Here is a 61,478-nt window from a genome sequence, read left to right as displayed (position 1 = left end):
TCGCCATGATGGCCAAGCAGATAATGATGAAGACGGCGCTAAATTACCGGAAGTACATTTTTTGATGGCTAAATTCCAATAATTATGAACCCAATGTCTCGTTCTGTAATGGTATAATGTAGTTTATTCACCAAAGTTAACAAAATTGTTACGGGAATATCAGTTTTTTCACACGTTCTGAAATGTAAGAACACTTTCTGCTCCTCCTATTTTTGATTATTTATTTATAAACAGTTTATTTGTCGTTTAATTTACATAGAAATGTATGTAGATGTGTGTTAGTATAATATTTATAATATATAATATACGTCTATTAGCCTAATTGTGATACTTTTTAAGTTATGAACAAAAAACAACTCGGGACGCAGGTGTACGAACACTTTCTGTCGTAACTGTGCCACTAGTCGGCTTGAAAGTTATATGGATCGTCGATTAACAGAATATGTACACTGTTTTTCTTTAAATAAACCACAGTAAAGTTAGGTGCGCTAAAAAATAAGCAAAATATAAACGTTTTCCTAACTATAGACATGAAGCTCCATTGTGTGACATTTCTAATCATTGAACTGATCAGTGGCGTACTAAAGGGGGTGGGTGTGAAAGGCGTTCTGCCCCGGGTGACAGCCAGGAGAGTGTATGCCATCGGAAGATTTGAAATACCAATTCAAGTTTACAAACAAATTAAAAAGTTTTCAAAGTTAAGAAACATATTTTTAAAATGTTCAGATTATTTCAACAGCTTAATGTTAATTTCCGCTACAAAATAAGTTTTCCTTTTTAATGGTAAAACGAAATTTATAAAAAAAATTAAATATTTGATCAAAATACATCGAAAGACGAACGTTGCTGGCTGCAACTGATATTCTAAGTCTTGTTCACTTGACAGTGTGACTCTACGTACATGAGGTATGTTTCATTAAATAATTATGATAAAGCATAAAGAACTGGTGTTTATAACAAGATCATGGTACTTATACCCGTATCCAGTTATTTTTTTATAATGTGGTATAAAAGTGATGTTTAAGTGTTTATAACTGCATCGTCATGATGTTATAGAAACTATGTTTATGAATGGTGGTTCCTATAACTACTAGTAATCTTTAAAAACACACAAAAAGTGACACATTGCATTAAACTATAGACTTGACTTTTTCCTTCAACCATGACTACTGACGTAACGATGATGTATACGACTGAGTAAGTTTTTTATGATGACTATCTGGTGATCTTACAATGGTGGTGGTGATATAACTGCATGATTTTTTAATGCAACTACATAGTGATGTTATGATGTGTATCTTTTGATTTGTATTTGAATTTTACGCAAAGCTACACGAGGGATATCTTCGCTAGCCGTCCCTAATTTAGCAGGGTAAGACTACAGGGAAGGCAGCTAGTCTTCACCACCCTCTGCTAAATCTTAGGCTAATCTTTTACCAACGAATAGTTGGATTGATCGTAACATTATAACGTCCCCACAGGTGAAAGGGCAAGCATGTTTGGTGTAACAGGGATTCGAGCCCGTGACCTTCGGATTAGGAGTCGAATGCTTTAACCACCTGGCTATTCCAGGCCTATTATGATGTGACTGTGGAGATGTGTTTATTCTTACATGCTTTTAATATAGAAAGCACCGTTTCATATTTGCATCACCAACTACAGTACTAGTCTATACTAAATTAATGCTAACGCTTATTGTCCTAGTCAATTTTTCTTTGTTTCAGTAATTTTACAATACCCAGTGTAGTATCATTGTATATTTAACATGTTGTTCATACTTACATCTTAATAAATAAAGATATCAATTATGATAGCTGTTACACCATATTTTACTGAATTAATGCTTGTGCAATAGCATTAATAATTAATTGTCTCTGCTTTTCTGGGTTGATAATCTGATGACTCAATAGGTATCTGGTTGGAAAAAAGTTTAAGAACCACTTGTTTGAAGCTTTTCTGTTATATATTACTTCATTTACTGGATATATTGTTAATTTTCATTTTATTAGCGATCTAGTTATTTGTGAGTAATGTTCATAGTTTTTGCATATTTAGATGTGGTGTTTGCACTTAACCTTCCTTAAATAATCATACAGACAATTTGAATTAAGATTTTTGTGAAGCTTGTCACTTTGTTTTATATTCTTTATAACTGCCTATGTGTCTGTTGCTTCATGTGAAAAAAGCTTTTCCAGATTGTAATTGATAAAAAAATTTCTTTTGCTCGATCATGAGTCAAACAAGATTGATAAATTTCGCTTTACTTTCAATTGAACATAAATGTGCAACGGAGGTGAATTTTGATGAGGTCATTGATGAATTTGCAAAAATTAAAGCTGAAAAGCAAAAACTGTGGATCCTCTCTATTTGACATTAAAGAAAAGGCTTGAGACTAGATTTCCTGTTGTTTTCTTGTGTTTTTTTTTGTACAAAATAAAATATAGTATTACCTTTTTTCTTAATTTTTAATGTCTTGTGTTTTTCTTATTTTCAATTTGCTTATGACAGTACTGTACTGTTTAAAAATATGCTTGCAAACACCCCCGGAGCTGATAAGGCTTAGTGAAACACGAAACTGTAGTCTTCAGCTGGTCATGATACGGTTATCTTATATATGTTCTGTGTCATAATAAATCGAAATAATTTACTACAACATTATGGGAAAAAGCACTTTTAAAATAGAATTTTTAGTTATTAGTATGTATCTCAGATAAAATGTTTCTACCTTCCTAGATCATCTTCAGGTTAACAAAGATTAACCTAGGAACGTCGAAACGTTGTTTTCCGCTTATCAATAAGTGTTAATACCTTTACCAGCCGTTCTGAGATACATTTGTATTTCAAGTGGGTTTATCGTCACCAAGAATTAAGTTCTTAATGTTCTCCACTAAGAATATATGTTATGTCTATATAAAAAACCGATTATCCTCACCCTCCCTCCAATCAAGGGGATTTTGAGGCTTTCTTGATTGGCTGCACAACTTTAGTTGGAAGTTTATAAACGGTTGATCAATATAAATACAAACAAAATTGTTTTTCCAGCTGTTGTTTCATTCAAATTTTTGGAGTAATTGACTAGTAATAAATTATTTTTTAATGTTTTTTGTTTGTCTGTTTTAGACCAAAGCTACCCTGAGGAATTGAACTTTGGACTGTAACTCCAGAGATTTAGATTCACCGTGATCTCATTGGAAGACCTATTTCAAGCCACAGGAATAATCTTGGAGAAATATTCGACATTTAAGAACTGTTTCACTGGTTCCATTCTCTAACACCTGAGGCTTTCCCATGTGCTGTCTAGTGATTCAATAATGGGACTCATTACACAACAAGGGAACATTTTAAAATACTTTTACTGATGCCTTAAATTAACGTTACTTTTAACAGCCTTCCCTCAGACCTTTAAAACTTCATGCATGAATATTAAGAGTATATCAGATTTGTTAAAAGGAACATTACTTTCTTGTTTAAAGTAGGTCCTGGCATGGCCTAGCGCGTTAAGGCGTGCGCTTCGTAATCTGAGGGTCGCGGGTTCGCGCCCGAGTCGCGCCAAAACATGCTCGCCCTCCCAGCCGTGGGGGCGTTATAAAGTGAAGGTCAATCCCACTATTCGTTGGTAAAAGAGTAGCCCAAGAGTTGGCGGTGGGTGGTGATGACTAGCTGCCTTCCCTCTAGTCTTACACTGCTAAATTAGGGACGGCTAGCACAGATAGCCCTCGAGTTGCTTTGTGCGAAATTCCAAAAACAAACAAACTAAATATTGTTTAAAGTAATTTCTTATTTCTTTACCCTCAATAATACTATGCATCCATTCCACTAATACGTTTACTATTGTCAATCGTGCATTCACGAAATTTATAACACTATATATTGTGCTTCGCAAACATGTGTTGTTGTTTTTTATATAACATGTAGTGCATGATATTGTTATGTATACCTGTTATCCTCTTTTTATGTGCATTATTTTACAATCGAGATCGCTGAACTAACGCGTTAACTTCACCTATTTTGAAAGTATGCAAGATGTGGGCTCACCAACTGACAATTAACTGACTCTTTCACTGGGAAAATAGCACGTTAACTTTTCTGACGGTGAATCGTATGAATATTCACGCCTTAAAACTTTATTATTAATGTACACACATCTCGTGTACAAAAAGGGAGACTTTTCTTGTGTATTTGTTTTTGAATAAAAAGCCATGTTTGTCCCTGTAAAGCATAAAGATCTGGATACACAAGGTTTTTGCCAATGTAACGGATATTCAAGATTTCACAGAAACATTTAGATTTTTAATGTTGTAGTTTTAAACTTCCAAAATTTTGGTTTGGTATTAAACTGTTACTTCCAATCTGTCAAATGAAGTGTGAGTTTTAATGAAAAGTTTCGAAGTTTTAGTTTTAACATTTAGATAACGTTTTTTCTCATGTTATACTTTTGTTATGTTTAACTCAACGCTGTTATCTCATCTTGAGATTTTACACTTATTTTTTAGTTTCGAGTTCAGTTTAAGTTAAAGGAGAAGGAATACAATGAAGTGGATAGAACTCATTCAGTCTTCATTTGTTGTTGTCGTTTCAAAACATATCACTGAACACTTGCTCATATGTGTAATCATTTTTTGAACTTGCTAGACTATCGACATTCGAGTTATTTTTCTGGATGACTTAGCTCTAAATAGGAAGAACATTTTATTTTCGTAATCTAAAATTATTCAAGCCTCCGATTAGAAGGCCTAACTGACTGCTCTACTGATAAACAGTTTTTATCTGGTATTAATATTCCTTGTTGTGTGCTACTGTGTGTCTCCATACATTCCTACTATATTTCTTGTGCAAGGTGTCCACTGGTTTGTGTACACTTCGTGATACCCTAAGTCTACATTTAATCCTGATTTTCTTCTTGTGTAAGGTGTCAACAGGTTTGTGTACAATTTGTGACACCATAAGTCTACATACATTCCTGTTATTATTCTTGGGTAATGTGCCTACTGGTTTCTTGCATTTTGTGATATTTTATTTATCTCTTTATACAGCTCCAGTGTCTCTGTGTACATATGTAAACTTTTATCACATTAAAACCAAAGATATTCGACAGCGGATTGTTTTATATTAAATAGACAACGTTTTTTTCATACAATTTTGTTTTAATCCAAAGCGCACACATTTCCTTACAATAGTAGTATTTAACCACTCCTAATCTTTGAAAATCTGCCATGAAATTAGAAACTTTTTGTATATATATACGTAAATTAAAATGGAAATTAAGTGTTAAAGTTCACTGATATGAAGAAAACAACTTCCAAATATGGTTGAGTTTAAATTCCATTTCATCACTGAACATGTTTTCTCTATGTTCAAATATTTCTATCCATTCTCTTGTGTTGATGAAAGAAGTTGAGTTCTGTAATGATTTTTATTGATCAAAAATTATTTTGTTGGTCAATTGTATGAACATGTAAGGTTAAAGTAGCTTTTTCAACTATCTTCCCACAATAGCAATCTTCATGTTCCCTTAATCGAGAAACATCGTTTCGTTTGGCCAAGAAAAACACGAGTGCAATCTTTATGAAATTTATTCGAAAGTTTGATCGTTTGTTTGATTCTATTCTGTTTTGAATAGCACTTACGTTTGATATCAAGGAGTAGTAAGTTATCGTTACATAATAACAATCTTCCAATAATATACAGATAATTTGTTCAGTTTATTACTATGTTTTTTAATAGTGTTGAGCAAATTAGTTATTAAGTTCGGTTTAAACCGTTTACAAACAATATTTTTGAATACTTCAATTTTTTTACGAATGCTCTTTTTGTTCGAACAAATGTTCAACATACACCAAGTAAGAGTTTTATATACACTGAACTTCTTCCAATTAGAACTCGAGGAAATAGGTTTACACTTTTTGATTTTTGACACACATTTGTATGTTACTGAGTAACTAAACCACCGAGAACGATATGTTATCATTACATTCTAGTTCATAAGTGAATTGTACGTCTGGATGAACTGAGTTATTTTTTCAAGAAATAGTTTAATGTAGTTGCTATTATCAAGAAGTAATGTGAACATTTCATTAACAGTCGTGCATACAAATCAAGTTTTTCATCCACGAAGACATCAGTTCTTTAAAACAAATGGTCATCTAACCTGTTTGGTCTATATAGATGCAAATATGTATATAGATCTAAGATATTAGATGACCATTTGTTTAAAACTAATTAACATAACACTACCCATAAAGGTTACTCAAAAGTATCAAACAATTATTTTAGTAGGGTTAAGTATCTTTCACTGAATAAAAAAAATTAATTGATTTATATGTACATCTGGGTATATGTACACATGTTAATACATAAGTTTGCATGTACTCATACTTACACGCATGCACAAACATACATATATATATATAGATAAAAAAAACAATAGAAAATGTAAAGGTGATAAACTACAAAGTATACTTTTGAAGTCAAATCACTTAAAGATCTTTATTTTTTTTTAACTTCCTTGACAATATCTCGAGAAAACACAATTTTTCATGTGGAAAAAGTAATACCTGACATCCGTAATTTAGTAATTCTAAAAGTGTTTCAGAAAAATATGAATGACATCAAATGACAAGGTTGTGATAAAAAAAAATCTGAGTCGTTGTTTTTGCGTAATTATAAACTGCAGAATTACTGAGTATTCGAGTGCAGAAAAAGACTGTGTTTAAAAATAGTCAATGTTGGCATAAAGTATAGTTTTACCTGTCGTGTTTTTCTGAGCTTGGTTGTATCTTTTTTCTGGTATTATTGCCACTGGCAAAGAATATTAACAACTTCTAATTCTCAATAGAAACAGTTATTATAAATAACAATACAAAGTTCTCTTTCGTCATATCATATTTCACAATAACTTGATAATCCCTTTATATAGATGCACAGTAAAATATTTATTATTTCGTAAAGAAAAGACAAAAATCCAATTTATAGATCTTATTGCAAATATATTGTATATTTTTACAATTGGCTAACAACATTAATTCAGAATATGATTCACTCTCCTTGAATTTGCTTTCAAATTTTACTTAACTGAAGTGTCCTGCTTTCATCAAATCATCTCCCTGATTAGGTGGTTTGTACTACAGAGGTGCTTGTCATCCCTAATTTGGCACTATTAGACTAAAGAGAAGATATCTAGACAACACCACTTACCTATAACTCTTGAACTACTTGTTTAATATATAATGAACAATGAGATACCAGGCCTCTATATGTTTTAACTTTGCTTTTTTTTTTCCCTTGTACATCTTGTACAGAAGAAACAACGTGATGATGATGATTTTACACCAACTAGTGATTTTATAAGTTTACTTGAAATATGTTTCACTACTTAGAACTCGTCGCATTTGTTTCACTGGTACAAAAAATGTACTATAAAAATCACAGTGTGTGTCCAGGAAAAAAAATACACGTTTGTATATCCATCATTTCAACTCTATTCCTTATAAATTTCCACATTTTTTGATTAATCAGCATAAACTTGACACAGCGATACAGGATGACATGATAAATATCATGGAGGAGCGTTAGACTCCCGATATAATTTGATATTAATAGGATTTTTGAAAATAGTATATCTTTATTTTCAGTACTGATATACTTATTTATTTTTATTGCACTTTTTTTTATTTTATTTTTATCAAGTTAAGGAAAGAAAAACTAAAAGCATAATTTCCTATTATTTTGTTACAAATGAGTTCGACCCGGCACTCAACTCGTAATCCGAGGGTCGCAGATTCCAATCCCCATTATACCGAACATGCTCTCCCTTTCAGCTGTGGTTACGTAACAATTTGACGGTCAATCCAACTATTCGTTGGTAAAAGAGTAGCTCAAGAGTTGGTGGTCGGTGGTGATGACTAGCTGCCTTCCCTCTAGTCTTACTATGCCATTAGAGATGGCTAGCACAGGTAGCTCTGGTGTAGCTTTGTGTGAAATTGAAACCAAATATTGTGTATCCATGACGTATATAGCAAACATAAAAACGTAAATAAAGAAATAAGATTCTCAAATTATTATTTAACCAAAGAATCATAATGAATTAAAATACAGAATTTTGCGGCACTTTTTATTGCCCATATTTAAGGAATCAAATTTCATTGAAAACATACTGCTATTATTTAATTGTGTCAGTTATGACGTTACCATAAAATTAAGCATCTCTAATTTCAGAATTTGTTTGTCTGAAAGAACTCTTTTTCACCATTCTTGTATGTAATCACACATTAAGAGTGCCACCTTTGAAGTCGATAGCCTCCAAAGAAAGGGTTGATGCTCGGAATTATTGAGTACAAGATAATTAAAGTGTCTGTCTTGCTCTTTTGACAGACAGAATACAAGCTAGGCGTTTAAAACCTTAAAAATCAACGCTAAAAAGTAATAAACAACGCAAAAAGATAATTTTAAAGTGTTCTGTCAGCGTATAACAAATCTGTGAAGTCTAAATGTATAGTGAAATTGGATTAAAAGTGCTGATATATAGCAAAACCATTACTTTTAAACTCTAAGAACGACGTTTAAAAATGAAACGCTATTATTACAGTTTTAGACCCTAATATGTTTAAAATCTACACGTAGTTCTTTTACGTATTAAATATTCGTATAAGGCATTGATAAAATGCATTTGGAATTTAAACGCAATGTAAGGCGACATATAATATCTAAACAAAAAGTGCAAATAACAGGTGGTCAAACCGGATAGATTCAATAATATTTTATTTGTTTGTTCCTAGATAAGCATAAAGTTACGCAATGGACAATCTGTGCTTTGTCCACCACGGGCATCGATATCTGGTTTCCAGTTTCATATAAATCCATAGACTTACCACTGTGCTACAAGGGGAACAAATTTCTGTAGTTGTTAGTTTGCTTATTGTCTGATGACGAAGATGTAACAAGAGGAACAGTTATTAAATAGTAATATCTCCACATTAGACGCGTGTAATTTACAAGTATACTCCACGAAAATCTCGATTTGCAATTCCCTATTTTAAGTTTCAGGAATGTGTCGGTTGCTTGGTGATTTTATTCTCTGCTCTCCTTAAAGAACGTTTGGCATTACACGATATTAGTTTAAGCAATTAGCGTTAATAATGATACTTGATATGGCTGTACGAATGCATGCGGGTGATGTAAAGAAATTGTTAATCTAGTTTTCATGTTGTTACAATGAAGGAAGTTATTAACATTGTTTCAGAAAGGAACTATGACAATTTGAATCTTCTTGTTCATGTCAAGTGTAAGCCTGTCCTGAATAACAGGATTGTGATACTAAAGTTAATGCTGGTTACTGTCGTGTGTCACAGTAGGGTGACGCACATTAATGGATTAAGGAGATTTCCTCTGTTCCTATCTATTGTCTAGCAAAACCAAAGCCAAAGGAACGGAATTGGAGAAAACTTTAACAACGTCTAGAGCATTAGTCTTACGGTAGCCAAATAACTCGCCATCTATTTACTCATGTGCATGAATGGATTACGAGATTCCCACTGTTCCCATTTACTATATAGTGAAACAACAGTCACTGGAATAGGCTTGGAAAGAACAAGTGGAGAGCGGACCACGAGGTCCATGTTCCCCGTTGATTTCTCCAAGCCCATCCCCTTGATTGTAGTTTTGCTAGATAGTAGATAGAGGCAGTGGGAATCTCTTTAATCCATTCATGCACTTCACTAATTAGATGGTAACTATTTTGCTACCTTAAGACTAACGCTCTAGTCTTTGTTAAAGATTTCTCCAAGCCCGTTCCCTTGGCTGTGATTTTGCGAGGCAGTTGATAGGGGCAGTGGGAATCTCGTTAATCTATTCATACACATCAGTAATCAGATGACGATGTATTTGGCTACCATAAGGCTAATACTCCAGTCATTGTTAATTCAATTCCAGTCATTCTCTAATTCAATATTATCCAATTTCACGTCAGGATCGATGGTACTGACAAATGCCGGATGTTGTTCAATATGAATGGAGACTACTTTGGAGTAGACAATTCCTACTAAGCGAGATGTTCTTCATTATTTGCTTTCCATTGGATGTCCAGAGTGTAGAGGATTATTTGCCTACATATAAATTCATCGAAATATTTTGACGTGATGTCCAAGTCTATTAGAACTTCCTTGTTTTAGGCAGCCACGCACCATGGGCACCTACTGGGAGACTGTGAAATACAACGGCAGATGCACCTGTCAGATCTTCACTTAAGGTGCTATATTTTCATATTTAGAGACTTTTGACTCGTGTTCTTCTTTTAAGGAGCCATACATGAGTTTATAGCCAACCACCACGTGAATGACAAAGCTTTATTATTGAGGTGGAAGATAAGGTCAGGTCGCCGACGTTCTCCATTTTTATTCTCAAAAGTGAATTCTTGAAGAACATTCCACTCTTTATAAGAAGCCTCTTTTACCAAATGGTCACAGATTTTATTGTGACAACGTATTCTCATCGACTATAATTTAGGGCATTGACCCCTTGGCATAGGGTCTCTCTCATGGCTGTGAAGCCCCAACATTTGGCAGATTCCTTGTTCTTAGTGAGGTTACATCTTCTGAGGGCCTCCTTTGTAGGGTACACATTTTCCCTTAGAGCCAGACACTTCACCCATTGGTGGGCTTTCGTACCAACTGATTTATGTAGCCAGTAGTTGTCAGATTTTCAGCCACTGAAATGCTGTACACCATGTCTTTCCCAGTTTTTCCTTTCCATATCTCTCTAATTAGAATGATATGTTCCAGATCATTGTTCAGACTTAAAGATCAGAAGTCCGGCTTTCATGGTAACACCCTCCATGGCTCCCAACAAACCATCTTTTTCTGCCAAGTAAAATATTACTTTATTGGATGAGTAAATGAGTCTCATGTACGACTTGATTCCTGAGATTGGAATAAGAAATTCTAGCTTCATACTTGCTAGAACACCGTCACAGTGACGTGAGTAAAGTAAACCATTGGTCGTGCAGACCGGTAGGTGACTCTAGTTTCTGACAGCTTTTCTTATTAAACTGTCTAATTCTTTAAGCATTTTCAAATTTATTGTTTCCAGTTCAAGTTGGTATAAAAGCCTTGGCATGGCAAATTTACATAACATTTCGACCCTCTGATGATGTTTCAGGGGAGTGTTGGAGATATTGTTTATCCACTTCTCAAGGGTTGGTTTTACAGGTTCATTGCAAACCCATGGACAAAATTTTGCTCCAAGATATCGGTATGACTGTGTGGACCCAATCATTGGGAGTATTTCACTGTTGACTGATCATGGAAGGCAGTCATTAACCGTGACTGTCTTACTAGACCCCCTAATCAGCATTCCAGCATTCTTAGAGAGGTTCAGACTGAGACCATTACTTGAACAGTATTTCTCCACTATATTTAACATTGCCTTTAGTCTGGCATGGTCTTTAGCCAGTACTGCTATATCATCGGCATATGCTAAGGTTGAGACTGGATCTAGTTTCTTACCCAACAGAAATCCTCGGCCTTGCTCTTCTAGTTTCCACAGAAGAGGGTCCAAGGCGATATTAAACAGCATAGGAAACAATGGTTCCCCTTGTTTGATTCCTTTGAGTAGATTGATTGGGTTGATATTTTGCATACCTACTAGAAATGTTCTCGTAATTCCTTCATACATATTCTCCACAATCAGAATGAAATGTGGATGAGCCTAAATCTGGTAAGGCTGGCTAATAGGTGTTTGTGGCCAACTGTATCAAAAGCTTTGAAGAGGTCTAAGAAAGACAGAGTCCCATGTTGTTTGGACTTCTTCATGATAGACTGATGCAGGAAGATATTATTACTACATCCAAACTGAGGGATAAATTCGTACTGTCTGGGATTTATCTGCACTGCCTGCTTGAGGCACTGTTGCCATAATCCTAAAATATAGCTTCAACACAACAGACGAAATTGTGATAGGTCTGTAGTTTTTGACATCATTTAGACAACTCTTCACTTACAGAATGAGCATCGACCTATTGACTTTCATGCATTCGGGAATGCGACCTGAAAATTGCCAGAGACTGAACACATTCTTCAAAAAATCATCTATACCAAACGTGATACATTTGAGTAGGAACAGAAGGGCGATGTTGTTGGGACCTGCAGCCCTTTTCTTCATACCTTGAAGTGCCACCCTCACTTCACTTGGGACCCAGCATGGTCAGGTGGTTAAGGCACACGACTCGTAGTCTGAGGATCGCGGGTTCGAATCCTTGTAACACCAAACCTACTTGCCCTTTCAGCTTTACGGGTGTTAGAATGTGACGGTCATTTCCACTATTCATTGGTAAAAGAGTTGCTCAAGAGCTGGTGGTGGGTGGTGATGACAGTCGTCTTACACTGCTAAATTAGGGATGGCTAACACAGATAGCTCTTGTGTAGCTTTTCACGAAATTCAAACCAAGTTACTTCACCTGGTGTTATCAGTTCCAGAATATTGGTGTTGTTTTCCATGGGTAGTAGAGGGCATCCATCAAAATTGACGTTATCATTAGCAATATTATAGGTCTGATTGTCGTGGTCGTAACAGCATCTGGCCATCCAATATTTCCTCAACTAGGCATTCACATTCAAAGTCAAACATTTTCTGGAACCTTTCAAAGCATTCCGCTCGGTGGATACGTCTTTTGTATGGTCTTCTGGCAAGTTTTGGGGTTTTAATTGCCTGCTTTGGAGTTCTCTCATTGTTCCAAGACTCTTGTGAATGGGAAAGCTTGTCAACCGTTTGTTTGGTTACAATTTCAACCTCCTGCCAAGTTGCTTTATTAAGTTCCTTCTGATCTCTCAGTTGATTGAGATATGAACAGAATTGGGAACTTTGTTCAGGGAGAAGTATCTCTTCCCAATTTAGTTCCTCAAACTGTGTGATATTATCAGGATCTTATTTGAATCAACCTGGACAGATGGTTGTACCCTATCGAGGTCGCGGTGCTCAGGAGTCTTTCCATGAAGATGTCTCGCACAGAGAACATTGATATTCTTACAACACGAGTATATTACTTCCACATACCAGAGGATCTGTATTTCTTCCTTGAACCACATTACCTGATAAGCATGCTTTGACGGCGCCCTGACTCTATAATTGCCAATCACGCCAGCGAGAATTTATGACAAGATCCGAAATCTGCATGCTTATTGTAAAGCATGGTATTTGACCAGTAATTTATTGCTTATATCTCCTTAAAGCAAAAGCTGTATTGGTGGTAAATTCTCCCTGGAAACAGAGTTTAGCCTGGAGATATATATATATATATAAAGTCAGGGGCGTAGATCCTTGGGGGATGGGGTCTGTTGAATTGTTTTATTGCATCACAGGCCTACAAACTGTGTGTTTGTTCTTGTATTCCTCGTGTTCTTACCAATTGAATTACATAATTAGGCTTAGATGTAGGCTTCTCAGTAGCCGAAATGTACATCTTTAATATAGGCGTGCTTCTAATATTTTCGATCTAAGCGATAATTCTAAGTATCAGTCAGTAGGCTTAAGTGTACATGCAAGAATCGTGGCAATAAGATTACTCTGTGACTGCATGTTTACAGCTTTTAGGTTCCGTAATCAGATTACCAATTTGCAAATTGAACAGTCCATATAAGTGGTTGCAAAAATCATCCCCTTCATCGGGTGTAAAAAATCTACGCCCCTGTATAAAGTGAATACAAACTCCACGAAAAATTGCAATGCCTTACAGGATAGCAGAAAATGTTGAAGTCCGTTTAGACTGAAAAAATATCATGCTATACACAATAAGAGAAGTTTGGCATTTAAATATACTTTTAAAAATTCGAAACTGAAACTTTTGTTTTTAAATTTCGATCCTTAAATTATGTTTAATGTCTATTTTATTAATAATCATTGATAACAAATGAGTTTAATTAAGTTTGAACATAATCAAAATGCTGTAAGATGCGCACTTTTACTTATTCGTAGCGAAAGGGTTATTATTTAAAATTGTAGTTCGGTAAAATACTATGTTTATTACTACACGAAGGTCGCGGCTTGTATCTCGAATACGAGTACAACACCTAACGACTTCCAAAGCCCTATCAATGTAGGTAATTCAATAGTATGCTATATTTCACTTTATAAAGTGACAAATTTATTTGCTAGTAGTAAATGACATGCTCTTATAATGTTACTGTACAAGTTCTATAAATCTATCCATTCAAATGGACAATTACCGACCCGACTCTGTTCACAAGTTTCTTCAACATAATAATAGGTTCCGGTTTCCCGCCAATGGGAAAATGTGTCCATTCGTAAAAGTGAGAATGACAAATGTGAATGAATTTCCTGAAACGTTTGGTAAATAGGGGCTATCCTTCGCAGTACCTCCATAGACATACTTTAATCATCTTTTAGATGTAGGATTTCCTCCAAAAGAGTTTATTTGAAGTAAAGACCAAACTTACACAGCCTGGTTATTAGCATTGTAAATCTGCAAAAATACTGCTATGCTACTGAGGGGCTTTCTGAGGGAAAATGACATAACGAAATTCATATACCCAGTTGTTTTTAAATTTGTATAATGATTATTTTCTTATATGTTAGAAAATACAAAAAAATAATGAAAATATGATGCATAATGAGGGCTTTTTGCATCGAATAGGGCGGGATTCTAGCCTCAGAATCACACTCCTGTAGCCACATGTTCAAAGACATGACGTAATTCAAATGTGCAACACAATCTCGTCATTTTTGTATCACGTGCAGTTCTAGTCCTTCAAAAATATTCTATTTAAAAGACCATCTGAAATTTTGTTTATGTCTTAGTGACGTTTTCTCGGTAATAAATTTAGGCATATTACAGATGGCTACTGAAGCAAATGTTTTCAGCTTTTGTTTTTTCTGAAACACTGAGCCTTTTGTTGATGCATTAATTTTCAAATGCATGTCTATTTATTGTGAGCGTGTGGAGTGTACTTTTTCAATGGCTAAACCTTTCATTCGTTTACACTAGTAGATATCAAAATAAAAAGTTTCATCTTTAAATGCGTCCCGGCATGGCCAGGTGGGTTAAGGCGTTCGACTCGTAATCTGAGGGTCGCGGGTTCAAATCGCGGTCGCACCAAACATGCTCGCCCTTTCAGCCGTGGGGCGTTATAATATGACAGTCAACCCCACTATTCGTTGGTAAAAGAGTAGCCCAGGAGTTAGCGGTGGGTGGAGATAACTAGCTGCCTTCTTTCTAGTCTTACACTGTTAAATTAGGGACGGCTAGCAGAGCTAGTCCTCGAGGAGCTTTGTGCGAAATTCAAAAACAAACATCTTTAGATGTCAACTCCACTAACCTTGGAATAAGTAAGAGGCCATAAATCAACGTATTCTGTGAATAGCCACTTTACCTGTAAATCTGTATGTTTAATTTTTTGCGTTATTTGTAAAATGTGTGACCAAATATACAAAGGGGAAAACAACCGAATGCTCATTGAACGCACAAAAGATCGCTTTGGTAACATCTTACTCAAAGACCAAGATAAACCTGTAACTCAGTACTTCAACACCTCTGTTCATTCTATTACGTTATGCGTAATAGAAGAAACACTATTGAAAAATAAGTCATTTTTAAATTGAGTTGTTTAAGTCCATTGGGTTTGGTTTTTAGAATTTCGCACAAAGCTACTCGAGGGCTATCTGTGCTAGCCGTCCCTAATTTAGCAGTGTAAGACTGGAGGGAAGGCAGCTAGTCATCACCACCCACCGCCAACTCTTGGGCTACTCTTTTACTAACGAATAGTGGGATTGACCGTCACATTATAACGCCCCCACGGCTAGGAGGGCGAGCATGTTTGGCGCGACTCGGGCGCGAACCCGCGACCCTCAGATTACGAAGCGCACGCCTTAACGCGCTAGGCCATGCCAGGCCTAGAGTCCATTGGGTAGTAACGAAGGGTTCAGCTTTTTTATAATGCATATTTTTAATACCGTTCTTTTATTACCATAAAATGTTTAAATTATTTCTTTCTTTCCTTTATAAAGTTGTTGTATATTTCTGATAATTTTAATGCTGTTTATAATCACCAGCTCTATTACATTTTTTAATTCTCGTAGTTTTATGTCGTGTTATGATCTATTTAATGTATTGTTTCATGTCAAAACATTCAGGTAATTATCATAAAGCGACAGACTTGTTTTTCTCTTGACAAAAGCGTTTGTGAGAACCCTTGCCAACTTAATATATTATTACCATAGTTTTAAAGATAAACTGTTTTCTCATAAATTTTAATTTATTTCATTTATCACTTTCACGTCTTCTTGTATATTGAACAAAAAATTAACTCTTATTTTAACACCATTAATTTAAATCTCTCAACTTTTTTAGTTATTTTGATCATAATACGTTGAGCAAACTATGCCTCATGTTTAACGTTTAAAACATAATGCCTCCAGCGGGACAGCGGAATTTCTAAGGACTTCTGTTGTTAGAATCTGAGTTTCGATAGCCGTGGTGGGCAAAGCACAGACAGCCATTTGTGTAGTGTAACGGATATACTGTTATACATTTATTTCAATGCCTATGTTTGTTTCGGTATACTTTTTGACGCATGCAAAATATATTGTTGGATGTGTATTGCGCACGTTCCGCCTGTTTTCAAAATTTAAAGATTCTTGAGAACAAGAATCAACAATATGTGGTTTATGAAACTACTAGCGTTTCTTCAAATATTGTTAAACATTCCAAAATCTCGCGTATTTTGTATAAAAGCTAGCCAAGAGACAGTAATATATATGTTGTTTGTCTGCTACCGTCAGTATACTCCACACCTCAGAAGGTATAACTGTGATTAACGCTTATCAATCGGAAAACTCCAGAATTTCACTAGGAACATTTTTAGATTTCAAGCATTACGATCCAGATGATTATGGTGCTCGATGATTGTGGGTCAGAATCCTTGTAACACCAAACATGCTCGTCCTTTCAGCAGTGGGGGCGTTATAAAATTCAGGTCAATCCTACTATTCGTTGGTAAAAGGATGCCCCAAGAGTTGGTGGTGGTTTGTGATGTACATCTGCCTTCCTTGTAGTCTTACACTGATAAATTAGGGACGGTTAGCGCCGATAGTCCTTATATAGCTTTGCGCAAAATTCAAAAACAAACAAATAAACGAACAGTTCAACTTCAGAGAATAAATTTCCAATGTTAGTAGTTCTACGAGAACATTAAAAATCTATCTTTTCCTGTGGAAAGTAAGCTTTAATACCATGTTAGGCCAAACAAGAGTAGAGCCAAGTAGCATTCCCGTCAAGTGAAGTATATCTGTGTATCATCGTAAATCGTCGATAAAATCTTAAGTTTTCGATAGGCCCGGCATGGCCTAGCGCGTAAGGCGTGCGACTCGTAATCCGAGGGTCGCGGAGGGTCGAAATGTCTTTCATTTATTATCAAAATTTATTTGCATCTCACTAGAAATTTTCTTTTCACCCCTTTGAAGCCCTGGGAAAACAATTTATCACTTTATTGTATCGGCCTATATAATATATAATAATTTGGGAGTTGCAACAAGTCGTAATATTTGTCTGTATGAGCGTATAGTCGTAATGTATACATCAAAATCGTAATGGTTAGCATCTCTGATATAAATTTCAACACTGTGGTTTACTGATCCTGTTGGCAAGTGAATGATCCAGGGTGAGAATACTCATCATTCATTAGAATTCCCACACTTCTATCAAGAACATGTCACACGGGTTCTACTAAATTGGGTTCTACCAATTCCTTAATATTGTAACGAGTAATCTATCAGATTGTTTGAAATGAAACACAAAGCCACGCAGTAGGCAACACGTGTTCTGCCCGCCACGAGTATCGAAATCTGTTCTCTAACGATGAGAGCCCGTAAATATACCGCTACTTTAATAAGAATGTATACAAAAATGATTTGCTAACCGAAACGGATCGCCATATCACAGGTGATGCTGATTGAGATAAGTGGTCCTCTCCAATACATTTCTTCATTAAGAACAAGACCACTTCCATTAGACATTAAAAGTCTTGCCACCAAGAGTTAGATAACACTGTTGTTTTTAAAATGGGATACTTATGTATAAATATGTGCAAGTGAATATATACTCTTCAAAAAAGAAATGCAAAAGGGATTTTTTTGTTATTTTAAAGAGAAATATATGTAATAACGTTACAAGCTCAGAGTATGTGATGTTACACGTGTTAAGGCACTGATTGTCAGACCAAAATGACAATAAAAGTTGTACACTTTGAAAACGGAGGAAAACATCGGATTTTTCGCCAAAACGCATACGTCTCCAATAAATTTGTTTGAGAGATCTGCATGTTATGCAAGTGCAACATGTGCAAAATCCCTATAAAAGTGACTGGTTTTCGGTTTCCATAGCTCAGTGTTAAGCCACCGACACGCAATACAGTTACGCCAAGACTAACTGAAGCACAACGCAACAACGCCATTGGTCGATTGGAAGCAGGCGAATCTCGATCAGATGTTGCCAGAGCTGTGAATGTCAACCCAAGCACCATCACAAGGCTATGGAATCGTCACCAACAACATAGATCAACTCGTGAGCGTCTACGATCTGGCAGACCTCGTGTGACCACGCCCGCACAAGATTGCTACATCCGGTTACGTCACCTTCGGGATAGGACCACCACTGCGACGTCTATTGTCTCAACCATACCAGGGCTGCGTAGGATTTTCGATCAGACCGTACGCAACCGTCTACGAGATGCAGGAATCTGACCTCGACGTACAGTCAGAGGCGTCATCCTCACCCAGCAACATCGTCAAGCACGGCTGCAGTGGACTCGGGCACATCGGGTATGGCCTCATCGACGATGGAGGCATGATTGGTTCAGCGATGAATTACGTTTTATGCTTCGTAGGCAGGATGGAAGAACCCGTGTTTACCGACGCCAAGGTGAACGTTTTGCAGCAAACTGTGTGCAGGATGTTGACAGATTTGGTGGTGGCAGCGTCATGATGTGGGCTGCCATCGCCTACATTGCCAGAACAGACCTTTTACACATTGCAGGGAATCTTACGGATCAGCGATACGTCGACGAGATTCTTAGGCCCCATGTGCAACCCATCGTGGTGAACGTCAACGACGTTTTTCAACATGACAACGCCCGTCCTCATACAGCCCGACTCACCACTGTCTTCTTGAGACATCACAACATCAACGTTCTTCCCTGGCCCTCCAGATCACCAGATTTAAACCCCATCAAACATCTTTGGGACGAGTTGGACTGACGTCTGCGACGGCGACAACCTCAACTGCAGACTCTACCTCAGCTTGCAGCAGCTTTGCAGGCTGAGTGGACAGCCATTCCACAGGATGTGATTCGTCATCTCATCGCTTCCATGGGATGCCAAGCAGTTATTGATGCTCACGGGGGGCATACTCGTTATTGACGTTGAGTGACGTTAAACTTCAACTTATGAGCGTGGACTTCGCCTTTGATCACTTTGGATGTTCAGCAGTGAATGTGCGAAGTTTCACACATGTCATACAGAACTACCCGGAATAAACGTGTTAACAATATGTCTCAAATTTTGCCTTTTGCGTTTCTTTTTTTGAAGAGTATATTTTGTAAACAAGCGTAATGTAATTTTGAAACTATTTCTCATTATACATGACCAACTGCAGCGAAATACTACGGTATGCACTGTTGAAGTGTGAGACCAAATTAAAAGATTTAAGATTACACTAAGTGCTTCAAGCATTTTATTCAAGTACACGTCCTAGGAAAGGCAAAGATAAATCAGTCTTTTGTTTCTCGGAATTCCATCAGTAACATTTGTAAGATCTGTAATCAGTAGTGAAGGAGGAGGAAAGAAGTTTAAAATGTTTCTAACTCTTCTCGGTCATCGAGGATCCAAAATCCGGTGCGGAACATATATATACTTCAAAATACTATATATTTAAAACTACTTAAACGTACACGTAACAAATGCTTTACGTTATAGATTATCATAGTAATATTATAAACTATGTAGTTCTATTCTCTTGTCAAAAGTCGACTTAGACCAATTCATTTGCTTTCAAATTTCAGTTGATAATCTGAACCATTTTTCTGAACTAAACTAATCGAGCATAGTTCACTTACATTTCATCGAGTTATCATGGTTGTATCGTACACTTTCAAAATTATATGCTCCTATTTGGATTTAGGCCTACTTAAATAAACATCTGATTTTGGCACATAGGCCTACGTCCAAATAATTATCTACATTTTACGAAGGTCCACTCAAGGTAGGTTCAATTATCTTGCAACTCTCCTTAAAATAAAATATTCTTCTTATCTCTTTTAACAGTATTAGGCTCATTTTAATATATACCAACCGCCAGTCCTTCTTCCTCTACCCGAACATTTATTTCTTGTCTGCTATGTCTGCCATTTATCAATCATTATGTATTTATCAATCATTATTTACACGTTCCTTTTTGAAATGTTTGAATCATATTTTATTAGTATAAAAGCTGATCAAAATTGAAGAATTAATTTACAAATATTATAGAACTTAACTGCTCGGAATTTCTCTGTAACTTTAAAATGCATCTACTCTTCATTAATTTCATTAGTCTTGAATTAATTCTTTAATCATCACACTCTCAGTGAAAACTTACCCAGAAATATGAAATGTTATTGGTAATAAAATAAAATGTTCACTCTGAGAGAGAATTAAATAGCACTGTTGAGACTTTTCACTGTATTCGTGGTCAGAAAGTAGAGAACACAGTATTATTGCCAATTGGACTTTAGAGAACTTCGCCTTAAAGCTTATAAAAAGATAAACCAAGGTGGTGAGACAGTTTTAATATTATTCGTTTGATACAGTTAGTAAGTATACTATAAATCTCGAGAGATATAACAGTGATAAACTCTTATAAATTGGAAAACTACAGACATTCGACCAGGAACGTTTATAAATTTCAAACATTACAAAGTGTTTAACTTCAGTGAATTAACTTCGAACCTTAATGTTTCTGAGAAGACATCGCGTAACTTCAACAGAAAAGTTTCACATGTTAAGGGATATTTAATTTTTCCGTTAAGTGAAGTGTACCTGTGTGTCAACATGGAATTGATTCGCGAGTCGTTAACTGTCGATAAAATATTCTGTTCCAAACCACATAGAAGACTCGGTATTGTTTGTAAAGCCTTTGTATACAAACCATCATTTGTAATAACCGTTATTATAGCTTGCATTGTTGGTTGTATGCATAAGGTATATTTATGATAAAGAAAATTATGCATGTCAAACTTGTTGGCAAATATCATGAAATTGATATATATTGACATTTAATTAACTTCTAAGTTAAAGTTAACGGCTCTTTGAAATCATAATACGTGACACAATAGGTTGGAAGTTCCTCCGAGATAAACTGTAATACGTAACATAATAAACTAAAGACTCGTGTCTGAAATATGAATCAGAGACAAAATTCATTCTAAAGTAAAATTCAAATCTTACTTCAAACAACATTTATCAGTGCCAACAAGATTTGATCATATCTGATACCCAAGTTTTCTTGAATCACACTTCCTCGAAAAACTGGAAAAAATAGCAAAATTGAATTGCTTGAAATTGCCAAAATATTAGAATTAGAATTTAAGAAATCAATGAAAACATATGAACTAAAAAAGGGTATTAACGAAATACTAGTCGATGATTATTTGTTTTTTGAGGAAGCATTAAGGTGTCTCTACTAGCAAGAGTTGAATAAAGAAAAGTTTAAAATCTAGGTAAAACTCAAACAGAACAAGCTTGAACAAGCTCATATGGTAGCTGAAAGAGAAAGTAAACATGTCGAGGCAGTACAAGCTTGTATCAAAAGCTGAATACTTTTCAAACTTTTTTAGTAAAGTTTTATGTTTTATCTATGATTTTCTCTACCCCATTTCTACACAAAGTTGGTCAATTTGAAATTCATCAAAATAAATCTAAGTTACACTTTTTTGTTGTTTGCTTGAATAACTTCAAATTGTAGCAGGAAACAAGGTTTGTTTATCCGAAGTAGTTTTAGCCTAAAATGTGTCTATTATGAAATCGCCTGCCATGGAAAAAATTAGTTGGTCCATTAACCTAATATCTATACCTTTGTTCGTTGTGAATCTTACAATCTTGCCTGAACTTTTTAATGGTATTTATGTCTATTATTACATGAACCAGGAGAAATTAGGTACGTTTACTTTCTCTTCCTTTTTCTTTTATGGCTGTTGATATCGTAGTATCAAAAAATACTACGTTTGTTACTACAAGAGGGTCATGGCTTGTACCTCAAAGACAAGTATCATACCTGGCTTCTTGGAATGGCATATGTAATGGATAAGTATACTAAATTTCACTATGTAAAGAGAGAGGTTCACCTGTTGGCAGTAAAAGGACTTGTTCATATTCGGCTAATATTAATGCACAAACGAGAAATATTGTGCACAGGCATTTTTCAAAATAGAAATTTATAAGAAATTTGTCCATTCATATGAACAGGTAACGACACAGAGTCCACTCTCAAGTGCACTTAACGTTCAAACTCTTTCCAGTTTCCAGCCAATTTTAAAATGTGGACATACAAATAAGAGCTGTATCATGAATGCAAATGGTTTTACCAACACCTTTAAGAAACTGGTATTGTTGCTTGCAGAACCTGTATAGTCTCAATTTGATACTACTTTAAGTGACAGATTTGCTGCATATGGAAACTAACGTAATGCAATTTCTATAACGAGGTGTTTTTTTTTAAATTTTAATAATGATCATTTTCTCAAATGTTAGAAAATCCAATGAAACATATGTTGTATATTGAGGTTACTTCGCATTGAAAAAGGCGAAGTTCGAACCCTCAAAACAACACTCCTGCATCCACAAGCTCAAAGACGTGACGTAGCTCTAGTGTGTAACACAGATTTCGTCATTTTTGTGTCACGTACAGGTCCAATCACTCAATAATATCATACTATCTAATTACAGCCCTATACGTCCAAATATAAAATTCACAATGGAAAAAAAGAAGTAAATGACATAGCATATAACTCAGTAAGACTCAACTATAAAACAAGCACATAAACAAAACGTAATTTGGGTAAATGAGTTAACTGGAAATTCTAATTAACTGTGGGAAACTTAAAAATAATGAAGAATAGGCATTTTTTTCTGAATTTTTTAAAGAAAAGGTTGTTTTAAGAAAAAAACAGGTTAGTTCACAAAATGTATAAAAGATATATTAAAGAAAAGCATTACAATTCCGATTCCACAACCCTACCTTATTAACATCATAGCTTTTTCTCGTTTTGCATGTTATGTTTTTTAATTTATCTCGAACGAATGTTCCTTTTATGTCCCCCGCTTGGACAGCGGTAACTCTATAGATTTACAACTCTAAAATCAGGGGCTCAGTTCCTCTCGATGATTACGAGATAGCCCGATGTTTATTTGCCATAAGAAAATTTATGATGTTTGCCAAAAATATTGATACACACAATTTTCTTTTTAAGCGGAAATGTATTTCAATTTACAAATAACAATACAATTTATAATAAATGTTAACACAAATGCCTATTAAAAATAATGATTTATATTTAAAAATTGTACAAACTCACAAAAATATTCAGTGTTCTATCTGGTCTGAAACTGAATATTTTTTCGACAGTCCAGATCCACAAATGGGCATATTAATTCTCAGTTAATATTGTTACACTTCACATAAGCTAGCTAGCTGTCTATTCTTGACTGACCTCACATGGCTCAGAAGCTGTCTGGAGTGTCATGTTATGGGTGCTCTGAATTTGTTACAGATCACTTATCCCAATTTCCTAAGAGTTTGGGTGGTTGTGTGCTATTATGCAAATTATATTTATTTCAATTAATCTGATGCTGAGTTAAATGATAATTTAGATTTTGAAGTTAAATAAATGTCGATATTTATCCAATTTAGGATTCTTACCAAAAAGACTGATACACAGTTTTATTTTTCAATACGATTATGTTTTAATACACAAAAATATCACAATTTGCAATAACGATTATCACAAGTAATGATAAATGTGCAAAGGTTTTACAAACAATACTGAGTCTTCTATCCGGTCTGGAACTTTTTTATATCTTTTTGAGGATCACAATGAGCGAATTAATTTGAGCTGAAGTAGATACAGCTGCATGAAAAAGAGAATATCATTTTATAATTCAGCAATATATTCATTTCATTCAAACTTTTATGTTTAAAGACGAAATTTACAAATTGCAATTTCTAATCAGTTTTCCAGGAATTCACTGACAAAATAAATCACGTAAGAGTGGTACCTGTGAATGTAAGGAAATACACAAAGATCCAACAAATTATCATGTTCAGTGGTTCATTAGTTAATTAAAGCTTACTGTTGTATTAACTTTAAGAAAAAAATGATGGATTAACAATATATTTGTTTTAACATCTTGAAACACAAACACAGAAAAACTGGTAAAATAACAATTATGCATAACAGAGTGGAAACCCATTAAAATAGTCATGAATATAAATTTTCTAATATTTTGTGGTAAGGTTAAATACAAACTTTTTGAAACACAATATTATGTAGCCGTAAGTGAACAAAAGACTACAGCAAATGGAACTGTCAGAAGTATTAGAAATGAAAGAACTAGTTTTGACATATTCATGTATTCTCTTAAGCCTTACATTGTCATCGATGTCAGAACTGGTTCCTCCAACCTTTGACCGTTTGTTCACTAAATGCAGTTTTTTGGTCAGATGCAAACTTGTTTTGTGATTGTTACAAAGATAAAAAAAGAGAAACATTTCCATATTCTTCTAAACTTTTATGAGTGCTGAACAACAATTACCATTGGATATTTGTCTGATTGAGGTACAGGCTTTATTCACTCAATGTTTTCAATAATATTTATAAAACAAACAAAAGTATTATATTACTCTATACACCAGTTGTTTGTGAGACTCTGTTGTTGCATTAAAGAATAAGTAGAGATTGTATGTAATTATTAGTTTACTCACACTTGGATCCCATTATGTGATTCTGTTTATCTAATACAAATGGCACAATAGAACTATTGTGTTGGTTTTTGGAACGTTTTTACTATTAGAAGAAAAGTAGTGAATTTAGTTATAATGAATCTGTTTTTGCTTAGAAGCAAATTTTAGCTCTTGGCTGCTGCTGGTGAGAAAGGAATGGAGCAAAGGAAAACAAGAAGGTCAGAGAAGAATATTGATGACAAGGAGGTTATAGTTAAAAGTCATTCCTTGACAAGATATGTAAACATGATTGTCCATGGGGAGAAAAGAATTAGATTATGCTGCACAGGTAGAGGATATAATTTAAAGAGCAGGAAATATGATAAAATACGCTAGCAGAGATGCAGGTTTTGATTAATACAGGGGCGAATGATATGTAGGGAAAAGTATGTCAGAGGAGCTCATTAACAACTACAAAGAGTTGATAAAGTAATTAAAAGAAAAAAGTCATAACTTAATTTTGTTAGTGATAATGCCCAGAACGGACTGTGGAGATGAAGTTGTAAGTCACTGAGGCTACATGTTAGGGTAAGGTTAATATGTAAGGGTGAGCAGATAGGCTGTTTGTGTTTGTGGGATGGATTGATTCAGTGGAAGAAACAATCTTTTTGGAATGGATGGTTTACATTTATATAGGGTAGGTCTGGCTTGTTTGCTTAGGTTATTATCTCAGCCTTAATGGAAATTTTAAAGTGGGACTAGACAGTGTTGAGGGCCAGAAAAACTATATTAAAAAACATAAAGAGGCAAAGAAAAGTTTGATATAGGAAAGTGAGTATAGAAGTAGTTATAAGGATAGGCTGGATTGTTATTACTCTGATGCTACAAGTCTAAAAATTAAGATAGATTACTTCAGAGCATCAGTAGGAATGGAGAATTTTGATAAAATGGAAATAAGTGAGACGTAGTTAAACATAGATGATTTTGATGACAGAAGAGCATTTGAAATACAGAGATCCAGGCTATTTCATAGAGATATACTATTAAATACGGTGAAGAGTGGTTCTACATGCAAAAAGTGCAATTTTAATTTTGTTGAAGTTGAGGTTATTAAAGATAATAGCAAGGAAATTTAATCCATTTCAGTTTCTACTGGTTAATACAAAAAGAAAATACTTTTAGTGGGAACTTGTTACAGGCCACCAAAGTCAAAGCAAAAGGGAGAATGGTTTTTGGAAACTTCTCAGGTTGGCTTTCTTCACCAACTAGTCAAGGAACTTCCTATTTTAGATATACTGTTAACTTATCAAAATTATCAAAAGGGTAGAAACTGGGAAGCATCTGGATGCAAGTAATAATTACTTTATTAGGTTCAGTGTTTTGCTGCATAAGTACAAAATAAACAATTTTGAATTACCGAGTTCTTTGAGATACTGATCAAATGTGGAAAATTTTGTAATATTCAAGGTAAACATATTTCTTATATAAAGAAAAGGTGAGCAGCAAGTTCAAAAAGGTTGGTTCACAAAGAGTTTAAGACAAAATGAGAAAAAAGCATCATAAATTTAAGAAATTTAAATTGACTGATATGATAGGAGACTTAGAAGATCATAGACTATTAAGAAAGTTGGTGAAACAGTAAATTAGAACATCAAAAGAATGTATGAGAAAAGGTTGGTTTAAAGTGTAAAGAAATAACACTTAGAATTTCTTCAATTACATATCCCCCACAACCATAAACAACTTTTACAAGCCTTTTATACAGCATCTTGTCAAATACTTTCAGAAAATCCAAATACATTCAATCTACACCATTACCTTCATATGCATAAGCAGTAACCTTTCCAAATAATGTCAAAAGTTTTATAAGATAAGATTATCCTTAGTAAAACCATGCTATCAATCCAATAAAATTCTAAACATTGACTTCTCACTGCATCTTTTAACAGATTTTTCCAAACCCTTTCCAACAACTGATGTAAGACTAATAAGTTTATAATTACCAGGACAATTTTCATCACCTCCCTAAAATAGAGAAAAATGCACAATTTCTCTCAAGAGAATTGGACAGTAAAACGCTCTAGGTAATAAAATGTTCTTTAAAAAGGTGAACATTGTCACCATAGCCAATAATTCTGTCCAACATTGAGGGTAAACCCATGGTAAAAATATGTCTAAAATGGTGGCATTGCTCACCATCATAATGACAACTTGAAAGTAAAATGTGGGCTATTGTGACTTGAGTGTCATACAGACCACACATTGATGTATCAGTACCAGATAAAAGAAAATGATAAGTTAAAAAAACAATGTGTAGCCTAGTTAGGACAACTTTCTCCTTCTGATTCTTATAGAAACAAGATGGCCAAAATCCATTAAAAGGTTTTATCTGGAAAAGCTTGTTATCATGTTGCTCACTCTAAATCGACTTCCAACTGGTGCAGATCTCAGCCTTGATTACACGGCTGTAGCCCATGTATGAAACAGACACAACAGTGATTGCCCCAGAGCAGAAATACTTAACTGCAGTATCAGCAGGCTCATTCCTGCAAATACCAATGTGACCCAGCATCTTTTAAAACTGAATGGAAGTAGATGATCAAGAGAAATGTGCCAGTTGGTTTTGAATATTGATGAAAACAGGATAAGAACTAACATGATGTGATTCCAGTGCCAGCAGAGAGCTAAGCAAGACAGTATAAATAATGTAGTTAATATATTGCATAGCTTCTATGTAATCCAGGGCAAGAGAAATGGCATACAATTTGGCAGTGAAGATAGAAACAAAAGAAGGGATCCTCTGTGCAAACACTATATCATAATAAACTATTGCAGAGTTCACAGAATCACCTGATTACAAACCATCATAATAAATGGGAATGGAAGAATGGTTCAAAAAATGTTTGGCAAATAGAAGACGATACATCAATTTAAGAGTACCTACCTTCCATAGGTGACTCAAAAAATGTAATACTTGGGGATAGTCATCACTCTGCCTAGTCTTAATGGCTGAAAAGGTGGAGGATGAAGCAGAAGTGCTAGATACACAAGAAACGCTTTTGCCAAGAGTATCAGTGATGCTCTGGACATCAACAACTACCTGTGCATCAAAGAGCATGATCAAAAGGGGTCAAATAATTTGTTTTTATATTTTACAAAATGATAAATGAATGAAAGAAAACCTTTATGAAATATACTATAACAGTCATAAAAATATTTATCCAAAAATAGTATTATATCTGATTGTCTTTAGTCAAAACTTCTACATTTCAGCACAAAATTTTAAGAAGCAAAACTATGTAGGACAAGATTTGCATTTAAACTACAAGAACACAAAAAATAGGTACACAAATGAAAGTAAAAAATATGATATCTCAATCACCATAACATGATTTTTTGAGCAAGTGAACACCAAATTGGTATATTATTTTAAATATTCAATTCACATAAAATCAGTCAACAGTTTAGTGTGCATTTTACAAACTAACACTCTATGAAAGACTAATACAGTAACTGATTTAGTATCCAATAAACCTTCTTTTCAAATTGTGTCATTTTCTATTACATCAGTAGTTTGAATTGGTTTTATAATTTTAGACTTAAATACCAGTTTTTAATTCCAATGCTGAAGTTAATAATTGCTTCCAATACATTTGCCACTGAGGTACCAAGCCACATTCCAATTTTTCCACCAATGTAGCTGAAGAGCTCCATGTCCTACATAGATCAGAAATTAATAAGTACATTAACACAAAAGATACACAACTGTTTTAAATTATTTGAGAACTGTCAGCAAAGTTTAAAATGATTGGATGTTGTTATCATACTCAGTTATTTCTCTTATTATATAACCAATGATAACATTTAAAATCGTAATATTTAATACTTTTCTTTTAATACAAATGTCATGATATGCTCAGCTGCTGTAAATAATTTTATCCTTGAAAAATATATTATGCCAAGACATTACACTTATTACTGAAATAGCATATTGTTCTCAGTTGTAAAGTTTGTTTCTAGGATTATTTATTTATTGTAAACAGGTTGTCTGTTATTTTGGATGCTGCTGATAAAGTATAAAGTCTTTACTCTCAAACATGCTATTGACCTTTATACCTGATGATCTGAAAACAAAAACTATGGACAAAAACTAATACTTATACCTTTTGAAATCTACTGCAATGATGTCAAAAGTTACAAAAATTTCCATAAATTTATTTTATTGTAAATAAGACAAGTATTTCATTTATTTATTTATTTTCTTCAATCCAGTGCAAGTTTGAATTAACACACGTTTTTCTGGTAATATCTGCATCCAAAAATGAAGATTTCAATATTAGTGGGATTAAATTTGAAAAAAAAAAAAAATTGTGAGTGGATGCTAAAAATAAACTTTTCAATAAAATGGTTTCAAACGTTTAGGATACTAAAAGGAAAAAAATTATATTCAAACTCGCTTGCAACTGTTAAAAATTACATGTGAAAGCACTTTAATATTTTGTTTGACACATATCATTTGAACAAAAAAAATGTTAAATTTTGCTCACAACTACTTCAGGATTATCTGCACTTGCTATTCCTCAATTAGAAGTGATAGAAGGTAAATAGCTAGTCGACTTTTATCACAAAATAAATGGACTGTTACAAATTTCATGGACTTTTCTCCTGCGGAAAAATGTGTTATATGCTGTAAAACATTATAGTGTATTTTTAAGTACAACTGCTGTTTGTTACAGGAATTGAAATCCAGATGTTTAGCATTACAAGTCTTCAATCATACAAAAATTTCCATAAATTTATTTTCTTGTAAATAAGACAAGTATTTCATTTATTTATTTATTTTCTTCAATAAATTTTTTTGGGTTGGGGCAAACATTGAGTATTAAAACAACATATCATAATAAATAATAATAATTTGGATAATAATTAACACACAACAATACAGTTTGAAAATAAGAAGCAACAAATTACTCCAGAATATATACTTATATGTTCACTGTGTAACTGGAGAACTGGTTATTAGATATTTACCCATATAATGTGTTGTCTGTTCCAGTCAATCTTGAAAATGGAAGAGTTTATTTTGTTACCTATCTTTTGTCCCTGTTCTTTTAGAATTGTAATAACAGTCTTCTTGATTTTTTTTATTGGATCAAATTTTCAAACATCTTCATTTATGATAGTAATAATCTATAAATTGTTTATTAGTGTTCTCAGTGTGAATTTAAAACAAATGTTGTCAGACCAGTTATAGCTTCTTAAGATAAATCATATAGACCTAGATAGTACAACTGGCAAGTATTTCTCAACAGACATACAACCACTAGACACATATTAAAACTTAAATAAGAGAGTATGTGAAAAATACAGCTTTTGACTGAAGTTTAGTTGTCAAATGTTTGTTGTGTGTTACTTTGGCAATTAATACCATTGAGCATACATAAAATTTTTTTTTTTTTTTTGGTACATAACTAGCATTAGGCCCCAGTGATTATACTCAGTATATGTGTAATGACTATCTTTATTCAACAAATGAAGTTCTTAAACATGCCAGTAACTTCTATTTTGGTGGAATTATAGTCAAATAATTCAATTACTCAAATGAAAATGCTTTTGTTCACTTTGCTAAACTAAACAACCTTTTAGTTATGACAGCCGAGTTTTCAGATTGAAACAAAAACACTCAGTTGTTATTTTCAGATAACAAAGCAATACTATAAAATTTGCTGGAAGAAGGATCCTTAATATACATTGCAATTAGACGTAACAAAATATTACTGAATATATTGCTTGATTAATACATGGTTTTGGTGAATTTGAATTCAAATTTTCCAGACATAATGTAAATTGATTCATTTAAATAAAAGAAAATTTAAGGGATAAAAAGATTAATTCTATTATAGTATTTTGCAATAATTTTTGGAATATTTATGTTTGAATAAAAGAATTATTAATTCAAACAAATTTAATAAAATCTCAGTCCAAAATAAATGGAGATGAACTTCAACTCTGAACCAATCTGGTCAATAAAACACTTATATTACAAACAAACAAGGTCGTTTGTGAGTTTTTAGATACCTTACGTATCCTGACAAAAACAAACTGTTCTCACTCAATGCTACCCTCTATATGGACAATTTTTGCTTACCACTGGCCTTCATACTGCCAACTACTCCTATGGTGCAACTGTGTTGTAGCATGCAGCTAAGCATGTGACAACCCTCGACCAATAAGTGGGCAATACAACACTATTTGTTAAGCTGACTCCTTACATTGATAAAATCCAATCTTCACTTTATGATTTGAGATACTAAAATCCATATGTCTCTCATTTTTCTTGTGTTTAACTCAATTACTTTTTCACTTCACTTTCTTCACCATTTGTGGTTTTATTTTAAATATCCTGCTTTAATTTCCAAATTATTGATGCACAATTTCACATAGAACAACTACTGTTGTTAGTACTGATACTGAAAACAACCTACATTTTCTGTGGCTTTATGCTGAGGAGGTTTAGGTCTTAATTTGTCATGCACTGGAGTCCACCATGTATGCTGTAGTGTCTTCTAACACAAGACTGGATATACCATCTCCTGGTGCACCTCAGGATGATGATTTGGCTAGCTGTTCCCACCTTCTTCCTTTGCCATGCAATCCAAGGATTACGCCTGTTGTCACTTCAAGACCTTCCTTCACCTTCTGTTTCTCATTGCTCATGACACCATATCTCCTTTGGGGACTTGGGCTTTTATGGTAGTCCTCATTACCTTAGGTCATGCTCACATTCAAGTTCTTCAGTTTGTGTTGTACATTCAATGGAATCTTGTGCAGGATCAGTTGGACCCTGCTATCTTTCGTCCTCCCTCACTGTATGTTTGTATATCCTTGTGGTTTGACAGAGATAACATCACAGCTGGTATTCCTCTTTTGTATCTCTGTTCCATGTTGTGTCTTTTTACAGTCATTTCTGTGTTGGATCAGCAGTTTATAAATTCAAAGGTGTTCACAGGTCATTGGTTTTGGTCACATCAACTCTACACATCAATCTTCTGGAGCTACTTCCCATTAACTAGACTTTATATAATTTCCTACCTTTGGTATAGGGGTAGTTGTTCATGACATCATTCCAACAATTTAACCATTGTTTGTTTCATCAATTTCCAAGGGGGACATCACTGTTTGTAGTCTTCTTAGAATATCTATATCTGTGACCACTTCCTTCTTACATATTTATATTATACAAGCAATCATCTAATACTAATCTGTACAAGCCTGTGTAACACTTATTGGAATAATTATAATATTATATCCAACAGAGAACAGGACCAATAAGAATAAACTCCATGTAACAAATGTTGTAGTACACAAAGTTTGTGGAGGATCAGTGTAAATATACAACTTTCTAACATCTAGTTTCCAATGATATTGTAATAATATAAATGTCTTGTATTTCTAACTTGTTATGTTAATGTAGAAGTTTCAAATATTTTCATTTATTCTATGTATATGCAATTTTTGCATAACATGTGGTCAAGAAAGTTTTATCTGTTTTTATTCCTTTCTCACTTGATGGAGGTGACACTTGTGCTGCTTATAGAATTTCAACAACATGTGCCTTCCAGTGGTCAGCCAGATTATGTCTAAAAGTTTATTCTTCCCTTTCTCTGTTAGATATACACAACTGTTTCATTTAAATTTAATATAAAAGTTATGATTTATATATTTACAAAGCATGAGTGTTAAATTTAAGTTTTAAAAGTAATAATTTATAACAGGTTTGTACATACAACTGTTTAGGAATAATCTGTGATGAATTAATGTCACTTTACTTGAACATTTGATATTTATCTTGTTGCTTTAAGTGTGTAGTTTATACTAACTTCTAAGCCACAGTCAAGCAATATATTTGTGACTAATTTAGTGCAATCAAGTAAGTCAGTGAATAAAAGACAAAGTCAGTGAGAAATGTACACATAGATTTGTGCTTGCAAGTTCAACCATAAAGTGAATATAGTGGCAACTTTTAAAGTATAGTAACTACAGGTTGTATTGAATGACAGCAACAGAGAAGAAAAACTTATTTTGTCATAGGGTATTCTAATGAATTGAAACTACACATATGAACTTAATAGAAAGAGAGAGAGAGAATTAGACAGTTATTTACAGCTGTGAAAACAACTGTAATAATCTACACTGTGAAGAATTCTTTGTAGATATGTTTGATATGAATTTAATATATTATCTTATAATAAGTGGATTATGTGCTGTTCATTTATTGTTAACATGTCATATGTCTACTGCAAGGAATCCAGCACCATAAAAAATATTGGCAATATTTGAATGCGAATGGCCAGCATTCATCACAAAATATAAATCAAATATTTCCTGTTAAAAAGGAAATGTCAGAATTGAAGACTCATTGAATTTGTTAGTGGGAACACATTTGGAGAAAGGAAATCAGTTTAATTAGCTCACAAATCCAGTGAAATGTAAATGTCCATAAAGAACTACACACCAGGTATCTGTGACTTTGATGAATAAAGATAATTTTATTGTGTGTTGCGAATTGTATTATCTATTAATTTGCTTAAACTCCTGTCTTGTTAATTCTCTATTATTGGACCTATCTAATACTCTTTAAGGAAATCATTCATCTACATTAAACTTTTGCTGATCATACAAAAGTCCAGAAATTATCTTTGTTTGTAGCCACAGACTCAGGAAGATGGCTGACATTTAAATCACTGATACTGACAAGTTAATCTCAGTACCAACAAAATATAATTATCTGAGGGTCTCCAAGTTGGAATGGTATCTAGTGAGTTTGAAACTGGATGGAGCAATCTCAGAACAATTCCCAGGCTGTTAACCTTTTTCCTACTGCCTCAGTGAATTACTCTCACTATTAAAGTGAACACCAGAGTTTCTATACTATAAATTTTAATATGTCTGGTGTACCTTCACAAAACGTTTCAAGCTCTCAGCGAACATTAGAAGTGTTTTGTAGATTAAAAAATTCAAACTTTTTAATTAAATATTTTTAGAAAGACTTTGAAAATAATTTTATTAATTCAAAGTGTTGACTGCTCCAAATGCAAAGTGATTTATTTACATGATCAGATTAAAAATAGTTGTGTTCATCAGAAATTTTTAAAACTTCATTTGCATATTTTCTAAAACACACTCAATAAATATCAGTCTTCTTTTTCAGAAAACAATATTTTTGCTGCTATTTTCCCTAATCGTCCTCTACAGGGGTTCAGTAAATTTTATCTCATAATAAGCATAATTTCCAAAGGTTGACAAATGTAGAAGAAAGTCAGCAGTACTGTTCTATCCTTCTTAGTATTGACCATAGAGTTCTTCCCCTCACAATATCTACTTCTAACTATTGCACATCTATTTCTTATGCTTATTTTGCTGTTAGTAGCTGAAATAGAAATGTGCCACACATAAGGCATAACACGTGTTTTCTTATAGCAAAGCCACATCAGGCTATCTGCTGATCCCACTGAGGGGAATTGAACCCTGATTTTAGCATTTTAAATCCGTAGACTTACCATTGTACTAGCGGGGGGCACGTAAGGCAAATAACCACTACCTTTGCCTTTAGACTGTTTGTACAGCATCATAAAACTACATAATCAACAATAAATAAGCCTATGCAACACAATTACCAGAACTTTCTTACAAAGTTTATTACAATTCTGGCTTTAAAAGAGTTGGAAAGAATTTAGTGGCTTGTTTGCATCATAGTGGTTGCAAGGACAATTGTCTGAAGTAATAAAAGTGCAAGAAAATGTTAATGGTGCAGCTTTTTGAAACTTCTGACTGGTCCAATAAACTTGGTAGATATTTTAGTGTTAATTATCTTCTTGGGATGGTCAGAACTTAGTGATATAGATATATAAAGACTGAGGAGTGTTTACAAACATTAGAGTGGTCTGTGCATATGACAAAATTAGAAAAAGTACAAATCATACATGCTAATGCATTTTGTTCTTTCCTTATATAGAAACAGACCTCAGACTTAATTTTATACTAAATGCAAAATTATTTAAGAGTAGTGCAAATTTAGAAATTTTCCACGTTTACTTCTTTGGTTAATTTTGTTAAGTGAATTTATCACTGATCGTATTGTAATAACACAGTACAAAAGAATAATTTGTTTTGTTAAAGTGTTTGAAGAAATTGAACCCACCTATGTGGGCTTTAACAAAAAAGTTGGTTGGTTGGTTTAGTGTTTTATGATGCAAAGAACTAGGCTATCTGCATCAAACATATGGTAAAAAGTTAAAATTAAAGTAAAATTATTAAAATTTGTAAAAAAAGAATTAAGATAAAACAAATCAAAGTTTAATTTTTGAATTAAAACAATAAATAGCATTAAATCCAATTTTATACCTAGTTTACAGCAGTAAGAGAGAAACTACAGTAAAACATGTTCTAAAGGACTTTCTGTACCATAATTTTAATTATCATAATTCGCCAGGATGGCTAACAAGTAAGTTCAAACATCAACGTTAGTCACCTAAAGTCGGCCTTTCCAGAAGAGAATGAAGCAAATCAGTATAAATAGTGCAATTTGAGTAATGTTTAGCTTCTATGTGATCCAGGGCAAGATAAATGACATACAGTTCTGCAGTGAACACAGAAACTGTAGAGGGGATTCTGTGCACAACCATTAAACCACAACAAACCATGGCAGAACCCACAGAGTAACCTGCTTTTGAACCATCTGTTTAAAGAGGAATGGAAGGATGGTTTGAAAGATGTTCAGCAAATGACAGTATATCTAATCGGGAGTGTCTGCTTTCCTCAGATGACTGTTTAAAGAGGAATGGAAGGATGGTTTGAAAGATGTCCAGCAAATGACAGTATATCTAATCAGGAGTGTCTGCTTTCCTCAGATGACTTAAAGAAAGATCACAATTGGGGATTGCAATAAGTCATGTTGGGATTGGCTGACCAGTGGATACAGCAATGTTATCCAAGGACAGACCCAATTCATCCAACTGCAAAAAGGAATCAGTAGCAGATCGTCTGTTCTGAAATAGCATGGACCACCAAGGAAGAAAAAAAAAAACCCCAGTGGGGTGCTTTGATAAGTATCGAAGCATCAAAGCAGACAGTAAAGACAGTTGCAAACAGCATAGGTGTAGAGGAAGTTCATGAGACTCTGTGCATAAGCCCTGAAATGGGGAAGCAGAAAAAGCCCTGGTGCAGAGCCAAAGTTCCTGATGATGAATGGGGTCCAAAATATTCAAGGCCAAGGTTCTGGCAGAGCCATAGACTGGTAACCCATAGTCTAGTTTTGATCAAATAAGAGCACATATTTTTAGCGTAGAAGATTGAAACACTCCCCAACTGGTGGAAAAGAGGACACAGAGAATGTTCAGTGCTCTTGTACATTTGTCTCGTAGCTACTTGATGTGTGGTATAAAGGTCAGCTTATGGTCAAAGATAAGCTCAAGAACTTTGTCTCAGAGAACACAGGTAGCACAAATTCACTGATACAGAGTTCAGGATCTGGGTAAATGCCCTGTTGGTAGCAAAAGTGCATGCAAATGGGTTTAGTGACAAAGAAGTTAAAACAATTTGCTGTGGTCCACCAACTTGAAATCACTTGTCCATTAAAAAATTTTAATAAAAATGGGCAAATGGCCATGTAACCCATATATATGGGGGTTTTGCAAAATGCAGTACCTCTGTGTTTATCATAAGCCTTCTCAATGTCAATTAATATTAATATCAAATATTGTTACTTGAGAAAGGCTTCTCTGATTGACGTTTCAAGTCGAATAAGGTGGTCTATGATGGGTTTCTGTCATCAGAACCCACAATGGGTGGGCAAGAGGAGGTTGTTTGATTCAAGGTGCCAAAAGAGACGAGCATTAACCATCCTTTCTAAGGTCTTACAGAGACAGCTCGTCAAAGCAGCTGAATGGTAGTTTGAAGGAATTTTGGGATCCTTCCCGGACTTAGAGAAAGGTACGACAATAGTCTGGCACAGGATAAGAAAAAAATTCTCTTGACAGATCCAGTTAAAAACAATCAGAAGAATAGCAAGAGAAGAAGGAGATAGATGGTGCAGCATCTCATAGTGTAGGTCTGACTGATGTACTGCCAGACCAATGAAGGGCCAGCTTGCGTTGCACCAGTGTAAAGCGGCGATTATAATCATAGAACCAATCAGGTTGAAAGGAAATAGTTGATCACTCTGCCCGTGTCTTGATGGCTAAGAAGGTGGAGGATGAAGCAGAAGTGCTAAATTCCTGATGAAAACTTTCACCTTGAGTATCAGCAATGCTATCAGGGAGCAATATCGAGAGGTGGACAGAATTATATTGCCCACTGACCTTTCAAATTTTATCTCATATGACTTTCGAACTGGCGGTAGAAGATCTGCTGGTTGTGAATATAATCCAAGATTCCTTCTGGATTTGACGTTTAACCTGCCGAGCATGTACACGGGCCTGCTGGAAACCAAAGCAGTTCGAGAGTGTGGGATACCAACGAGCCTTCCATGCCATATGACAGGCAGGATTCCACCTCGGATGAAAATATGGTGGAAAACTGTCGAGATTTAAGGAATACAATTGACAGGTGCCTTTATAATACAGTCAGTCACTACTGCCACACAGACATCTATTGATTGTTTACAAGTGATTGCAAAATCAAGTTCTGCAAGAGCACTGAAAGAGGGCCAGTTGGCTTGATTCAGCTTCCACTGGGGAACACAAGTAGGGTGGTATCGACCATAGCAGTCTCTCTCAAAATTATTGGAAAATGATCACTTTCTCGTAGATTATTGTCAACCCTCCATGAAAAGTTGAAAAATAGTGAAGGGGAACAAACTGAGAGATCAGTAGCAGTAAAGAACTGACTAGGTGCATGAAAATATGTATAACAACCAGTTTTGAAAAGAGAAATGTTGTGACCTGAGAATATACACTTTATCAAGCGACCCCTCCCATCAATATCAGTATCTCTCCAGAGGGGATTATATCCATTAAACTCTGCCAGGTATAGAAAGAGAGATGGTAACTGTTAAACAAGAGCATCAAGGTGTGATTGATCATAGGTCTCTTCAGGAGACAGGTAGAGAGAGCAAACAGTAATGGTACGACCAAAGGAAATACAGATGGCTATGGGCTCCAAGGGTGTGTCGAGTGGCAAACACAGGATGGGCACATGCTGATCAACCAACAGTATCATCCCTCTATGCACTCGTTCATTACACAGCCTTTCATTTCTGTACAAAGAAAACTGCCCAAAATGGTGACTATATTAGCAGGTTTCAGAAATGTTTCCTGTAAAAAAGACACACAGGATAGCAGAAAGCAATCAGTGTTTTGATGCCATCCATATTAGAATGTAAATCTCGACAGATCCATTGTATCAAGGTGTCTATTTCTATTTATGTGTAAGTGAACAGGGATCCTGCTTTAAGTCGATTGGGCAGGTATTTGTCGTTGGAAGAGGATTCCAGCAGCTGAAGATGTGAATGAGTAATCATTTTGCACTTTGGGGTGGGAGAAGAGTAAAAGAGTAAATGCTCGTAACTGGAACCAAAGAAAGTGAATTTTGGGATTTGCTGGAATGAATGTTAGGTGCAGAGATGGGTGTTGACGTTGATTCAACTTTTTTAGCCATGGAGGTCAAAAGACTTTCCATATGGTTTAAGAGCGATTTTTTGAAGGCACAGAGAGATATGTCTGCATTCTCGTTGTAGTAATGGAATAAAGTGCAGCATCATACGTCCGAAATAAACTAGTGGATAGCAACTTTCGAGCCTCAAAATAAAGTAACGTTTTGAATCATCTTCAAACACTTAATCTTTTTTTCTTCCATTCACTTAGGGCAAGAACAAAAGTAGTATGGATGAGAGCCATTGCAATTAACACAATGAGGGTCCAATTCACACTCATAGACATCACGGCCCTTGCCACCACAACAAGCACACGTCAAGGAACCACGACATGATGTCTTCGAGTAACCAAACTGCTGATATTGGAAACATATGAGAAGTTTAGAATGTATGGCTGTACCTTGTAATTAAGATAATCTACCTTGATGGTGGCATGTGGACGATGTGATGTAAAAGTTAAAATGAGGACACTGGTGAGCATCATAATTCCATCTTTACGAGCGAAGATATGCCTCATTAGTGAAATTCCTTGCATGAAGAAACCAGTGAGAATCTCTGACTCGGGTATGTTCTTCAAATCCCTTTCAACAATAACTCCTCCTGGCGAACTGAAAGTAGCATGGGGTTTAACCTCAATGGGTATATTGCCAATTTTCTTTGAATGTAAGAGGAGATCACTGTGTTGAGATGCGGATATTTCCACAAATATGTCACCAGGGCAAAGCTTTCTGAGTGTCTTTGGAGAGGCAGCAAGTCCCTCTAGTCCCTTCTGAATTAAAAATGGAGACATTAGTTCTAATGGTTTGTCTGAAAGAGAATGTGATATAAGAAAATGAGGTACAAGTGTTACATGCTTTAAAGATTACTGATCAGAACCTTCAAGCCAAGGTCATTTACCTATGGACTGTTTTTTCATTACTTTATTTAAGTTTTTATTTGGAGGATCCATTATAAAAAAGAATATGTTGATGTCCACTGACCCAACCCACTATGGAGCCCTATGAGGGAACTACTACAATGCCAAACAAGGACACCTCAGCAATGCCAGGGTTTTGTTAGCACTATACCCAAACACCAGCATCCAATACATTGTACACAACACCAGTTGAGAACATCCACCACGGGTACTTGGTTGACCCTAGCCCAAATGGACCAGCCAATTGATCCAAGGTGGGGCCACTTCAAGGTTATCCGTCTACAGGAATTCATGGCCAAAGTGGTGTGTTAGGGTTGGACCCCTCAACCACCAGGATCCTCTCCTCCCCTTCATGGGTCACCACACACGGCAAACACGTACATAGATGTTTAGATCTCAGAGGAGGTAAAGAACAGAACCTTCCCTAGAAGGTCCCCTTACCATGTACAGGAATGCACACTGAGGGTTAACGAAAAAGGGACAATTATTTAAATGACTGGATACAATGTGTTAACCTATAGGGTAAATCATTTTTTGTACATACATTTCACTCGTTTTTAATATATTATTTTAAAATGAGTTGATTGTGTATTGTCTGTGTATTGTTGAGAGTTATCATTGAGAAGTCCCAAACACCTACTGTAAAGAATTCAGCCTTGTAAAAACATCTAATAATGATTATCACATGACATATGGCAGATGTCTTGGTATCAAATATCATTAGACTGCTCAAAAAGTATCAGTCATAATACTTCTCAGACTACTGATTCTAGATCTAACTATTATCATCTTAACTAGACAAAACTTTGTTGTTTATCATGTGCTATGCTGACAACCTTTATCCCTAAGCTACCATTACATAGCTTTGAATGCAAGGAACACCACTTCCTTTTTTATCAATTGACTGACCTACTCTTGAGCAAGCAATGATGCCGATGAAGTCATGATTGGCATCTCAACCAACTGCTAGCCAAGATGGATTACTCTTGTACTGAGATTTGATTATCTCACTCCTCATCAACAGTGAAACAGGTACTACCATGCAAAATAATTTTACCATGACTATCATTCCACAAGCCTTATTATATTATATTATATATTATAGAAGTTAATGTGGTAGCAATAATGTTTCTACACATGTATGTTTTATTCCACTTTGAAAGTGTCTTAAAACTTTGAAAATGTATTTCATATCATTTTGTTAATTGAAATGTATAACTAAAAATTCTAATAATTCAAAATAAATACAGCAAAATACTTACAATAAGATTTTTGTCTGGAAATTACGTTGGAAGGACCTGAGAAATGCTGAAAATATCTTGGATGTATCCATGCCTGACTAATGGAACGAATCAAATGGAAACAAACTCAGAGTGTTTGGCAACACTCCCACAGATGTTTTCTAATGAGGTGTGGCTTGCTCTTTAACCCTACCCTTATTTCTCCCACCACTGACTCAGTGGAAGTGTAAAAAATAGGGTTTTCATATCTGTGATGAGCATAGCAGATTTAAATTCATTGTATAGTTGGTTACTTAAATTTGAAAAGGCTTTATTACAGCTGCAGTATATCTATATATAAGTATCTATTGGAAATCTTTTTTCAATGGAGCAAAATGATAAATTCCAATATGATACATACCTCCACTCACATAGAAGCTCAAATGCCACACTGAGTTGGTGGAAGGAACAGTGTAATATATAAAAACAGGAGATTCTTGTAGAAAGCACCCATAGAGAATTGAGCATGAGTACTTCAACAGATGGGAAGTACATTTGTTTGCAAACAACATAACATGTTGAACGTGTACAGTCTTCGCTGTCAAAGAAGTGAGGTGTTGTCAAATGTTTAGCATCAAGGATGGGTCTATTAAATGAAAATGCCTCAGGAAACTAAATAATGGCATATTCCCAATCCCAAGTGTATAGATGAAGTTTCATGTTCCATCATCAATATTACGTGGCAGAATACTATCCAAAATTACAAAAGTAGAACTATAGTCAGGACATGCAGATCATGAATAATATATTCATCAACCCCAACATTACAGTAAACTAAATGTTACATTTCAAGTAACTCGAATTACGAAAAAGAAGAAAGCGAAAAACAAACTCTGGACAAACTTCTAAATCAAGTATAGAGACAAAAAGTACAACACACTGAATCCAGACTTATGAGCTAGTGTCTAAGCTGCAACCCAACTGTAAGAATAGGGAGATATCCTAAGCCTAATATTATAAGCAGAAACTGAATTTAGCAGGAAAGAAAACCTTTACATCCATCCTTACAAAATGAACAAAGTCCCTTTTGCTCAACTAGGTGAATGGAAACATACTGCAACCAGAATTACCAAGCCCAGACATCCACTGGCCTCAACCATAGGAATAAGCAGCTATCTACCTGAATCCAGTATTACAAAGATAATCTAGCAATGGCCTGTTCAATTCCTACCTACATCAGCACTTCTGGGAACAAAACTTCAAGGAACGGGGGGAAGACCTCTTCTTAACCAAGTTTAGTAATAACTAATGTTATGGCATGTGGTCAACAAATATGAGGAGACCTTTATGATCCACCACCCCAACAGCTAACAACTGAGAAGTAGCAAGAACTTCCAAGCTTTACTTGATGAAGGGAGGGATAAAAGGCAGTAGAGGGTTTAGAGAAATGTCACAACTGACAAAGTACCATTAGTGACTGCAAACCCTTATTTGGGCAAGCAAAGTGCTCCTGATTTATTAAATCAAAGGAGGGGAAGCATTTCTCTGCTCTTTTACTTATGGTAGTCCATAAGTGATGGTTCACCAAGTATTTAACATAATATTACACACACACAGAATCACAACAGACAACATTGATACCCATGCTTGGGTAATGAAATGGTATCATCAGAAACATCACAGTAAATTGCACATTCATAATTCACAAAAATAGTAGAAAATTACACAACTTGACTTTAAAAAATTTGTTTCAATTGCATATTTCAGAATAACACACACACATACATATATATATATGTATCTAGTAATGCTCAATTTTACCCTGTATGCAAGAATTATTCAGGCAAACTTAAAATTAATAAGGTAGTAGTGAAAGACAAATAACACGAAATGTTCAAAATCAAAAGCAAAGGATAAACACATCACAGTGTGCCAAAAGAGAAAGTGAGATACCTGTAGAAATATATAGAGGGAGCCAGCTACTTTAGGAGGGCATGTTGTACTTCTATTGGTGGAGGATTGTCACATGCTCTATGAATACTAAATAAGCAGTTCCAGCTTTTGCAGTGAAATGGCTAGTGCATCAAAGAAGAAAGATTTCTTTTCATTAGCAGGCAGCAGAAGATTGGGAAAAGCTGTTGTGTGAAAGTAGATACGTATTGTATCAGAAATTTCACTATTGAAATATAGCCTACCAAAGCACATTTTTCTATAAAAAACATTTTGAGCCACTACTGATACCCCTTTACTAATATATGCATTTAGGTTTGGTGCAAAAGGTAATTCATAAAATGATAAAAACTGGTTTACCATAAACTAAAAAAACCCAGTTAGGATTGTACAAAAACGAAATACGTATAAGAATTTCAAATGACCAACACACTGCCAGATTATTAATATATATTTTGAATTACAACCAATGATACTATTAATAACAAATTTATTTGACTAAAAGCAAACTAAAATTACAAATTCAACTAACATTTTACTTTCACTAATTACTCTTTAAAATACTGTGTGCACAGCAAGACATGAACACACAACGTCTTGAAATTAGTTTTTATTAATTCCGTAAATCCTGCAAAAATTGTATCTTATACTAATTATATCAACAATTATTTGTATGCTACTAATACATAATACTTTCTGTCAATAATTTAAATTACCACCTGAACACATCATAAATAAATTAACATTTTCCTTAACATCAAAATGTATTTCTGACAGATACTTAACTCCATTTTATTTGTACCTGAGATTTTGTGTATGCCACTGTCTTTCAACTATTTTACACCTAAATCACATCTTGAACTGAACGAGTACATGATGTACTCATCATACAGCAATGACTCTCAACAAATAGTAGCATGATATATCCTCCACATGCAGTAGTAGATCACCAAAAGAAAAAGTAAGAATATGGACTAGTAGCTGGTAGAAATAATAGGAAGGTTTCCAGAGATGTAAATATCTATTGGAAATAAAATTCAGGTAAGAAATATGTTAACTTCCAAAACAATTCACTTATCTCACTGTATATCATAGCTAGAATCTCATATTCATGAGGTAGAAAGGCCAGTATAGAAGATTAAACCAAGATATACTGTTTAGAGAAGGTATCAGAAGGGAATACTCCATGAGAAGCAACACTTGTGGAAGCCCATATTCTTCTCAGGTGAAATATATTCTTTACCTGAATAGAAATATGGAAGGAGGAATGCAAAAATGAGCCCATGCTTTACATAGATGGACAGAAAAAATATATATATAGAAGAATTTACACACAATAGGTCAGATGAGCACAAGATGTGGTGGGGCTATGGCAATAACATGACCATATAGTTTGGTATGTACTCTTCTGTACAATTTACTTATTATGTATAGAAGAATAGGGATTATGAAGTTTTGATGAAAGTTTTACTCAACACTATTTATCTATTTTGTATAATGCAATGTTTCAAGTGTCTTCAGTGCCAAACAATAATTAGTACAAGTTAGAAGCGGCTCCAGCCAAATCACCTTTGTGAAATTAGAACCTTGGGCATTTAAAAATAATACTAGTTGTAACTTATAATTTATTTCATATTCCATTATATGCAGTTTTATCCGAATGTATAACAATATTTTATAGCTTACTGTTTAATCAATGATATAATCCAATTAATATATTTTCATGTATGAGGGTCAGATTCCGATTGCAAACCGATTCAAATGCTGCACATAGTGATACAGTATTGTATAAAGAGACGAGCATCCATATGCTTGATGATGTTACTTTCATAACCCCCAACTCACTTCTTCAAACAAAATAAAGGCAAACTCCCATGTATAGTTCAAGAATCATTCATGAGAGGGGACGAAGAGGAACCACAACATTGATGACCATCACTGTTGGGGAGAGAAGTCTGACAATTTCTCTCCCTCTAATCTAAACCCTGCCCAATTGTTTCGCATTGTATGCTTGATCAGATACACGTGAGGTTGAAACTGTTACGAGAAACATCGTTATCACAAAGCAGACAGGAGAAACTTCCAAGATTTGGATTGTCCCTGTTTATTTCTATTCACACTATGACTGTATTCGACCCAAAGTCGGTAGACAACGGTTTCAGTTTTGTTAATCATAAACAAAAATATTGGTTTTTGTGGGAATTTCCTCGATTCACCATGTGGGTTTGGATGTAATAATAGAATTTGTCATTTTTTTCATAAATGATACTTTTGTGTTCAATGAACTGTAATCGGAGAAAGTATGTGTCGATGCTATTCTGAATTCTTCATAAATTGCACTTTCTGAATTCAATTCTGCATTAATGTCTACTACTCTTTGATATGTCTTATGTGGCATTAATGTGTTTTTTTTTATACGAGCTACAGGAAGATGTGTTGTTCTTGCTAATCAGATCAAGTCGTGTATCATGCTACCAAAACATTTTGTCATATTGTGTACTTTCAACTGTTATTTTTTTATTTACAGTTGACTGTCGCTTATTACTTAGCACTTGCTATTCAATAAAATGATCAGTTATACAACACTTGGGTTGAGTTATTGGATCAGAATGCATCACACAAAAGTGAGCAATTACAGGGACTAAAGTCCTTTCCAACACTTTGCCCCATCCAGATGGTCAACTGTAATATGATTAACCTGCACTTCATTGACATGGACACTCCTGCCATACTTTCCAATGTACTGTACTATCCACTTGCATTTTGTCCAGAAAGCTTGTACAATGGCAAGTAACTCTATGTTGACCATTCCAGGAACTACACTGGCATTCTATGTTCCATTCTAATACCAGGAATATTCAGATTGAAAAGACTCCGAAGAGGTTCACAGACCAAATTGACGCAAAGCTCTTTTAATGGAAAAAATGCATTGGCTTACCATAAAACCTAGACTGAAATGCTATATACACAACTTTAAAAATGAGTAAGCACTCCTATACTGCTGAATGTTTCTATGATAGTCAATGAAGTAACAGTCTGGAATATGCATAGAGACAAATAGATACATATGCCATCACAATGGCCCTGCAAAAAAATCTTATCTCAATAGTGGACACAGAAAACACAACAGGTGGAGTTAACATTTACTGTTGTCCACCAACTCAATGTATATTTATGGAAGTAAGTGCATCCTATGAGGCAACACTAACCACTGAGTGGGTTCCAAGAAGGAGAATAGACTATCACTAAACATAGGTACAGTAATAAATTAGATAAATTATACTTGAAATCATCAGTATTTGATGAAACTCTATAATTACAGAATTGAAGAAATACAAGACAATTGTACTCCTCACAAGTACATCATTTACTATAATTTTGCTTGTAATGCCATCATCAGGTACAGATTGAAATGCTTTACAGGAGGGTTTATGTACATCTTAAAAAAAAGAACTGAAAGTGATCTTACCATTCACATATGGGCAAGTGTGGAAAGAAGTGGGGAGGAGGTTCAGTTGGTTTGGATTTGCTTTTAGACATCTGTTTATTTTTAAAATTTCCAGATTACCTAGTTTTTTACTTTTTTCACAGATATGTAAAATTTTGCCATTTCCTTATAGATCAAATTGATGTTTAATTTTATTAAGATGGGATGCAAAGGTTTAATCCATGTTTATTAATTAATAGATTCTAGAATCTTCTTTAATTCTCATTTCTGTGCAATGTTCCATTTGATCTATATGTACAAACACATATACATTATTGCAGTCTTTGGACACATTAACTGGTAAACAACAGTGTTGCTGCACGTCTCATTTCTGCCTTTGTTGTTGCATAACATCTTTGATAGGTTGATTTTACAGGAGAAGGTAAGTCTTGAGATTGCTTTGTTCAGTATATTATATATTTTGTGAGAAGGATTTCTGATGTAGCTTATCTTAAACCATTTCTCTTTGTATTGTAATTTCATAAAGTATGTGGATATAATGATTTTAAATTTGTGTATCAATATTTTAAACAATGTATTAGTTAACTTTGTTGTATAACAATTGTTAACAGCAATACTTTCATAGTTTTTAATTCATATTCATGATTTTCAAATGTACAGTGATAAGTTTGTGTAACAAACTATGAATGGCAAGTTTGTGTGATGTTGGATGTTTTGAAGAAGCACATATAATGGAATTATAATAAATTGGTTTTCTGAATATTTTGAAGGGATGTACGCCATTATTTATGTCAATATTTAAATCCAAAAATTGATGCTTCTGTTTTAACTAAATTCCAAATTAAGTTTAATGAATTTGTTTTGTTAATTTAGAAAGTTACCAAATTGTTGAGTATTATTTTCATTACTACACAGTTTATTCTCTATATTATCCATGATTACTTCTGCAACCAAAGGAGACAGGGAGAACCCACAGCTAATGGCCAAATATATAAGGAGAATGATGGGTTGAAGTTGAAGTAGTTCTTATCTAAGCATGTTGTTATTACTGGTTTTTAATTCCTGGGTTTGAACAAAGTTTACTTTTCTATATCAGTTACATCACCAACAATTTCTTTACATTTACTAATCTGTATGATACTGAACAAACTATGAATATCAAAATAAAAAAATTTGACATTATTCAATATCTTCACATTTTGTATTTTTTTCTACAAGCTTCGTGGAGTTTCTTATACCAAAATAGGTTTAAAACCATTAAAATATTTTAAAATAATCCAGTTTTTCTGTACTAATTTGCAAGAATGAACATCAGTACAGGAACCACATGTCTGACATGAATATTTGCTCTGTTAAGTTTTGGAAGTCCATACAGATGCAGCAGATGCTGTTGTTCAAAAGAGATTTAACATATTTGTTGAAGATAATGTTAATGTCTATGTTTATGAGCATGAAACTATTAGGTTCAAGAAAGGTTTATTTTACCATTATAATTTTATTTTTCAAATATAATACTCATAATACCTTTGTCTGTTTTTGTGATTACTACCATTTTTAATTTTACATTTTATAGATATTATCTACTTGAACTTTTTATTTCCATTTCTGGTGTAGTTCTTGGAAGAAGTTTGAATTATTTTGGAGCATATATTCTTTGTTATAGAGTCAGATACAACATTAAGTGATATCTCTGTATCTATTGCAAGATTTTTAAGTCTTTTACATTTAACCTGGATTTTTGATAATACTTAAACCTTTACTAAGAAGGTGAGACTCAGTTTGTGTGAACTCAGATTTCAAAAGGTTTAATAACTAGGATGGCATTTTAATGGTAATCTTTTTCTAGATTTGAACTATTTTCATGTTTAGTCATATAATCCACTTGTTTTTTCTGTTTCACATTAAAATCGGGTTTCAGCTCACTTAAGTTTTCACATGTCACTATGTGACAGATCAAATTCTACTAGTGATTATCAAAGCTCAGTTCACTGCAGATTATCTTAAGCCATGCACTTATGTTGTCTCTAACACTGTATCACTCCTTAATCTTTTCTTTTAGCCAAGTCTTCTTTGCTGAACTGAAGTGTTTTTGGTCTTCAGTGAGATTCTACCTCACATACTTGTCATTAAACCAAAGAAGTTGAGTTACTAAGAACTGTATTGTTTTCAGTCTGTTGTATGAGACAGTTCATTTAGCTGAACTGGTTTGTTTTATAAATTTGATACTTGAAACCAGGGATACTTGGTGAAACTTTGTAATCACAGAACTGAAAAAAAGCAAGACAACTGTACATTTCACAAAGAATTACAAATTACAACTATGGTTTCACCTGTGATGGCATCATCAGATACAGATTGAGATACTTTATACCAGGGCTTAGATGTGTGTGAAAGAAAGTAAATAGCAGAAAAGAAGAGGCCAGTACAAGCAGAGATTGTCCACAGAGCTACAGCAGTTACTTGTGATCTTGAAGATCAAAAGATCTGAGGAAGCCAAACACTCCATGACTTGCAGACAAATGAAGTTGGATGAGCTTGAATGATAGGAAAAGAGAAAAAGGACTTGGAGAGAGAGGCAGCAAAGAATATATGACTATAGAAACATTCTTTAGCTTTTTCAAAGTACTGGAATCCTTTGAATTGATTTTTTCTTCACTGTTTGAAAGAGCTTCTGTAATTTTGCAATATTGTGGTGTTTTATTATTAAGAGAATAATATGTAAAGAACTAACATCATTAGGAGTGAATGCAGAAGATTATTCACATCATATCTTCAAGCTCAACAGTAATATTGAAAACAAATCTAATATTAATGTTACAATGAGCTATAGGATTGACCCCTAAAATTAGCTGAAAATCCCTAAATATGTGTGTTTTGTAGGCCTAGATATATCCCTTAAAAACAAAAATGTGACTGTGAGAAGCCTCACAATTTTTGAGAAATTTAAATTAACTGATATTAAGGGAGATTTAAAAGATTATAGAAGATCAAGAGCCCTGGTGAAACAGGAAATTATGACACCTAAATTGTTGGTGTGAAATATATAAATAAACAGTAACTGTAAACAAAATCTATGAATGGGGGTAGGACCCTTTAGGCTTATATCATATATTAATGAGATGCCTTGAAAACTGGGCATTATATGTGCTACATATAATGACTATAAATACAAACTTATCTTTATAGGTGTGGGAGATACGTTAACTAACTGGAAGGAAGAGTGACTGAATGGAAGATTGTTTTGTTGTGCATATTATGGCCAATGTGTTATTTCTACTCACCTTGGGTATTGAAACCCAGTTTCTAACAGTAGAGTCTGCTGATATAATACTGTGTCACCTGGGAACAGATGGAAGAAACCAGATGGTAGTTATAGAGTTCAGTCAAACTAAATTATTTTCATAAGTGGGTCAGATCAGGGCTTAGTTCTATGATCTTTGCTCTTTTTGATTCACATCAATGAATTACTGAAATTTGCTGCTGATATTAAAGGATTGGGTGTTGCTAGCTGTGAAGAGGAAGCTGCTGCTTTATAAAAGGAATTAGATCATTCAATGCATAAGATAAATTAATAGCAGATGAGAGTTATTAATTATAATAAATGCAAGATAATGCAAATGGGTATTATAATTTAAATTACAAGTATAATTTGGATAGAAATAGCATTAGCAGTGTCATGAAAGACAGGGATCTTAGTGCAATGATTGATCAATCTTAAGACAACCAAGCAGTGTGCTGTTGCTAGTAGTAGAACAAATATGACTTCAGCTTATATTTACAAAAAGCATGGAATAGAAGATAAAGAAGTTATAATTTTAATTTTAGAGGTCAGTGGTTGGGACAGATATCAAGTGCTGTGTCAAGTCTTGGGCTTCTAACCCTAGGAATAACACTGAATTGTTGGAAATGGTTCAAAGTAACATTACTAAAATGGTACTAGGGATAGAAGAGTAGTTATGTGAGAATATCTTAAGATTTTCAGAACTGTCTTTTCTTGAAAAAAGAACAGTTAGGAGGGATCTGATTGAAGTGTTTAAGATTGTAAAGTAAATGTATAGTGTTGATGCATCATCTTTTTTCATACTTATTGGTAATAATAACAGAGTTAGGAAACACCAATATTAATTCTCCCAAGGTAGAAGACATCTTCAGTTAAGACAGTTATGTTTTTCTAACAGGATGATAGGCTTTGGATGTTGTTTAGGCAATAAATTTAATTCATTTTAAGAGAAAGCTTAATAACTATATGTATGATAAGAGCTGGCTTTACAGTTTTTAAAACAATTTACTTATTTAATAGTTTTAGTTTAGTTTATAGGATAGAACAGCTGAGATGGACCAATATGCCCCATCTGGTCCCTAATTATAGATATATATCACAATACATCTGCACTCAAACAAACGATAATGCTATCACTGTATATTGGGAACTTCATCCAAAAGCAAAAATATAACAAAGATGAACATTTTGCATAAAAAGATGTCAAGACACTGAATGTTTTGCCTAAGAGAAAAATGAATCAGCAGGTCGGAAAGCAAGGTTCACAAAGACTTTTTTTTAATGTATTTATTTGGTTCCTAACTACCAACTCCAGTTGTAGAAGCTGTTGTTGCATTTGACATTATAAATGCTGACACAAACCATGTTAAACTTTGTTCACTGAGCAACTACTTCCTAACTTAGGTTGGCTCACCACTGCCCCATGACACACTCACTTTTGCCACTTGGTAAATGGCAAAAGTCAAACATCTAATTATTTTCAGTTATTTATTCACATTTGTCATTAAAAACCAATAATGTGAGAAATCAGATATACTTTCTATAATTATTGAAAAAAAATATCTCAAGTTAATTATCCTTTATATGATAAAAGTTTATCTTTTTGCGAAGTTTTTGTTGTTACTTCAAAAAAGGTTATTTAGACAAAAATTATATGACTGAAAGGCACTGTTAAAAGACTATCTGTCTAGAAAGACTTCTGGAATGTGTTCCGAGTTGTGGTTATTGCAGACTTTCATCAGATTTTTGTTTTTGTATTTTTTCTGTCATAAATTGGTTTTAAATATTTTACTGACTTTTGGTATCACACCTAAAGTTTCAGGATGTCCTGCTGTAGGTTTCTGTTTCCCTGTCTTGGTTATAGATGGAAAATTTTGGGTTTGAATTCTAAATATGATCAAGGTTCAAAGGAGTTTAAACTGCAATTTCCCCAAATGGAAATTCAACCACTTTAATTCATTGTGAAAGTTGTCTTATTTCACTATCTGTTCTCTCACGTAAACACAGCTGGTTCACAATTGTTATTGTTCATTTAGGGTAATGAAAATGTTTTAAAACATTACAACACTTTGATCACTAGTGAAATCATTCTCAAGCACATACATTTTTAATAGTCTTTGTATTGAAATCAATGTTTAACAATATAATAGTATATTTCAATTAAATAATCATGCAGATATCAATTCACAAGAATTTATAAATTATGTATCTATAGCTGAACAGGAAAACAAAAATTAAATGAACTATAATGTGGAAAAATTGTGGACAAGATAGTAAAATCTGAGGGAATAAAAACATTTACAGCTCTGCCTGGATAGATGTTTATTATGGGATTGTTTGGTTTTATTAGTAAGGCATCTTGCTACTGTTAGAACTTACCCAAACTGTGGTTTACAGCCTCCTGGGGGCTTCAGATAGTACTTAAAAGGGTTTGCAGTGATACATCAAATTTATGAAATTAACATTTACTGAAAGAGTAACAAATAAAATAAAATTCTAAGACATAATAATATATATAGAAATCCAAAATTTTAACTGCAATTATAATAAATTGAATTATGACAAAATTATTACAAAATACAAGACAGTTGATTTCCAATTTGATTAATGCATTGTTACAGCATGAAAATTAGTCCAAAAATTAAGTTACTATAGATCATTGTTTGAAATTGTGAGACATTAACCTAAAAATTCACAAGATTGTTTCAGCAAACCAGTATCATCCTTCACGTCAAAGTCAGTCAAAAGATTTTTTTAAAAAACATTTCCATATTTAAAATTTTCATTGTTACAAATCTTAAAATTTGATTCAAGTTGTAATAGTAGTAAACTATGCATATGATGCATCAGTTACATATGGTATTATTGATAAAAACTATTTTTAAAGGAAGGTGATCTGCCAATACAGTAAGGAAGTTGAAAGGGGTCCACTGGTTTGGAAAGTTTGAAAACCCTTATCTAGAGTGTTCAAAAGGTAATTAAATGAACAAATTTTGATGTTTATACAACTAATGAACTTCAACAAACAATTTTTTACAGATAATTATTACTTACCTGAGACATAAAAAATGTGTATTTATCCCCATTCTTCAAACTGTATACATCTTTTACTAAACCACGTACTGAATCTGACGAGCTAAATGAAATCACTGCACCAGTGTTTCTTGAAAAACTGATGTTTTGGTCCAGATATAAGTAGAAATGCATGCAAGTTCCATTAACACTTCCTAGAATAAACAAAATATTCACCAGTTACAACAGATAATGAAGTACTTATTCATTTTACACAGAAAAAATCAAATTTTTTAACATAATAGTATAGCACGTATATAAATGTGTGGTGTTGTTATAAATACAATCTATACTGTGGCCATCTATGTGTGTTAGCATCTGTTACCCAAAGTTGGCTGCCTAAATCACACTTTTTTGTGAGGCAACTAAAAATTCTTATATATACAGAAACTATTTTGTTTCAGGGTTTCTGTCAAGAAGGATAATAAAAATACACTCTTAAATAGGACACAATTCTATTTTTCTATACTTAACTTTAACTTAAAGATTCAAGTATTAATCAGTTGATTCAATCAAACTTACATTCCACAAATCAGGGTATGTAATAGCATCAAATGATTTCATTAGGGATTTAATAAGAGCAAATACAAATAAGGGTAATATTATCTAATATTCCTCTTTTCTGTAATTTTTTCTGAAGTACCCTCACCCAACACAAAGAAAATAGATAAAATATCTAACTGTATACATTTACAAATATATTTAAAATTTACAGTTAAATTATTAAAAAGAGAGAACCTATTTTCAAACAGAATATGCTGTAGTTTTGAGATATTACATAACTTGTATTATCTCATTTATTCTGTTGTGATATATTCAACTGTTGAGCAGGTGTATTTTAGTTATTTGATAAAATAATGCCATGTTCAATTCACATAACTTACTTTATTACTTCATTAATTAGAGTAACCATTGCATTTATTTTAACACAAATTGTAGATCCAATTTTAGAAACACACTTTTCAACATAGTCTGAAAATGCTGTAGGTCAAATGCAGTAATAACATTTAATAGAAATTTCTTTGGTTGATAATAAATGGTAACAAAAAAGGAAAAAGAAAAAAATGACTGAATAATTTTACCTGATCACCAACTGTTAGATCATTAATACACTGAATATTTCACTGTATAAACTTTTCATTCACTACTTAATAACCTCTTAATAAATATTTCACTGAATAATTTAACTGCTTACTTGTATTCATAACTAATATACCATGTCTATATGTTACTATTATCCAAAGTTCATTGATATTATTCACGTGCACTCTACCTAATGCATAATTAAAACATTGAAAACATAACAAGTTACATAGCTTTTAAACAATTCTACTTATTTTAGAATTGGTTATTTGCTTTTCAAACTTGTCAAGCCTTTTAACAGATAGTTAGCTGTTGATAAATCTAATAAAAAGAAATATCTCTACTTCCAATGCCATCATACAAAAGTATACTAAATACAATGATGAGTTTTGATTAGCATTCATGACTGATATTTTTGCTGTACTGAAGTCAAATAATGATTTTCTTACATTTTGTTTTCTTTGTTGGATAGAACTTTAGTTTGAATCATCCATAAATATATATATACTAGCTGGGTTCATTCTAACAGTATACTTAAATATTAATAGATTTTTTTGTTTCTTTCATTACATTATCTTTGCTCATTTTTCTACAAACAAGACACGTGGATACGTTTACACAATATAAAGACCTATCTTGGCACAGCAAAATGGAGCAATGAGTGAAAACTGGAATTTTAGCATGTCCTGACACCACAGTCAAAAGCTCTGGAGACAACCTTACGTTACATACATTTGAGATGAAATAACAAGATTTTTTGTGTGCTTGCTTGTTTCTTGTTAACAACGAATCCACATAATGGGTATTATGAACTGTACTAACCATGAATATTGAAACCCTGTTTTTAGTATGAAAAGCCTTCAAATTTACTGCTGAGCCACTATGGGAGAGACAGACAAATTTCAAGTTCTCATAAACAAACAGAATTTCTATAGTTCTATACAATAATTAAAATAGCCCCAAATGACGATATTGATAACAAACATATATATTTTTCTTGCTAACTGTTAAATTTTCAACATTTATTCTTGAAGTAAGAATTATATGCATCTGTAAAGAAGGAAATTAAAGCACATTTCTTAAAAGAATATTATTTTTTACAGATTTATAGATCATACAAGGCATTAATTTAGTTTCAATATGCATAGAAGGATGCACACTATTCACATTTATGTCCAACTTACTTAGCAGTAATAAGGCACAATGTTAAAGTGTTGATTTTCAAAAGTATGCCTTTCGTTGCTAGACATTTATACATTTCAATAAATTGTATTTTCAAAAAGTGCTCAAAAATAGCTTTTAGTAGTGGATTTTAATATCAAATCTTCAAAAATAATGTTAAATGACTACAGAAATTAGAGAAAGAATGTATTTTTAGCAGTCTATTCTATATAGCACTATCGATATTTTCAACATTTTTAAAAGATTTTTGAATATCTTTCATTACTTTCAAAGATTTCCCCACTCCACAAGAAGAATGTAAAAGGCTTCCATTATTTTTAACTGAGATAAATCCTCATATAAAAGGTGTTTCAAATACTGGTTTAACAAAAGCATAATGGCATTCCTCGTATTTCAATCTATCCAGAAGTTCATACACAATGATCTACCTATACAATGGATCAATACTTTCAACATTTATCCTAATCTTCCTCTTGAAAATATAACCATGGGTAAGCGGAATATCAACAACAGAAACTGAAACGAAACTTCAGTAAATCCTTAGCATGCCTTCATTCTCTTTCATCTCCTAGGAGGATAAAAGTTTAAAGATGGTATTAGGAAAGCTGGAACGATAAAAGCACCTAGAATGTGACCTGCCAGGAGATTTATGGCAAATGGATGAGCTCAAAAAGGAAGATCCACTGTCTACCACAAAAGGAGCATGAACAAATGCCCTGTTGACAGGTAATATGAGCCACTGCCATCAAATGGTTGGAATGAAACATCAGTCAAATCTGTACAAGAGGAAGAAAGTGAAGTGGACTGCTGGAAGTGCCAGGGTGTTAACATGGTAAGACCTTTAATCCATAAGCCACTGCTCTGAGGGCTCTTGCTGTTTGACTCGCACCTATAAGCTCTGGAGATGAGCATCAGGAAAGAGAAACAAATCTGGGTGAGTTGAAGAAATTGGTAAATTTAAGTGCAGAAAAGATATGCTCAACCAATATTGCATATAGATAAAGAGGGGGAGAGGAAAATTATGAGAAGAATTTAAAAGAAACCTTGCATAGGTTGAATAGATTGCAAATGTGCCACATCCAGAGAAAGAAGTTCTTCCACAGAAACCAGATCTCCCAATGTACTTGAACCTTGCCAGAAGTAAAATAGTGAATTACATTGGCATAAATAACAGAAAGCTCTATTGAATACATTCAAGGAGAAGAATATATGGTTCCAATGGTAACAGGAAAACTTTATCCAAGTGGAACATCAAACCACCTAAACTGTTAACAAGAAAATGCAACCATACAAACTGTTTCTGTAAGAAGCAGATGAGTATTGTATAACCACCCCTGCATGGAAGGAGCTAACCAAAGCCAAGGTGTCTAAGTAGTGGTGTTAATAAAATCCCAAAAATAATGAAGTCCGGTAAAAACACAGAACACCTAATAAAAGTCACACTAAGCCAAAACAAGTCTGAAGGGCAAGGCACTAAAACAGTTCCAATTTCCATGATGAAAAGACATAAGATATTGTTCCAAGAAGTTAAAAATAAGAGCATGTACTACGAGCATTCTCAGTCCAATAGAAATTGTCAATGCAATTGTTTTAAAAGACAACATTCAAAATGGGGAAGAAATACGAAGTGATTGAGGTAGAACTAATCAATCCAGAAATCCAATCAACAATGAGCAAACATGAAGACTGGACAAACCTGTAGGTAGGGCATGTGAGGAACAGGGAAGGTGCTGGACATGCAACATGAATAAAGATGAACTGGTTGAAAAAAAATAGCTGACTTATAAGTCCTTTTTAGAAGTTGGTTGTATAAAATAATACAAGACAGTGTTCCACTACAGAAGACCCCCAAAATACCACATGTGGAAGAAAAAAACTGAAGATGGCAAACACCCAATATCAAAGCAAACACCAGTATTGCACAAAAATCTCTTAGATATAGGTGGAATGCTTAAGAATGGAGGTTTTGTGTAGGCATTTCCTAGTTGAGAGTCGATAAGGTAATATGAAGCTGGAAAACCAGGTGGATGATAAAATGGACAGGATTAACAAAGTCTGCTCCTCGTAGAAGTGACAGAGATTCTAAATACATAGAATCAAAATGAGAGTTTACCTGATGGTAAGCTAAGAAAAATCAATCCAAAGCCCATAGAGAACAAGATATCCAACTGATGGTAAGCTAAGAAAAATCAATCCAAAGCCCATAGAGAGCAGGATATCCAAGTACCTTATCCAAAAAGACAAAAATTATCATTATAAAACAATGTCTGCAGAAGGAGGAGGAAAACTATCTAAAAAAAAAAGAGGGTGAGGTGGACCTATCAGATTCTACAGCAGATGCCTGGAAAGGCAAGCTATAATCATGTGGAGGAAAACTGACAAAATATAAGTCATCCTAAATGAGTTCAGAAGTTGTGGAATGAAGGCATGCTATCACGGAAAAAAGTATGGCAGACCACAAACTAAAATAATTGAAAGAAATACAAATTATTTAGAATAAAAAAAATGAAAAAGTCAATGTAATGTAAATTTAAGTAAGTGTTTTATAGAACAAAAAACATACAAGATTTTATGTGTTGTCAAAAAAACTATTGAAACTAATTAGCAACTTACTCATAAGATAAACTACAGGTAAACCAAAAATATGACACTTATTAAGCCTAATCAAACTGTGCAGTTCTGATTTAAAAACTATAACTTGCAATGATACTTACAATATTAGAAGTTTGTGCAAATTCTGGGTTCACATAAACATGTTTAATATGAGAAAGTATAAAAGATAAATAATAACAAAAGTGAAACAGATGTTATATTATAAAATTAAGTGTGTATTGGCAATAACATATGTATGAGATCTCACGTTTTGAAGGAAAAAACAATACAGTTAAACTAATTTATGATATAGAAATAAGATGAATTACAAATAATCTTATAATTAGAAGGACCCATGTTAAGCCAAGTCTAACATTATAGAACAAAGGTCATTACTAAGCTCTAGTTTCAAACCTGAACTTGAGTACAAGTACTAAGCAGTTTAACTAACCTTATGTTATTGAACCCCAATAACTACAGATAATAATATTAACTGTGAAAATACTCAAAAACCATAACAGTATAATGGCTTATATTTCCAAAGTCAACAGACCATACTTTGAAATGTGTAGCTTACAAACTCAAACCAAGGCCAACTAAAGTCAACTCACATGAGCACTTTCAGTTGTGGAGATTTGTCGCATAATAATTTATAAGGGAGAATCAGTAAAATTATGTGAATTGAAGAGTGCATGGGAGAAAAAGGCTTGTGGAATGTGAAAAAAAAATTTTGTAAATAGAAATAAGCACTGAACAAGAATAGCTATGTATGTGAATTGATATACCTTGTTGTGATTTAGAAGTTTTTGTTCTGTACACTCTATTTTTAAAAAAACATTAATATTCAGAGGTAATTAATATTACATATACATTAGAACTAAAACTTACAGATATTCTCTTTTCACTCATATATCACAATAATGTTTGGCTGAAACTGCTCACTCATAAGTTTTGTCACATGACGGGGTCGTGGGCTGACCTGCGGGCACAACGAGTGGGTTGAATCGGTTTAACAGTTGGAGCTTTGACTAATACTACCTGCTGTAGCGAGCAAAATTTATTTTTAAGTGAGGATGTTGTGGTGAATGGAGTTCATAGGCACTAACTCAAGGCTATACAGTTCAAACAAAAGAGACTCGATCCTGAAACTTTCAATGAAACACTTTATTTTTGCTTTCAAACATTTAACACTACACACAAATATGCATTCTAACTTGCTAAGGTTTATTATAGACAGCTTGTTACTTCTATTAACATGGTGATTGATGTTAAAGAATAATGACATTAGTTACACTTACAAAGAGCTTGGATATGAAGACATCTTCCTGTGCTTCTGTTGAGATTCGGATTGAGATACTTAGCTTTCTAACTTACTCAGCTGACAAACTCACTGGACTTTTTTTCAAGCCCTTTTATATTAGTAGAAGGGTGATTATCAGTGTATTCAAAGAAACAACTGGTTTCTTGTTCACTGTTGCTCTGAGTTTATTTCATATGAAACTCCTAACGAGATACCATTAAACTGATACTAATCCTCTTTTTAAATTGGGCTTGGTGATTTAACTGCCCACATGACCTCTTCTCTATTCATATAAAGTATTTCCTCCACCATCTGAGGACAATGGGCTGATTATAGCGTCATCTCATTAATCAAGGGCTTCAGGTTCAACATCTAAGTGTATATCTGCGTACAAGCTCGCTGATGTCTGCTTATTTAGTTTAACATTCATGGGATACTTCCTCGATTTTAGTTTATAGCTTTAGTAATTTCCCATAACTCTGAGAGTGTCTATTTGTTTATTCTAAACACATAACCGAAGTCCCTCGGTGTGTTTCTCTGAAGTAATGTCCAAAGTGATGCTTTCTATTTATTTGATCTTTGGTGGCGTCAGTTATTCATCAAGTTAATTGTACTTTGACACGTTTCTCAGCGTTTGCTTAAGATATAGTTCTGTCCATAAACATTATTGCTTTAACAAAATATGTTTGATTATACTGCAGTTTCAGATTACTTACAGGGAAACACGTTTCTTGACATATTTCCTTCAAATGTTGTTATTTCCTAAACAACATTACTCCAAAAACATGATTACTTGTGCGGCATCTTTCTCTGTTTATTGCTACTATTAATTATGCGTGCCCACCAGTGGCACAGTGGTATGTCTGCGGACTTACACACTAAAAACCGGGTTTCGATACCCATGGTGGGCAGAGCACAGATAGCCCATTGTGTAGCTTTGTGCTTAATTCTAAAGAAACAAACAAACAAAAATTAATCATGCAGGTAATTCGCATATCCGCATACTTAGCGATGCCTCAGTTTATTCTCAGAAAAAAAGTATAAATAATAAAAGAACACTTAGTCATGTTTACAGTTATTAGAAGAACTATGTAAGTTTGTTTCTTCTTAAACACAAAACTAAACAGTGGATTATCTCTATTGTGCCAACCATGGAAATCAAAACCAAACTCTCAGTGTTATAAGCAGTCAAACTTACTACTGAACAACAGGTTGATGAGTACATAAGAGTACATGACTTCTATAATTGAGAGACATATACATCTGTTACTTATGAGCACATTAAATAAGTGTTTTGTGTACCAGGCTTTGGAGGGCACTTTCAATTTTAACTTGTTGACAAGAAAGACGATAAAACTACAATTTTAGTCAAATATTATCAGAATGTGGTACATTATATGTATCAAATAACAACCTGATTTTATCAGAAAAAACGGATCTAAGTTCTTCAATTTATATCAAGTATAGGTCATATATATAAAACATATAAAATTAGGTTAGTGTTTGGCAGTGACTTGGAGTAGCTGATAACTTTCCTGACGACGTCCTGTCCATACCTAACCTTACATATGCCCGCTTTGCTTCAAATTCTTGAGAATTAAATTTTGACAGTAGTACCTTATTAATATGAAATAATACTTGGAAATCTTCACTGCTAGTGTTAATATACATCAGAGAAATTATTCTGTCATGTCTATAATCCAAGCTATTGGCAAGGTAATTTTAAGATTAGTCTATAGAGTGTAATTCCATCAGCTTTAGATTCATCTGGCTTTTTCGTGGTATACTTACATGCACAGAGCCAGACATACTTCATTCAACCAGCACATATGTGTATTTGACACGATACACTCCAAATTCAGTAATTCATATAAACTTAACCTATGCTTACATCTTAGACAGTCACATTTTTTTCCTTAGTGTCAGCTTAATCCTACAAAACTTCATTTCTTCTAAAGTTGTTTAGGATAAAGTTTGGTACACTGATTTTTCTTCTCACTAACATGAGAAGTTCAACAATATTTTTGTTGTAAACTCCCTTTGTAAGGACTGATGAAACACTGAAAGGTTAAATCAATGTTTAAGTGATGCTTCTAACAACACATCGTTATTATTTGTCTTTAGTTCTTGATTTGTTGAATATTTATGTTTGACCAATGATATTCCTTAATGAACTTCATCTAGAGAAAACACATTCACTAGCTAAATTATCCACCAAACTATAATTACCACATCAATCTCGAGATTTAATCTTGCAGTATGTTCTGTATTCTTTAAAGGTGTTGATACCCTATATTATCTGTTTGGTTTTCAGAACTGCATTTCCTCTTATTTTAATTTTTTTTTCTTTTTTCTCTTCATAACACACTGGATTCCTTTCACTTTTACAATCTCTAGTTCGAATATTTAGAAGAGTTATCTGTAGGAATGAATATAACCTTCCTAGAAATATAATATCTATATATGTTACAGAAAAAGAGAGAATATTAATACTGAAAAGTTAAGTAAACTAAAATAAACAAAATCGAAAAGAAGGACTATATTAGAAAACAGCAAACCTCTGTTATAAACAAAAACAAGCCAAAATTTAAATAAAAATGTCACACCAATTGAAAGGATTATTTAAAGTTTTATTGCTTATAACAGAGGGGTGTGATATAATTCTATTAAAAGAGGGTAATCCATATATTGGGAAAAGCAAAATATTTTTTTTGTCAAAAATATTTATGTTGATATCATTAACAATTATTTTAATTTCTAAATCAAAATAATGTGCCTCTATATCAGATATTTAAGAGTTTTAAATGTTTT

General features: G+C 33.8%; 1 long non-coding RNA gene across 1 annotated transcript; it reads right to left on the bottom strand.

Annotated features, from left to right (window-relative positions):
- Window positions 1–24,053: 24,053 nt before the first annotated feature.
- LOC143254639 (uncharacterized) lies at window positions 24,054–57,950 on the bottom strand. The gene is made up of 4 exons (XR_013030297.1): window positions 57,819–57,950; window positions 52,493–52,665; window positions 28,581–28,690; window positions 24,054–24,161 (listed from the first exon to the last, which is right to left on the bottom strand). It is a non-coding gene; the product is annotated as an uncharacterized LOC143254639 (long non-coding RNA).
- Between the last annotated feature and the right edge of the window lie 3,528 nt (window positions 57,951–61,478).

This window comes from Tachypleus tridentatus, chromosome 6 (genome assembly GCF_004210375.1).
Source record: "Tachypleus tridentatus isolate NWPU-2018 chromosome 6, ASM421037v1, whole genome shotgun sequence".
Lineage (NCBI taxonomy): Eukaryota > Metazoa > Arthropoda > Merostomata > Xiphosura > Limulidae > Tachypleus > Tachypleus tridentatus.
This window is presented reverse-complemented; position numbering and strand designations above follow the sequence as displayed.